At 49.3% G+C, this 70,265-nt stretch overlaps 2 protein-coding genes and 1 long non-coding RNA gene across 13 annotated transcripts in view; 1 reads left to right on the forward strand and 2 right to left on the reverse strand.

Moving 5' to 3' along the window:
- Positions 1-3,125: 3,125 nt before the first annotated feature.
- On the forward strand, positions 3,126-23,122 carry SH3TC2 (SH3 domain and tetratricopeptide repeats 2). Of its 3 annotated transcripts, XR_007628619.1 has the most exons (18): positions 3,126-3,240; positions 4,201-4,320; positions 5,449-5,553; positions 5,784-5,911; positions 6,360-6,465; positions 6,803-6,946; positions 7,073-7,274; positions 7,901-7,974; positions 8,723-8,918; positions 9,918-10,054; positions 10,898-10,939; positions 11,258-12,961; positions 13,068-13,248; positions 14,704-14,854; positions 15,377-15,499; positions 16,018-16,164; positions 16,732-16,928; positions 17,289-17,425. XR_007628619.1 is itself a non-coding variant. In XM_050312494.1 (17 exons), exons 1-17 carry the CDS (start codon positions 4,059-4,061, stop codon positions 17,478-17,480), a joined length of 4,095 nt encoding a protein of 1,364 aa, XP_050168451.1. In that variant the 3' UTR covers positions 17,481-23,122. The 3 variants fall into 3 exon arrangements, 2 of the variants coding, with proteins under 2 accessions (XP_050168451.1, XP_050168452.1); XM_050312494.1 differs by lacking the exon at positions 3,126-3,240 and having other exon boundaries at positions 4,059-4,320; positions 16,018-16,168; positions 17,289-23,122; XM_050312495.1 differs by lacking the exons at positions 3,126-3,240; positions 4,201-4,320 and having other exon boundaries at positions 5,469-5,553; positions 5,786-5,911; positions 16,018-16,168; positions 17,289-23,122.
- A 22,330-nt stretch (positions 23,123-45,452) lies between these two features.
- The window catches only part of LOC126638554 (uncharacterized), a 1,011,613-nt gene continuing 986,800 nt past the window's right edge, over positions 45,453-70,265 (reverse strand). For all 9 annotated transcript variants that reach the window (XR_007628628.1, XR_007628627.1, XR_007628626.1 and 6 more), the window contains exon 2: positions 45,453-45,774. This is a non-coding gene — a long non-coding RNA (uncharacterized LOC126638554). The remainder of the gene's footprint in view (positions 45,775-70,265) is intronic.
- ADRB2 (adrenoceptor beta 2) overlaps positions 45,453-70,265 on the reverse strand; it is a 32,344-nt gene continuing 7,531 nt past the window's right edge. Inside the window, 1 exon segment of the mRNA XM_050312510.1 lies at positions 45,453-49,162. Within this exon segment, the coding sequence (XP_050168467.1) occupies positions 49,128-49,162 (35 nt within the window). The 3' untranslated portion in view covers positions 45,453-49,127.

Below are 70,265 nucleotides of genomic sequence, written 5' to 3' on the forward strand. Positions count from 1 at the left end.
TGGAGTTTCGCGGCCAAGAGTCCTCCGCGAGGGAAGCGGTGCTGGGGAGCAGAGCAAGGGGCGTGTGTGCAGGAGCAGGTCAGTACAGCCGCCGTGCCGGGTCTCTCGCTGGGTCGCCTGCCCGTGCCCTTCGTCCCCAGCTGAGCAAACACAGCCGGGACGCGCAGGTTGCAGGTGTCCGGAGAGATTCCAGTGCGGGGACACGGCTGTGGGCAGAGAGTCTGTGTTTTTTGTCCCGGTGGAATTTGAGGCTCGGAGGCAACGGTGATGAGCACACTAGGGAAGGGCAGCTCTGGTTTGGGTCCTTTGTACCCAGGGACTGACAGCAGAAATCAGAGCAGACATGCTGGATTTAGGAACGTGGATTTGGTCCCAGGGATGGGTGGTGCTGTGTGACAGCCCTGCTGTGCCTGTGGCAGCTCTGTCCCCCAGCCAAAGGGTGCCCCGACAGCCACACTCCCTCCTGTTTCATGCCATGGGTAGGGAAGCGTGGCCGGCTGGCACTCTGCCTGCAGAGCCTGCCCAGGTTTACAAAGGGAGCAGAGACCCTGGAGAGCTGGCACAGGCAGAGACACCCAGCTGGAACAGGCTGAGACCCCAGGAAACTGCTTCCATACTTATCAGGAAGTATTTTCCATGGAGGCTGGGCTGACAGCTTCAGCAGCAGCAATGGGGGCTCTCCAGGGTAGATCCAGGGTTGGTATGCTGAGAGGTAGGAAGTAGAACAGAAGGTTTTCAGGTTACTGGCCAAAAGGCAAATTCCAGTTCAGGTCAAACAGGAGATGATACCTTTGCTTGTACAAGGATGGGTTTGGTTGCTAAGTTATTACGGTAAACTTTAAAGCAAAAAGAAATTTCAAAACCACAAAGGAAGACATTTTTGTTTAGAAAATTTAAAAAAAAATTCTAGTTATTTAAAATAATATTTTCTCCTGTGTAGGAGAATTAGCTGCTAATTGGTGAGCAAGTATTGCTAAAACCAAGAGCCTTCTGAGTGAAGCCAAAAGCTTTGTTTAAAAACACCCTGCCCTGCTCAGGCAGTGACCACTTTGACAACCTGGGCCCAGAACAGCAACACCTTTTGCGTAAAGATGTGACTGACTGCGTCACAGAACTCCAGCTGTGCGCTCTGCATCTGGATCTGAATTCCCCCTCCAGTTCTGCACCTTCAGAGCATGCCTAGGTCAGCTGGGGGAGTTTTCTAAATGTGGAGCTTTCCAGGGCCAGTGAGCAATGGGAACAGACAGCGTCTTTGCCACAGGGAGAGCAGAGCCGTCCCGTCCCAGCACTCACCTTCGCGCAGGTCCCTGCAGCTGCACAGCTTTGCAGGAGAGCCAGGAGAGCACTGCAGCTCCCTGACATCTGGGCCTCAGGAGGTGGATGAAGAGGATGGTCCCTTCTCCAGGCAACCCTGATATTTGGCATCTAGTTTCTTCTGCTAAGGATTAGGAATCCCCACTCTTTCACTCCTCTCCTGTGCAGGCAGGATGGTGGCCAGGGCTGCACAGGAGCAACCTTCAGTGCAACCTTCCCTGCAGAGCCTTTTGGTTTGACTTCACTTTTGTTTGAAATTTCCCAGCCAGCTCCATGAAGATGGACTCCATCCTGCCACAGCTGTCCCACAGCTGGGTACTCCTCTTGCTTTGCATACCCTAAAGGGGCATCACAGTGGTGCCAGGCAGCCCGTGTCACAGCATGGGAATCACAGAATGGTTTAGGTTGGAAGGGACCTTAAATCTCATCTTGTTCCACCCCTCTGCCATGGGCAGGGACATCTTCCACTAGACCAGGTTGCTCAGAGATGCATCCAATCTGGCCTAAATTACTCACTGGAGTAATTACTCACAACTCTGGATAAATTCAAGGCACTGTCATGCACTGGGATGCTGGCTTCTGTGGTAGGCCCCAGTGGGGTGTCCGTGCAGGTGAGGCAGGTGCTTGGAGTGGTGTCAGGAACAGGGTTTGCTTTGGAAGTCGGGAGAGATCAGTGTTGAAGCTCTCTGGAGGCACCAGCTGGAAGCTTTATCAGGCTTGGCAGACTGAGGGGCTCTCCATGCTGCAGCTCGAGAGCGGAATGAGAGGAATGTGCCATGTGGGCTGGGCAATGAGATCCCAAAGGAAGGGTGAGAGTGGAGCCCAGGGTAACTGTGGGCCAGGACAGGGCAGCAGTGCCAGTGGATGGGGTAAGAGCCCCCCAGAGTGCTGCATCCTGCTCTGTGGCCCCCAGCATAAGAAAGACATGGACCTGTCAGAGGGGATCCAGAGCAGAGCCATGAAAATGATTGGAGGGCTAGAACCCATCTTCTAGGAAGAAAGGCTAATAAGGCCTCGGGCAGACCTTATTGCAGCCTTTTAATAGCTAAAAGGGGTTAATAAGAAAGATGGAACAGTGTACCCAGGTGGCAAAGGAGACTAACATCATCCTGGCTTCTACCAGCAGTGCTGTGGCCAGCAGGACCAGGGCAGGGATTGTCCCTCTGTACTGGGCACTGGTGAAGCATCTTGAGTGCTGTGTTCAATTCTTGGCCCCTCATTGCAAGAAAGACATTGAGGGGCTGGAGTGTGTCCAGAGAAGGGAACAGAGCTAGGGAATGGTCTGGAGAGTCAGTCTCCATAAGGAGAGGCTGAGGGAGCCGGGGGGGACTCAGCCTGGAGAAAAAGAGGCTCAAGGGGGGATCTCCTGGCTCTCTACAACTCCCTGACAGGAGGGTGGAGCCAGGGGGGTCAGGCTCTGCTCCCAGGGAACAAGGGAATGAGGAAATGTCCTCAAGTTGTACCAGGAAAGGTTTAGACTGGATACTAGGAAAAATTTCTTCATGGAAAGGGTTGTCAAGCATTGAAACAGGTTGCCCAGGGGAGTGGTGGAATCACCATCCCTGGAAGGATTTAAAAGACATGTAGATGTGACACCTGGGGACATGATTTGGTGTTGGACTTGGCAGTGCTAGGCTTAGGGTCGGACTGGATGATCTTAAAGGCCTCTTCTACCCTAAATGATGCTCTGACTCTCTGACTCCAACCCAAACCATTCCCTGACTCCGTGCCCATCGCCCCCACCGTGCTGGCAGCCGGTGCCCGGTCAAAAGGCGCATTGTGCATTGTGGCCGGGCCGCGGTGCCGGCTGGGCAGGAGGAGCAGCAGCAGCAGCAGCCCACTGCCCCGGGGCTGGTGGTGCCACTGGACACATGGGCTGCTGCCTGGGGACCCCCTGGCACCAAGACCTGTCCCTGGGATGCACAGGTAAGCTGTCTGTGGGGATGCCACAGCCCTGCTGGGTCTGAGCTGGGCTGCGTGACCTGTTGCTGCAGAGCTCGTCCAGCTGGACGGGGCCTCTGGGGAGACACTGGTGCTGAGCACTGACCCCTTTGGCTGTTTGCCCGCCTTTCCTGAGGTGGCTACTGCTGCCACCTCCTCTTGCTGAGCACTGGATTAGGGTGTGTAGGGAATGAGGCAGGACATTTTGGCCAGGGAGGGGAGAGGATGACTCAGGGGGTTGGTTTATTCGCGCGCTGTTGGCTTTTTAGGAACCCCTTGCCACCCCTGTCCGGCTGCCACTGCTGCCCAGGAGTCCCTCAAGCATTGCAAGGCTTGGAGAGCCCAAGGGGTGCTGCCAGCCCCCAAGGCACAATTCCTGTACCAGCGTGTCCAAATGAGGTCATGGGGCTGTGCTAAAGGGCTGGAGGAGGGAGGTGGCTCAGGGCCAGCTTCTGTGGCCACGTGTCCCCCAGGAGAGCCAGTGCCAGAGGGTGCCATGAGCACTCAGCCCTGGCTGCCAGGAGTGCAGCCCCAAGCGCTGGGACCTGCACTCAGCTCTGGGCTGGGGCTGTTTCCTGCCCACTGTTACAAAATATTTCAGCACCAGGGAGGTAAATGACTCATTGGCACGACTGGGAAGGACTCCTCACCAGCAGTTTCAATTGGTCTCTTGAAAACAGTTCCCAGTTCCCTTTCTGAGCCTGACCCAAACAAAAATAAACACTGAATCCGTGAGAGCAAACCCATTCCTCTGCTCACCCAAGTAAGTCCTCGTCCCTGCGTGGCTCTGCAGACCCACAGTCATGTTCTGTCCTGCCACTGACGGAGGTGCCAAGAGCAGTGTCCAACCTGCCGCCTCCACTGGCACATCCTGTGGAGACCTCTCAGGCAGGGAGCATCTTGCCAGGGATCCCAACGCCTCTGCCCACCCTCCGTCTTCCCCAGGCGAAGAGTGTGACTCCTGCTGTCCCCGCTCGCCCGTGCTCCTGCCCCGCTGGGACCATCTGCACCAAACTGCAGCAGAGCACCAGGGAAAATGGTGTCAGGAGAGGACCATGGCATCAGGTACCCATGCCCAGGAAGGTGGGACCCAGCCCCTGCCTGGCAGGGTCTGCTGGGATGCAGGGAGGGGAGGAGGAGAGGGAGGAGTGGAGCAACTGGTAGGCGAGCCCAGCCTGGCAGGAGCCAGTTTGGATTTAGTTCTGCCTCCGTCTCCTTTCAGTTCCCCTTCTCTGCTTCCCCCACGTGTGGAAGGGGACGGAGCTGCTAGATGAGGTCCTTTGTTGAGTGTGTTCAAATCAACTGCTGAGAAATGTGGAGCCTTTTCTTTCAAAGAAAAGCTCATTCATGACATGTGCAGCCTTGGGCCATTCTTTTTTACTCGCTCACTATAAATAAGGATTATAATTCTGCATGCAAATAACAGTTTATTTGACTAACTAGCAAAGCTGGCTGAATTAAAAGAACTGTAGAGTATAGTTATGGTCACAGAAGTGACTTACAGAAGCTGCTGCATATTCCAGCTCCAGATATCTGGGTCCTTGTTTGTCTTACAAGTCCAATCTGATTACTGACAAAAATTGGGTTTTAATCTTGTTATCCCTCCACAGCCAATACATCTGTGGAAGAGCAAGATGGATTTTTGTGTGCCTCAGCTTTCATTAACATAATTACCAGCTAAAGTTTCAGTTTCTGAATCCTTTATGGCAATAGTTGACAATGTGTGAAGCACAGAGAATGCATCTTGGATATCAGTTACCAACTCGGCAGGGGAGAAAATCTCATTTTGACTGTCAAAATTGATGAGTAAAGAATTTTGCAAGGCCTTGACTGTCCTGTGCTGGGGAATTGCTCTTGCTCTGAGGTCTCCTCTAAAACATCCTTCTAACAGATCTGCTCAGTGATGGTCTGTCCAAGAGCAAGGAGGGAAAGTCCCCTCACTCCAAAGCCCCTCCAGCACAGGAAAGAAGCCCATCATCAAGAGTGTCATGTAGTTAACACACATCAGTCCCATGGATCTTGCCTCCAACCTTGAGCATGACTGTAGGGTGGTACCAGATTCACCTAATCCAAGCCATATCTGCAGTGCAACCCATGGGTTGAGCCCTCAGGTGCTCTCAGGTTAGGCAGGATATCCTAGACCTCTGCCACAACATTTGTCAGCAGCTGTTCTGTGTGTCCCCTCCTCGCTAGGTAAGGCCGGGGCACTGGAGCCAAGCAGCCCCACTCCTGAGGCAGGAGATGGCTCCCCGGACACCTCCTTGGTGCTGCTGGCTGCTGGGGAAGGCTTTCCACCAGGTAAGATGCCTGTTGAATCTCCCAAATTTCCAGTGGTTGGATGTAGCAGGGCGGAGCCCCTGCCATCCCTCCTGTGTCTTATCTTGGCGGCTGAAGGGGGAGGATGAGCTGGGTTTGTGTTCTTTGAGCATCACAGTCAGGCTGGAGGCACTGCTGGGCCTGGCACAGGCAGCTCTGGGTGCCACAGAGCTCCTTCCACCCCTTAACCCCCTTAACTTTTTTGTTTCAAGAGGTATCACTCTTCTTCTCCGTTGAGAGTCGCTCCTCCGGCTGCCTCAATTCCCAGCTCCAGGAAGCAGCCAGAAAGAAGCTGTGGGCCCTGGAGAGTGATGACAGAGGTGTCTGTGCCCTGTTCAAGGTAGAAGCCTCAACCTGGCAGAGCAGAGCATGTGCTGTGAAGCTCCTGGCAGGATGGGATGTGTGATGGGATACCAAACCTAGCTGAGAAAGAGAAGTTCCTGCAAGGCCACTGCAGGGTGTGTTCCTGCACACGGGGACTCTGGAGGGGGCTGGAAGGATGGGGGAAATGAGCTGATAACAGGTGAGAGGCAAATCTGAGCCTCCTGGTAGGAGCCCCATAGTGGGAGCTCTAAGCTGCCTGAGGGATCATGCAGATAGCCCTGGAGTGAGCTGGGAAGGACTCTGCTGGCTGGAACAACCTTAACCCCTGGCAAACAACTCACATGGCTTCAGTCTCAATTATGCTGATATATGAGTGCTAGTCTCACTCCAGGGCCTAGTACCATTAGACCCCCTGTCAGAGCCTCAGGACTGCCCCTGAATCCTGCTTTGTCTCCCATGTATAGGAGCTGTCAGCCAGGTTGGTCTGTATGCAAGCACAGGAGGATCGGTTCCTCCTCACCTTCAAAACCCTGGAAGAAGTCTGGAAGTTTTCCACATATCTGACTTTAGGTAATGTTTTCAAGGTGTTGGGAGGTCTAAACAGACTGTGTGAGAAGCATTTTTGGAGAAGGTGCTGTAATGTAACAGGGTGGACAGATGAAGAATATGAATTAGAAAACCTTGCAGTCTTTTGACTGTTTATGAAACTACTGTCTGGATCAGTGAAGGAGACCCAGGAGGATGCCTTTTGGATAATCCTTTTACTGCATTCTGGGGATGGAGACAAAATTAGAGGCTTTTGCCTCACAGCATGGTTGCAGATGGCAGACTGGGAAATATCCAAAGAGCCCTTCATGCTGCCCAGTGAAGGACAATGGTAACACTGATTTCCCTCTTGATTCCCTAGGATATGTGGGCAGCTGCCTGGAGCAGCTTCTGTTTGACCAGGAGTACTGGCTAAACTGTGCCCTGATGGAGGACACGGAGATCAGAGTCACTGTGGATGAGGATCATTTGGCCACCATATATATGGATCTGCTCCTCCAGGAAGGTGCAAAGGGACTTCACATGTGGGGAGTTCCTCAAAATCGTCCCAGCAGGGCTGAGGTGCAGCCCTCTGCTGGGCCATGCCTTGCACTGGTGCCATTGACCCGGGCATGACTCTTTCTATCTGCAGGTAACTTTTTCTCCAGAGCAATGCCAGGTGTCTGGAAAGCAGAGCAGGAGGAAGAGGAAGGCCTGCAGCTCTGCAAGAATGAGTTGATCCATGTGAAGAACATTGGAGAGGACTCAAAATGGGAAGGGATGTCCTTACTGACAGGTCAACGAGGCATGGTGCCCATGACAGCTCTAGAGCCAATACCTCACCCATTTTACCAGTAAGTAAACTGGTGAATTAATAGGGCTGAAGCCAAGATGCTTTCCTGATCCTGATGCATGGGCTGGCACCAAGCCTGGTATGGAAAACTGCTCTTGCCTCTGGCAATGGGAAAGAGCCTCACAATTCCATGAGGATGTACATTATGCATAAAGACAACTACTGGAACCAGGTCCTGTTAATGAGACAGAGCAAGGACATACTTGTACTTCAGGTATCATTCCTGTATGATACTGATTTAGGTCATACATGAGATTATCTGTCATTTACAGATGTGTAAGTGGAGAAAAAATTTTGGTAATGCCAGACAAAGTGGGGCTTTACATTGGTCACTTGGCTGAACCTCAAAGACATCTGCAGCTCCTCTTATGCATGGTGAAATCCTCCTTACAGCCTGGCAGATTTATCCTGCTCTTAACATGGTGTGTAAGGCTGCAGCTGTGAGGTGCAAAGTGCCCTCTGTGCCCAGTAAACCCATTACAAGGAATTACTGTGCTGGCTGTGCTGGTCGTGCTGGCACTCCCAGGGAACAGAACATCTGTCCTGCTTGTGTGACACCATCCCTAGTGCTGGCCTGAGAACAGGTCTGCTCAGAGAGGACCAGTGTGATTTCCTTTTGCCTTGCAGGTGGTTCCTGAAGAATTATGCTATGAGTTTTGGCATCTCCCAGGAGATCAGCGGGACAACCTCTCAGCCAATTGGTGAGTGATACCCATGTAAGGCAGCATCCCAGGGAAGGGCACAGCTCCTGCAAGCCTGGTTTTGGCCACAAATGCAAAGGGTTCATCTCTTGTTCTGGCAATGGCACACCAGTTCTGTGCGCTCTGAGGGAATATGGTATCTCTGGACCCTCTGGAATGGACAACAGAGCCTGCACACTGTGTGTACTTTGAAGGATGATATGAGGAATGCAGGGTACAGAGGGCTGCTGGTGGCATCCTTCTGCCACTGGGTTTTCCTATTCCACTACAGTTTTATGTCTCGTTTAATTCTTTCAGGATTGAAGTTTTAAATAATGAGGGTCCCACAAAGTGTGCACATGAAACCCGTGCCCACCATTCACCAGTTAGCCCCATGCCAGTGCTGTTCAGAGCATGCTGGACATGGGAGGTCCCTGCAGGTGTGAATTTGGCAAGTAGTGTGGTGGACATTTATGCTGTTCAAGATTTCACTCCTGGCAGAGTTGAGACAGTGCAGCTTCTGTGAAGCTGCTCTCGGAGGCTTCAGCTGTGTGGAGTTTATCCCTCCCTCCTGTATATTTTATTATAATCCATTTCTCAAGAAGTAATAGCAGAGGTCTGAATCAAAGAACACAGTAAATCTTAGGGGAGAGAGAGGCAGCCTTCTCAAGCTGAAATCATGGCCTGTCCTTGCCCAAGTCTTTTCCAGCATGAAAGTTTTAGCAGTGGCCTCACACTAAAATACCCTTTGTTTGCTTTGGTTTCCCAGTCAAAGGCAGGTGCACCGCCACCAAGGACCACAGAGGAGCAGCATGGGATGAACTGAGCTTCTCCAAAGGAGACAGCATAGAAGTCATAGGCTTCTTCATTCCTGGACTCCCGTGGTTTGTGGGCAAATCCCTCAGCAGTGGGAGCACTGGCTTTGTCCCAGCCCGCTCCATAAGTCCCGAGGCTTGTGAACCTCTGTAAGTTTACTTATTACATTATGTTCAGGAGAAAATGGAGGGAAGGTTCCAAGTCCCAGCTCAAGGCTGTATGAGAGTCTAGGGCAGGTAATTTGCTTTGCAAGACCTTCACAGAGAATCCATTTGAGGTCTGACCAGAAGCCTTGGCTCTGCTGCCAACAGGCTGCAGCAGTTTCTGCCCACACAAAGCAATCGTATTTCACTTGCCTCAGGTGATTCTTGGAGAGGAACAGATCTGGCCCCAGGCTAACCTGGCTCCATGCTAAGGCAGCCCAGGACATCTGTGTACCAGACAAACTGGCTTCACTCCACCTAGAAATGTCTTCAGATTGTAGCTTTGTCTGAGGTACTGTGTGTCTGCCAAGGGTGGGATGAGCAATTCCTGACGAGGAAACCAAGTCATGCTTGGCTTCTTTCTGCCTCTTTACTTTCTGTAGCACCTCTGTCAAGGCAGAATGACCACTGGCATAGTTTCTCCATGAGCAGAACTCAATGCTCTCTCAAGGACGAAGGAAGAGGGAGGATGGGTGACACAACCCCATTCTGACAACTCAGGCAGTTGTCTCTGTGTGTGGCTTAGAGATATAGCTCCAGTTCAGTGCCCATCCAAAAAGGCTTCTCCTCCAAGAGTGTGTGTGGGAGGACAAGGTCTTAACCTGTTGCTAGGTCTGCTGGGCTTTCCTTACTCAGTCACTTACCCAAGGTAAGTTGTAAGCACTTTTCTCTGACACTCCAGAGAACAGAGAGGAGATCAGATGATGTCCTGGCCTCAGAAAGGGATTCTGGATTAAAGAAAAGGACCAATAGCTCCTTTCCTCTGGTACCCATTGGTTCCTTCATGGAGAACCTGGAAGGGGAAGGTGTCCAAAATCCTGTGTTCATCTGCAGCAGAACTTTTATGTTGGGAGGAAAAGGAGGGATGAAAAATCCCATCCTACAGGACAGCTGTAGCACCAGGGAGACACTGACTGTCTTCTCCTGACATCTGCCTCACCCCAGGGAAAAGGGCTTGGTGTTTCTAAGTGAAGAAGAAAAGTCCCCACTCCTGCGCCTCCCGTGCAATGGTGACGAGCAGCACTTCACCACCCTCCTCGGGGACCTGGCACGCACTGACATCACCTCTGTGTACCGCCTGGGTGAGTGTCCCCTCCCCTTACATGCCCAGACCTGGGTCCCCATGGAGAATGATGCTGGACAGTGCCTGGAGAACTTCTCGCTTGGGCTTTGCAGTGGAGAGAACTGCTGTGGCAGAGCCAACCTCCAAAGCCTGGCCATGGAGGCTGTAGATACCCTCAGGAGGTGACCCCTGCCACACTGCAGTTTGTAGGGGTCTTTTCTGCTCCCAGGGCAGCCTCTCAGCTGTGGGGAACCCTGGTAGGTTCTGGTCTCCACTGATCCTGCCTTTAAGTCCCTGCCTACATGAGCTCCCGGGTGCTCAGTTTCTCTGTCCTTGCAGTGTGGCTTTTGGACTTCAGCTGGTTTCTGTGTCTCTATTTCTTGCTTTCTCACTACCTAGAAGCACAATGTGGCCATGCAGGGCTGAGCCTCGGATTCCTGGGATTCAGGGGAACTCTCAGAGGAGCCAGATGAGGGGCAATGAGCCTGAGGTACAGACATACCTGAAAACCTCTGAATAGACACCACAAGGCTCTTGAGAGAGAGAGGTGATAAAACCCTACCTGTGAAAAGTAAGACCTGCTTGTTCCCAGGTAACTATCACATTACCTCACCTCACCACCAACTAAAAGCTGTTCTCCGTGGTCTTACACAGCACCAAACCCCAGCAGATCCCAGGGATTTGAACTGCAGCTGCCTGTGGTGTCTGCAGCTGCCTGTGGTGTCTGCAGCTAGAAGTCACACAAGGGTCTGGAGTTTAGCAGAGCAGCAGGAGATCTCTATAAGGTTTTGAGGACTGTGTCTGAACATTAACACTGATCAAGGCTTTGGACTTTTTGTTTTCTGTTTGTCTTTTTATATAGATGGTTTTGAACCTGCAGCCATGTTCCCAAAAGTGCCATCAGGTGAGTACGAGGAGGGGACAGAATGGGGTGCTTTTGTGTTCATTTCTGAGGGTGAATTTTGACATGAGGTAACATCATAGAATTGTAAAATGGTTTGGGTTGGAAGGGACCTTAAAGATCATCTCAATCTGCCCTCCCACCATGAGCAGAGACACCTTCCACTAGACCAGGTTGCTCCAGGCCCTGTCCAACCTGGCCTTGGACACTTCCAGGGATGGGGCAGCCATGGCTTCTCTGGGCAACCTGTGCCAGGGCCTCCCCACCCTCACAGTAAGGAATTTCTTCCTAATCTTGCTATAGTTTTCCTGTCCCTTCCAGAGGCTGTTCTCCATGCCAGTAAAGATATCCAACTGCTCCAGTCTTGGGAGGAAATAAATGAATTGGCTACAACTAGCACCTCTGAGCTGTCCAGCCCAGGGAGTGAATCAGCCCCTTCTATGTTAGAAGATGTTCTCCTGGAGAAGATGGATGACTTTGATTATCCCAAGTTCTTTATTGACCTGAATGCTGGACACATGGATGATGCTGATGTCTTTGACCCCATATTGACCTTCCTTAACCAAGATAGTTATGTATCCAGTTTTCAAAGCCTCTATGATCTCAGCTTTTCTTTTCTCCACTCCACCTTTTATGGTTTCTCTGATGAGGATGAACTGGTCCTCTACCTTGAGACATCCAGGAACTGGGCCAAGAGGACTCGTTCAGTTTGGGCTCATGTCAGGCTCTGTTTCCTCTTGGGTAAGCTCTGCATCAAAAAGGTCAAGTTCTCCCAGGCTCGAGTCTACTTTGAAGAAGCCATGAGTGTCCTGGACAGGGGATTTCAGGACCTGCCCCTGTTGGCAGCATTGCACGTGACCCTTGCCTCCATCTACTTGAAACAGAACATGAAGCACAAGTTCTCCTCCCTGCTGGGGAAAACAGTGGCCTTGCTTGTCTGCTTGCCTGGCCGCTCTTTCAGCTCTGAAAATGAGCTGGAAGTCATGATGTATGTCCTGAGGGAAGCCATTGCTGTGGGCAATGCTCCCTTGGAGGCACGGGTCTGCTTCCTCATTGTCAAGCTCTTCCTACAACTGGGCAGAACTGATGAAGTGCTGCCCTTCATGGAGCATCTTCAGTGTCTCACCACCACTTTGCTCGGCCCAGGCACTAGTTCTGGGCCACTGGATGCCACTGCCATCTTGAGCTACCTGTATGACAAGAAGTACCTGCCAAATATTGCCCTGGCCTCCGCCAGGTTGTTTGCTCCCAGTGGCACCAAGGGAGCACCAACACCCATTTGGAGAGCTGGCCTCATCCTCCAAAATACTTCCAAACTACTGGGAAGCCAACTGGAGAGAAGCAGCATCCCAGCACTGGCTTGTTTCTATCTCAAGCAAGCCCTGCACTTCTGCTGTGAGAGCAGAGCTGTGCCCACCCAGAGGACGCTGTGTGCCATCTTGTCCAGGATGTACCTCCAGCACGGGGTGTTGGACGGGGCGGTTTGTTATGCAGCCAAGGCTGTAGCCCTCAGCAGACTGATGGGCGAGGAGGAGGCTTTTGAGTCTTCCCTCTCTTTGGGGTGGATGTACCTCCTGCAGGGCCAGCCAGGGCCAGCTGCAGACATCCTGTGGCAGCTCCTGCGGTCCCTGAGTGGGACGGACAGTGTGACTCAGGGCGGAGCAGTGCACAACCTCCTGGCCATTGCCCTCAAGGGAGAAGGGCAGGTGCAGGCGGCTGCAGAGAACTTCCTCCGGGCCCTGCACAAGGCCAAGGACACCGGGAACAAGAGGAATCAGGCCATTGCCCTGGCTAACCTGGGCCAGCTGAGCTTGTGGTGCGGGGCCAGCCAGCTGGCCGAGCTCTACCTGCTCCAGTCAGCCCAGCTCTACGCTGCGCTCCAGGGCAACCAAGACCTGGAGATGGAGCTGGTGCAGGTGCTGCTGTGGCTGGCACAGGCCATGGTGGACAGGCAGAAGATGGAAGATGGCAAACTCTGTTATGAACTGGCATTGGTTTTTGCCCTCAAGTGGCATAATGTGAGGAGTGAGTATGGTGGGGACCAGGGCAGCATTCACCTCTGAGCAGCACCCTGCCAGCTCCCTAACACAGCCTCTTGACCTGTCTTTTTCCCTTTCCCTGTACCATGCAGGTCAGCTTCACATCACTGAGTGTCTCTGCCATTTCTACAGCAAAGTGTCCCCCGATCTCCAGGCCTGCATCACCTACCACGAGCACTGGGTGTCCTTGGCACAACAGCTGCAGGACAGAGAGCTGGAAGGCAGTGCCCGGCAGGCCCTCAGTCAGCTCTACCAGGCTTTGGGCACATCTGAGTAAGTCCTCTCTGTGCCTGTTACATGCTGTGAGAGCGGGATCCCTGCTCAGCAAGAGCAGTGGCTTTCTTGGGGCATCCCTCGAGTGAGGTGGGAAGGTGTGCGGTGGCTCCAGCTGCCCTGCAGACTCTGGTTCTGAGATTTATGAGCTGTCACTGCACTGTGAAGAGGGAACAGTTCAGTGTCAACCAGAGTGTTGTGACAGCCAGGCAAAAGCTGTCCCAGGCAGAAATGGGGTCTGGCCAGACACAGTTTTCCAGAGCGACATCCAGCCTTCATCAGAGGGGACCCAGTGACAGGGAATTCATTACTTCCTTTGGAGGCTTATTCCAGTGATTAATCACCATTCACCAGTAAAAATAGGTTCCTTATCTGTTATTTGAATAACTCTGGTGTCAGCCTCTAGCTGCTGAGTCTGCCCTTCCTATATCTGCTGGGATGTTTTCCCCAGGGAGGTACTTAAGGTCCCCTAGGAGGTACTTGAGACTTTATATCAGCTCACCTTTCAATCTCCTGCTTGACACCTGCAGGTGACTGATGAGATTAGGCAGGAGAGAAGAGAAAGAGACGAACAGACCACAGACTTCAGTCCTTGAAGACAAATGTGTCAAACAGTGGAGAGCTAGTTCCCATGTCCCAGAAGGACAAATGGGCAAGGGCTATCCCTAACTGGGATGTTCATGTCCCCTGTCAGGTCAGGGTGAGTTCAGAGGGAAGGTATTTAGGAAGCAGATGCCTGTCATGTGGATGGTGCTATTTAAGATCACAAAGCACCCCATTCCCTGGACTCAAAGGACAGCTGGAGCCCGGTTGCCAGCAGGAGACACCAAGCAAACAAAATGCCCTGGGCACTGCCTGACTCTCCCTTTCCCACAGCTGACTTTGAATCCAACCCACTGGCTCATCCTGCTGCTTATCCCTATGTCCTCCAGCGACCAGGGGCTTGAAAAGGAGCTGTAAGGTCATCCTTAGGTAGATACAGATCTGTCTCTTTGACTGTGCAAGGCACAAACAATAGGAAGGCTTATGGGTTTGGGTGCCACATGCTGTCTGGGAGATGAAGTTACAAGAATTCCCTGCCTATGCTGCCACATAAAGCTGGGGGTGACTTTGGGATTAGTGTAGGGGGGCAAATAGTGTTTGCAGGTGACCTGGACAAACCCCTGTTTACCAGGGGAACCACACAGGGATGGGGAACAGCCCCTGTTGGAGCACTGGGGTCCTGGACTGCCCTAAAGTTGCCAGATGATACACATAATGCATTAAAGCATGGAGAGCTCCATGATCTTACCAGGACACAGTGCTCAGAGCTGTGCTCCCCATTTGTCTCTAAACTTTGACAACTATAAGAGGAGAGGACAGGTTTGCCATGAGGAGCTGTGGGAGCTTTGCAGGCGATGGCTGGGAGTGTCCTGTGATTCCTCTGTAATGGTGCTTTGCCTGTTACCATCACAGGGCTTTGAGACAGTCCCTGGATTGCACCAAACAAAGTCTAAGGATCTTCATTGACCTTGAGGAGACTGTGAAAGCAGCAGAGGCCTGGCTGCAGGCAGGAAGGCTCTACTATCTTATGCAGGAGGATGAGTTGGTGGAAATGTACTTTCAGGTATGGATGAGATGGGTGGAGCAGTCCCATTCCCACCCTGGCTAGTCATTCCCATCACTGCTTCTGGGTCAGAGACTTCTGGGGCTGGAAGACCTGGAAGGGGAAGTTCTTATGAGCAGTGTAAACCTGCAGCTGGAAGGAGGAGCTTTTGCCTACACTCAGGTGCTATCTGGCCCTGAATTTCCCATCTTTCTTTCTATGCACTGGGTTTAGAGTATTTTTGAGTGAAAATAAGTGAATTCATTGAGTAAGAAAGTAATGTAGGAGTGCCAAAGGAAGCTGGAGGTGCCAAGTGACCAGTTCCCATTGAAATATACATAGATAAGGGGTAAGTGCCAGTGAAGTCATTGGAGACGTCTTAGAGTAGAAGACTACTGGCTTCTCTCCATCTCTAGCATTATTTTATCAGCTGAGCTGCAAAGTGGAAGAGCAGTTAATAAAATATGGCTTTTATTTAATCACATTAATGTCTATGTGCAAATGTCTCTTTCTGACTCTCACTCTAGTTCCTTTTCCTTCTAGGCAGCCATTCAGACTGCTCTGAAGTGGGAGAACTTCTCCTTGGCCATGGATCTTTATGAGAAAGCAGGCGATACCTTTTTTAATGGCAACCGGAACAGAGATCGAGCGGTGGAGTTTTACAGGGTACTGATCCCCCACAGCATTTCTGTCCTTGTGTCCCCACAAGGATTGATGGCTGTGGGGGGCTTTGCCCCAGGGCTGACTGAAGTTCTGTGTGGCCAGGCAGGAGGGATGGAGGGTGGAGAGGGATGGGGTGGTCCTGAGTGTGCCATAGTGGGAGGCCTGGACACAGACATGTTTTGCAGTGGTTGCAGCTCTCCCCAGAGATTGTCTGGGGGATGGGAACAGGGTCCTCACATCCTCCTAGTGGTGTTAGGTGTGAGCTGGTCACTCCTCTGGACTTTCAAGCACCTAAGGAAGGGCAGAGATTTGAGGCTCAGGTTTTGAGAACCACGCTCTGGGATATGAAACTCATTTTCAAGGGAAAGAAGGGACTAGAACCTAAACCTGCAGTACTCAACTACCCCATCCTCTCCCTGCCATGCCAAGTACTTGGTCCTTGTCCTGCTGCTCCTTCATCCGTCTGCAGGCATTGATGATACCTTCAGGAACACCCTGGACTCACTGTTCTCTCTCCTTAGGGAGGTGCTGTGCCCTTGGCCAGGAAACTAAAGGCCACTAAGACAGAGCTACGGCTGTTCAACAAGCTGGCAGAGCTGCAGATCAGGCTGCAGGGCTATGAGAAGGCACTGGAGTTTGCTACCCTGGCAGCCAGGCTGAGCCTTAGGGTTGGTGAGTGGGGCACATCCACGGGGTACTGGGAGTCACTGGCTCCTGTGCATCAGAACAGTGTGCATGTAAAAGGGGGATCTTCTTCTTCCATAATACTGCTGGGCCCACTCATGCCCTAAGTGGTAACATCTTTTTAAGGCCACTTCCCCTCTTAAACTGTGTGACAATGTAGGATTGTTGCTACACCAGAGCATGGGAAGTCTGATGAAAGCACAGGACTGAGCAGTTCCTCTCTGCCTTGGCTCTTCTAATAAATTCACCCCTTCCCATTACTGAAGTAGTTGGAATGGGCAAAATGCCAGAATGAATGTCTAATATGGAACCACTCTTGTAAAAGCCCCTTCCAGCACCCAAGAAATCATGATATACTCCCAGGTCAATCTGTCCAGCTGTGGTATCAGCAACCCTACCCCTGGCTCAGTTTTCTCCACCTCAGTGTCTCCTTATGAAGGTATCCATGCTCCCAGACTGCTGAGAAAATGCATCCAAAGTGTTTCAGCAGGCTAGGTGGGGGATGGATTGAGAGTGCTGCAGGCTGACTGTATCAGCAACTCTTTTTCCAGGAGATCAATTGCAGGAGCTGGTTGCATTCCACCGCCTGGCTACAGTCTACTATTATCTGCACATGTATGAGATGGCAGAGGATTGCTACCTGAAGACACTTGCCATGCGTCCCCCCCTGCTGCAGTGCTCAGGAGAGGCCCTGTACTACTGCAAGGTGTATTGCCACCTTGGCAACCTGACCCTGCACAAGCTGAAGGTAAGAAATGATGTTTTCCATGGTGCTGTCTTGAGCACTCTGGCCTTGATGGAGAGCTGAAGGTGAAGTGTCACGTCCCCTGGCAGAGCAGATGTGTAAATGTCTTCAACCTGTGACTCACCCTCCTATCTGCAGATTTAGAATAAATGCTCCCAGTGCTGGCACAACTGGGTTTTTAAGGGGGAAAGGCAATTTGGAAGGAAGTGCTGGCACTTAGCTGTGATTATACAGAGCCCATTTCAATGAAATCAGGTGTCACTGGGTTCTGCCTGGAACCACTGGGCTCTGCTCCAGTTCCCTTCAGCCCTGTGACCTTCAATTAAACCACTTCCTAACACCTACCCCGTCCTTTATGGTTAGGATGAGCAGGATGCAGCAGCCTACTTCCTCCTGGCCCTCGCCGCAGCGACCGAGCTGGGAGACGCGGACCTGCAGGCCCTCATCCGTGCCAAGCTGGGAGCCATCCCCAGTGCCCCACGGGGCCCTGAGGCCACAGCAGGCAGTGCCACGTACCGGCCCAGGTGGCTGAGTGAAGGAGGCCACGTCGTCTGACCCATCTGCCACCCCAAAAGCTCCAGTGAGAGTCGTCAAGGAGCAGCACGCACAGGTCCTGTGCTCTCCAGAACCGCTGGCCCGGGAGGGGCCCTGCACCACATCCTAAGGAGCTGGCAGCGTTTGGTCTCCTTGTCCCCAACAGGCACTTGGGACTCTGCCCTTATTCTTCAGGAGCAGGGCTGTGCACCATAGTTGAGGTGGCACATCAAGGCTGGGCGTCTGGGCAGGATGAGGCCCCAGCAGTGGTGCTGGAGCATGTGGTGCACTGGGACTGAGCTACTGATGGTGTTTCAGAAGTGGCCTGTCAAGGATGTGGACAGGAGAGTGCTGCCATGTGCCTGCCTGTGCCCTTAACTGCCCCACACACCTCAGGTCCCGTGGGGCAGCTCAACTCGACCCAGATGTGTTTTAACTTGAATAGCACCTCCTGTATTTATTCCTGTCTGGTTTCTGTCCTATGTTCTCCACAGAGGTCTGTGACCCATGCCTCTGCCAAACCCCTGTTTTGTAAAAACCACCACCAAAGTTTTTTCAGTGAGAGGCAGAATTAGGGAAATGAGGAGTGGCCGGTCAAGCCTTGCCTGGGGACCACACCCATACGCAGACAAACAGCTGCTCTGGGGGAGGCAGAGTCCTCCCATACCCCAGCCCTGCCACTGAGCCTCAGCTCTGGCATTGGGGCAGCCTGGTGGCCTCTTCTACCTCACAGCCCATCTGCACTTTCAACCTCTAAAGCAAGACCATGGGAAAACAGCACTGGGTCAGGCTACCCAGGCAAGTGGTGGAATAACCATCCCTGGAGGTGTTTAGAAGATGTGTAGATGTGTCACTTAGGGACATGGTTTAGTGGTGGGCTGGGTTAGTGGTTGGACTCGATGACCTTTAAGGTCTTTTCCAACCTAAATGACACTGATTCTCAGAGCTGTCAGTCCTGACTTGGCCCAGGCTTTGCAGCCCTGTACCCTCCCCAGTCCTCTTTTTTCTGGCTGCAGAGTCCCTCGGGATGCAGGAGCACCGAGGAGCAGATGGTGAGGCTGGGCACACTGGTCTGCACTGTGGCACACCCAGCCCCTGGGCAGGGGTGCTGATGGGGCACGAGGGGCTTTTGGTGAGGAGAGGCAGCTGCACTGCCCTGGCCTGGGCTGTTGGCAGCCTGAGGAGAGCCGACTGCCCAGCAGGCAGCAAGTTGCCTTCAAGTACCCCGAACTACGTAGCTGAAAGAGAAACAAAACACTGTGGAGTGACCAGAGGCAGTAGAAAGCTCTCAAGGAAGCCTTTCCTGAGCACCCCAGCAGAGCACACAGCTCTCCTCCACAGCCCATCTCGCCACCAGAGAGCAATAAATGCCCATTTTTGCAGTGAGAGCTGCTTCCTGGCGAGCACCGACCTCAGCTCTCAGTCTGGGCTGGTGCAGAGGGAAGTAGGAGCAGTTTTTCCAAGTGATCTCTTTGCTTTGACAACCAGTGGCCAGACACCCATCTGGGTCTTCACAGACAGACCCTGTTCCAAGTTCTTCCCCTTCCCTGACCACGCTCCCCTGCACGGGATTGCTAAATGCAGAACATTTATTTCCTCCCTGCTCTTTGCAAATGCTGAGCTCATCTTCCTCTTCTAATCCCTTCGAGGCATCCATCACCGGGGCAATGAATAGTTTACTGCTTGTTTACCGAGCATTCCTGCAGTGCTCCTGGGGAGCCTCAGCCCCGAGTTCATTGGAGGTAAATCTTCATCCTGTTTGAAATACTGCAAGCTCAGGGGAGAACCGGTTCCCAAAACCTTTCTGCCCACTCCATGGGGCTGCCGGTTCTCAGTACATGTGGCTGGTGCTCACTGTGCCAGGGAAGGATCTTTTCAGTAGTTTTTCAGGGCAGTTCCCCTTTTTCTTTTGATCTAAATGATCTTTAAGATCCGTTCCAACCCCTTAACATTCTATGGTTCTGTGATTCATTTCGTACGTGAGGAAAAGCCCAGTCTCACCTCTTTGTACCAGAAGGCAGATTGACAAGTGGACACCAGGCTATCGAAGACAGGGAAGAGGAGAGAGGGAAGCTCTGATGGCTCTGCCTGGTGCAGAATTGGACACCAAGATCTCCACCTGTTTCTCTGGCCATTCACAGCACCTCACTTACGGATGCTGCCTGGCCCCATAGAAGCGTCCCTGCACTCAGACTCTCTGATCCCCATCAGTGCCCTTTGGGCCCCTGAGATGAGGCCAAAGACACCCCAGAGGGGCTTTTTAAAGCAGTGCTTGCAGCAGCTGGTGCTGTGCCACTGACCAGGCTATGCATTTTGGGGCTGGGATCCAAGGGACTCTACCTCTAGCTGTGGCCCACAGACCTACCACAGTGACCAGTGGTTGTTGCAGTTCTTGTCAAAGTTCAGCCTAGTGAAGGATGAATCACGTAAAGAGCATCCCTGCTGAAATATCCTTTCCAGAGGCAAAGCCGAGGCTGTTCTGCCTGGCACTAGTGAGAAAAAATGAGCTTTGTTTAAACATAGAGGGTCAGTGTCTCAGCTGGTCTAAATCAGCAAGCTCCATGAGTCAAACAGAGATGTTCTGATTTGCAGGGACTGTGGAACTGGCCCGTGGTTTGAAACCAAATGTGTCCTCCTTAAATGACAGCAAAGAAATTTGTGGTGCCTGTGGGACAAAAAAATTCTTGCTCCTTGGGAACATCCCATAAAACATCATCTCCCCTCTCCCTCATCTGCCTGCCCATTCCCACATGCTGTGACAAAGCTGGGCTGTTTTCATAGTGGGATGAGAGCTCAGGGTGGCCAGGGCTAATTAAACTCTATAATAATACTATGAAATAAAGTGAATCTTGGAGTAGTTGGTGATCCTGGGCTCCTGGGCCTGTGTCCAAAGGAGGGTGAGAATATTCCATCCCTCCAGACACCAGTAGAGTTTTGTGGGCAGAGAAACTTTGGGGACTTTGTGTCAGAGGAGGTCACCATGTGATGGCTCAGGTCCTGGGGCAGCCAGGCTGGGGGTTGTCATCCTCCACCCCATCCAGAATGGGGGGATCATGTCCATCATTCCTGGGGCATGTCTGGGAGCTGTCAGTAATTTAGACACAGCAGGGAGTATCCATGTGTTCTATGTAGGGAGAGAGCACAGGGATGCCCTTGAGGTGCTGTGGGGTGCAGAGCCTGGCCATAGCTGTGACAAAGAGAAGGCTGGAAGAGAAGGAATGTGGAAGAGCAGGAGTTATCCTGGAGAAGGCATCGAGCACCAGCCCTCCTTTGCTGCAGAGGAGAAGGAAGAAATAGGGGAAAGGGAAAGGATGGATCAAGTCTCCTCTGACACCAGGTGTCATTATCTTGCTGTGGCTTGTGACTTTTTTCCAGGCTGCTTGTGACTGTCTGTTCCATGCCCAGTACAGGAGTTTTCCTTTCTCTGGTCCTCAGCCAGGAGTGCTGGAAATAGGACTGGGGGGGACCACGTGCAGCAGCACATGCTTTCACACAGCTGCTAAAAGCAGCATCTTCCTTTCTCCTACTTCCAGAGGGTGAATGAAGGTGCTGTAGGAACCTCCTGGCTTTGGCTTTGGAGCTTCTGCGTCCCAGTGTCTGAGCTGGTGCCGACCTGTCTTGCTCCAATCTTTAATCAGTGTGGCCTTCTGGGCACCAGCTCTCTCAGTCCTGACGTAAGCCCACCTAAGAGCCAATACTGCCCCTCTTATGTCACGTTTGTTTAATGCCTCAGGGGGCCATTTAAGGCCTGGAAAAAAGAGAGACTGGATTTCTCTTAACATATGTTCATTCTTGGACAGTGGAAGTACCATGACAAGAATAATTCTTGGATCCTCTTAGCTCTGGTGTGAGCCTCCCGTGGTGTTAAGAGAAAGGAATTGCTGATAACTGTAAATACAGATGTGGGCAGAAGGGTAGAGATAGCTGGATTTATTTGGGTTTACATGGAAACTACTCTTTCCTGCAGAAATAGAGCACCCTACAATAATAATTATTATCAGCAGACATTTTTCATCATTCAGAGGTGGCTGCTCCTCTCCGGGCATCATCTTCTTGTGTTGCTTGGAACAGTAACGAAGAGTTGGTAAACACCAGCTGTTCTGCTAAGCAGAGGTGGGTGAAGTATGTAAACTGGGTAATTTAGATTAAAAATAATTTATTTTCACAGCAACCTGGGTTATTGTTCAGTGATAATTGGGATCATAAATATGTATGCCAGGAGGCGTATTGGGGGTTGATGTGGGGAGGCTGAGCCAAAGCCAAGAGTCACTAACTGTGACTGCATGTGCTTAAATGAACTTTCCCTTCCCTGCACTGCAGTGAGGCAGGAGCACAGTGTGTGTTTGGGTGTGCTGAGATGGGGATACCTGGGATGGACCTGGAATGTCTGCACTGCTGGTGCCCCTGCCCTGAGAGCCGGCCATGTCCCTGCAGGAGGGGTGAAGAGGAAGGAGAGGGAAGCTGGGAAGGGTCAGTGACTCTGGACGGGGAATAGTGAGGCCAGATGTAAGAATAATTCCCAGGGGGATTTAATGCTTCTTGTGCTGAGATGGCATCAATCCTGGAGCTGTCACCTCTGCTGTCACTGCCCACAGGACACCTGAGTGTCCCTGGGACTTACCAGCTCTGAATCCAGAGCCACTTGCTGCTCTTATTCATCAGGACTGATGGGAGACTGGTCTGTGCTTGGTATTTCCAGGGAAAACATCTCTTTGGGACTGGAGGGGGCAGAGAGAGTGAACTGGTAAACATGGTGCAGAAAATATAATCCCTTCCAAGCGTACAGCTGGTAGAAACTATGTGTGTCAGTGACAGGGACACTGTGGAAGAGCAACTGGCTCCCCTGGGTAGCAGTTGATGGGTGAGGAGCTCCATGTTCCTGTCTTGTCCCAGCTCTGTAGACAACACAGTGGTGCCAGGGTGCACTAAGGGTCCAGATAAGCTGCTTAGAGCTCCCCAGCTCCCACACGCTGGGCCAGCAGCAGCAGCTCCTTGCAGAAGGAGACAGAGGCAGGAAACCTGGCAGCAAGAGGCTCCTCTTTCTGCAGCACTGGAGACAAGTGTAGGAAACAGCACAAGTGCCAGCAATTCCTGTCACACTACAGGAGAGGGGAGAAAAATTAAAAAGACACTGCATTTGGCTGCCATAAAGGCTGTTGGAATACAGTCCAGGAATCATGTTGAATACAAAGAAATGAGCTCCTGAGCACCAGATGGTTTTTGAGAAATGAAGAATAAATCCTTGCATAACCAAATTCCCTTTGCACACTGGTTATGGGGTGGTTGTTTCATTTTGCTATTTTGGTTTGGCTTTTTCTTTCTTTTGCACCTGCTCTGACAGTGGCATTTGGGCCACACAAGAACATAAACATGTGTTGGTATGTAGGGAGCAACAACTGCAGCATTTATGTCCTGGTTCTAAGATTTAATTCTCCCTGGAACACCTTCAGTTCCTTGCAGCTGGTTGTTTAATTGCATCATGACTTTTTTTTACCTCTGTCCAAGATTTAAGCCATGCTTGATCCCCAAGTATTAGTACAATATTAATCAGATTAAAAAAAGCCCCTTGCTGCAGTGCTTTGGAAAGGATTTTCGTTAGTTCCTATATGAATTCAGAGCATTAGGCTTGTGTTCTGAAGTCTCCCCCAGACTTCCCTAACCCATCAACTTGTCTCTCATGATCTGATAGAAGAATACACTGAGTGGTCTGGTGATGGCTACACTTGGAGCAGAGCATCTGAGCTGCAAGGCACCTGTAGGGACATATCCCTGGGAAGCCAAACTTGGCAGGAATGCCATCACCTCCTGAGTCATCTCTCTGTCTTCTGCATCTATATCATGTTTATTTTGGGAGCTGTTTGATACCCCAGAGGCTCTGGTATTTGGGGATGACAGAAACTGCTTTGTGCCTGTTCTGGCTTCTGTCAGTCCTTTCCTCCTGCGTTTGCTGAACTCCTCCCTAAAGTACCTTTCTCTGGGATTGACAGATTTTCATCTTAAATATTCTTGATGATGCCTTGATAAACTAACAGGCACGGTCATGGTTTGTTCTTTCTAAACCTGCCATGGCACATAACTGCTTTTGTGATGGCATGTCCCTCTGCACTCTTTGTGTTCCTCTCAGGTTGGAAATCTCTTGATCTTGCTTATCTGTTGTATTTTCATGTGGAAGGATACAGCAACTAAAGGGACACTTAGGAATGAGTGTCTATTAGATACTCTGCAAATCCTAGCAGACATCTGCTGATTTGTCTTTTGGAAGGAAGGCTGTTGCCTGTGGAAGTCAGCAGATGTCCCTTTGGTAGTGTCACAGTGGCTGGAAATTTCAGCAAGTTCTGTCCATGATGAAACCTGCCCCTGCCTCCTCTTGCACCTTTTTGAGTGACTGAGGTGTTGCCAACACCCCTTGCCCAAACCTGTGTGAGTGCACATATGCAGGGTGTGCATGTGAGGGAGAGAAACTCAGGAATAATTAACAGCTCATTAATATTTCCTCCTCTTCAGGCTAAAGGTCATTACCTTGAGCAGCCTCACAGACAGCTCCACTCTCACAGGCGTTCTGAACACATCTCTGCCAAGCCACAGGAATGGTTCCTGTGGGATTTAGGGAAATGAGCCCTTTCCTTTTCCTTGCCTTCAAACAAGGGTGAGAGGCCTTGGCTGATACAAAAAATAAACACAAACCATGATCAGGACAAAAGCAAGTCTCTGGGCCAACTGCTATTGTGAATGGTGCCTTTCCTCCCCTCCTCAAGCCCCAGGCTTTCCTGGAGGTCCTCTCCATCCCTTGGCAGACAGGCTCTTCTCCCAGCCTCTGGCTCCCTGCCTTGTTTTGGGTGTCACTTTTCAGAAATCTCACAGCTGGGCTGACATGCAGAGCAGTGCTGTCCAGTATCTGTGTGAGGAGACATCGGAGGCAGCAGAGAAGGGGGACTGGGGTCACTCCTGAATCCTGGGAGCTGTGGGGATGTGGAGCTTTGCTCTGGCATCCACCTGCCACTGCAGCCCTTCCTGGGCATCCCAGGAGCAACCCATCTATCTCCCACCTGTCAACCCAGGGAGCTGCCTGGGAGAGGTGCACTGAGCTGCTCAGCTCACTGGAAGCCCATTCCCACTCTTGTTCCTGCTCTATCCCATCTTGCTCCCAAGCAGCAGAAGAGGAGGAAGAGATTGTACTTGGAGACTGATGCTGGCCTGGAATGAAGCACAAGCACAACAAAACATCCTTAGTGGGGAGATACTGTTCAGCTCTCCTTTAGTATGGAGGATCCCTTGGTCACTATCCAGTGGTGCTCCAGTGGGGAAAAGATGCAGCATGAGTCACGTCCAGAAGACTGCTGGGAGCTGCCCTTAATGTCACCCTATGTCTGAGTGTTGGTGGCTGCCTAAGAGGGTCAGCAAGGTGAATGACAGGGGCCAGAGCTGTAGGTGACCAGCTCATCACCCTGGGCCTCTCATGGTCGCCTGATCTCAGTCCACAGTGGCCTATGGATGCAGACATGAGCGAGCACTCATTTGGGAATGTGGCATGCAGCCAGCCTTGTCTCTTGCTCTTCTAAAAAGCATTAGTTAAGCTGGATTTTCTCAGCTGAGGGACACCTGGAGTCAAAACATGTTCTGGTAATTATGCATTGCTTCTTGTACAATTACACTGCCATAAGTTACAATCATTTTCAGGTTCTGACACTGAGATTGTGTAAACATCTAAATTACGCTCCTGGACCTCAAAAAGCTCATCCAGTGAGGCTCAGGGAGCATCTCTGCTCCCTCCAAGCCCAGACAGTTGTGTTTTCACTCCTGGAGAGTGGCTGGCAACTCCTGAGGGCAGGAGGCTGGTGGAGGGGCTCTGAACCTTGGAGGAATTACCCAGCCCATAACTCACCTTGTGAGCAAGCAAGGGTCAGCCTTGATGGACTGTAATGTGTGCTGGGATGTATTCTGTAATTTATGCACATGTATGTGCTAATATCATAGAATCACAGAATGGTTTGTATTGGAAAGGACCTTAAAGGTCATCTCATTCCACCCCCTGCCATGGGCAGGGACACCTTCCACTACACCAGGTTGCTCCAATCTCCATCCAACCTTATCTTAAACACTTCCAGAGATGGGGCAGCCACAGCTTCTCTGGGCAACCTGTGCCAGGGCCTCACCACCCTCACAGTAAGGAATTTCTTCCTAATGTCTAATCTAATTACTTCCCTTCTACCAGTTTAGTACCAAAAGCTTTGCTCTGGAGAGGCTATTCTGCATTTTCTCCCCCTTCTCAGGATCCAGGCAGGCTTTCATGGGATGGCTGGGGCTGTACCCAGCAGGTCGGCCCAGAGGATGGGTTTGTGAGGGACAGCATGTAAAACACAGAGCCTGCTTGAGAAAAACACAAGCCAGGGCTGGCAGGTGGAAAGGGGTTACCATGGCAAGCAGCACTGGCTGCTCTGAAGCCCTGGACCTCTTCCAGCCCAAGCTGCAGCCCACAGAAATCACTGCCACCAGCCAGAGCTTCTTCACATACAGGCACACATCAGCTGAATTTGTTAATTCGGTTTTAGTAAGATAATAATTGCATGTTTATAAAAAACAACAGATTTTTTTTTTAAATGACTGATATTCAGTGACTGCCCAGGAGACATGGATTGATTTTCTTCTCGTCAACTAATCTCTAATTATTATTATTATTATTGTTGTTATTAAGCATCATTGTACTTAGCTTCATAAACAAAAGGCAATGAAACCCAAAGAGATAAACATGCGATACCTATAACTTAATTTACGTACAATAGCTTTATTAGCTCAAAGCCTGGAACATTCCAGGAGAGTTTTAGCCAAGATCCTCAAGATGTGAGTGCTCACAACTGTACAGTGGCTTTGGAAAAGTATCACACTGCTTTGAGGAGACACAGACTCCCAGAGGAACCAGGACCTTCTCCCACCCTTCCTGCCTGTGTCTTGCAGCACTGGAGAGTCAGGAGCACCCTGGGATTAAAGAACCTTTGAGTCTCTTGAAGTGTGTTTTATTCTCACTTTAAAAGTGCTCATATTTCAGTGTTTATTAGTACATTCTCTCTGAAAGCCTGTTACATGCCTGCTGCTCCACAGGGCGCCCGAGGGGAATGCCGCACTGGAGCACTCGGTGGCCCTGTCATTTCTTGTGCATGTCACTGCTTCATTGTGTCTCGTTAGTTAATTAGAGGACAGAAGAGCAAGTGGCAGAAATTGGAGCAGCCCAACAAAATGTGTGAAAATGTTAAACGAGCTTAGAAAGCAAAGCCCAAGGTGCTGCCCTTTGTGGAAGCCACACTTTGGGCATCTTGTTCCTGTCACTGAGGATGAACAGGGTGCACAGGCGGATGCTTGTGCCATGCCAGGACAGCTCTATTCATGGAAAAACGCGGCTCCTCACTGCTACACCATGCCCAGAGGACACCTCCTGCATAAGGGTGACCTGTTCTGCTTTTTTACCAACTTCTTTCTTTCTCCTGAAACTACTAGCAGAAAAATCAAATAAGGGTTGCAGCTGTTTGGCTGCACTTTTGTACTGTCATACCTCGAAACGATGAGCAGGATCATGTAAAAATAATTTTACTTGAATAAAATAACATTTTCCAGCAAATGGAAGATTAATGCAATCTCAGTTACTACTAAGAGTATATTTTGCAGTATTAGAATTTTACCAATGTCCTTAAGTTCAGCTGGTGCCTTTTTAGTGTGGTTTGGGTATCTTTACATTCTAGAAATCCTGTACCCACATTCTTGACACACTAAACATGGGAATGCAAAAATCTTTGTGTACTGGTGTATACACTTACTACCCAGGGAGACTTATACTTGGTGTAAGCTAGAAAAGGTGTCAGAAAAATAATTCTGGTGGTGGTATTATTAATTTGTGGCTAACAAATTAGTAAATTTGAACATCTAAGTGAATGAAACAAATGTCTGCCAGACCACAAAACCATGTTTGCAGAGTGTGGCAGGATAAATCAAACTGTAATAGCATACAAAGGGTAGTGAAATAGGGCTTTGGATGCACGAGCTGGACTTGATGATCCCGTGGGTCCCTTCCAGCCCTTCCAGCCCAGGAGATTCTGTGATTCTGTGTCAGCAGCGTGCACAGCCCCAGCCCAGCCCTCAGCAGACACCCTCCTCACTGCAGAGCAGGGCGAAGAGAAAATCCCCAGTGTCCCTGCTGGCACACTCTGCCTGCCTGGGGCTATCCCCCAGCATTCCAGGGTGATTTCCTGCATTGCATCATTTTTACACCATTGGATCTGGGTTATGCTTCCCTGGGGAAGGCAAGGTGCTTGTTAGTCATGCAGTGGGGGATGACTGCTCTGCTCCTGTTTTGCCGAGGGCCCTCTCTGCCAGTCTGATCTCTTCCACTAATTTATTTTGCCCAGCAAATGGCATTTCCCAAGCTCTGCAGTGATGCACATGCTCAACCCCAGCCAGGGATGCATCAGCTCTCGATCGCACTGGCTCTGGAGGAAGACTTGAGGAGATCCTCTGCCCTCTGTCCAAGGGCCGAGAGCAGGCAGCACCGAATTTGCCTCTACACAAAGCAGTTTGAAAAGTACTTGCTTTGGAAGTTCCACCAGTGCTCTCCTTCTGCAGCTCATGCCATCCATGGGCAGTGCATACGTGGTGCTGGACCAGGCTTGCAGGGAGCAAGGGAAGGCAGGAGTAAGCCCTCCATGACAAAATGCACAGAGCTTCCTGGAATTTGCTTTTCCATGTGGCCTGCAACGTTGATTTTTAAACCCACTCTACTGGTTATTTACTTCTGAAATTGAGCAGTGTGCCTTTGAGCTCTAAATTTTAGGGAGTGCATTGTACCTGACTAATTTTATGGTCTGCATAGCCTTTTATCTTGGCTTGCTATTAATTTAACAGCAAATCTCTGTGTTTGTCAGTTTTGATTCCTAGGGTACCATATAACTTGGTTTGTTAATTGATTTGTGCTTTCTGATACTTCAATAAAGCCATTTGGTATAAACACAGCTCTTCATTTCCTTGTGAGTACGTGGTGAACAAGCAGAAGCTGAGCACAAAAATAGACATTTATTTAACCAAGGAGTATAACAAGGGCAGGACAACAGGAACTGGTTGGCAGCCTGCTGATAGTCTCTAAACTAGGTGAAGGTTGCAGTGCAAATGAATGGTTTTGTCCTCAGACAGGACCTACTGAAAGCAATATCCTGCTTGTTTGCTGTCTGCTGTGCACAGATGAGAAGCTCTGGGCCCTGCTGAGCCCATCACCCTGAGATCCCAGGGCATGCACTGCCTGAGATGTCCTGTTTTTTCCCAGCCCTGGCACCTCTCTGAGTGTGCAACAGGTTTGCAGTGGGTGAGAGTGTGTGCTTGATCAGGAATCTAGGGAAACGAAGCCAAAACTGGGGGTGTGCTTGGTCCCTCGTCTCTGGGAGGTCCCTGCTTCTTCTCCCCACCACATGAATCCCTATTCTCTGTGCTCATTCTCTCCATTCCCTTCCCATGGCTGATTTCTTACCAGCCTCATGGCTGTCTAAGGACACCCCAGATGCTGCTTCCAGTGTGGCAGGAGAGGACATCTGTGGTTAATTTTAATTTCTTTCGTGCCAGCAACTTTTCCTCTGTGTCACCCTGCACGATGCCAAGGCCACAGCACAGAGGGCTCGTCATTCTCGCCCTGCTCACGTTTCCCACAGGGACATGGGCAGCAGGTTGAGGTTCAGCCAGGTGGATGTACAGCCACTGTGGCATGTGCACGTACAAATGGCTCCTGCAAGCCTGCAGGAAATACTGATTAAATTAATTTGACAAATGACGTCCCAGCTCTAGATGGTGGGTGATTTGCAACAGGGCTTTTGATGGCAGTACCGGCTCAGGGACCCATTCCAGGCTGGGCACCACATGAAACGTTGTTGAACGTTGTTCACCACGTGAACCTTGTTCTCATGGAGAAGAGAACACATCGTTCTCAGCCAGCAGAGGGGCTCTAGAGGTTGGGATACCCAGCATCCTGGTAGGAGAAGGGGCTGGAGTGAAACACTATGTGATGGACAGATCTCCAGCTGAATCCCTGGACCAGAACTGCTGGAAACAGGGAGCCCCAGGCAGCACAATCAGCCGCTGCAAAGCTGAGGGCAATCCAGCTGCCCACCCGGGTGTGACACCACAGCACCACCTTCCTGGCAGACGACGTTCTGAAGGATTTTAGCACTGAAGAGGTCACTCACGTGTGTTTGTCTTCTTTACCGCCCGTGCAAAGGAACTTGCAAGGAGAGCCAGGAGAAAGCAGGGTACTGCTTTTCCAGCAGGAAAAGCCGGGCAGCATCCTAACCAGAGCACCAAGGGCTAGGAGAAAACATGCTGAAAGATGTGAGGAGAGACATGAGGGAAGGCCCTGATGTGGGATGACACTGCATCTATACAGTAAAGTAGGCAGAGGAAAGGAAAAGTTGCAGAATATCCAAATGCAGGCAATGGAAACCACCTCTAAAAGATGCTTTTTAATGTCTCAAATTGATAGAATCATAAAATCATAGAATGACCTGGCTTGGAAGGGACCTTAACCATCATCTAGTTCCAAACCCCTTCAAATGAGACACTGAAAACGTAAGGTATTCTGAAGCTGAAGAGAAGCTGAACAGAGAAGGAAGCTCAAGTGGCTGCTTTAACAAAATGGTTCATTTTTCTTTGAAATTAATTAGCTGAATCCTGACAAAAGCTGTTATTAAAAGAGCACTCTTGTCTTTTTAATCATCAGAGTTGTTTGCAAAGTGCTCCCAGAAGCTGGAAATCATACTCTCTCCTCCGGCTCTTTTGTTCATTTCCATCAGGGGGAAATTCATGAGAATTCATTAAAAAATTATTGGCACCCCAGAGCCAAAGGCAACAAACCTCTCAAAATGTCCAAATAAAAAAAGCTGTAATGAATAACCACTGTCAAATGGCCCAGCAAAATGAAAAAAACAGGACAGCAAACAAAACTAGACAAAAACTTCAGCATTTGCCTGCGGAGTGGGGGCTGCAATTAGGAGTTCTGTGATTCACACTCCAACACTCGCCCACCACTGCTCTCTACAGAATGATTCAAGGCCGATTGCATCACACTGATTCCCTGGGACTTTCCTTTCAGCAGTGGAAAGAAAGGGCTGAAGGCAGTTGGGTTACTCTAAACCTACAAACACAAGTTGTGAGATGGAACTTGTCATCGTGCTCATTGCACAGTCCCACAAGGACTAGTCACAGGTCAAGGTCTGCTGGAGTTATCTCCCTGCCACTGTGGGGTGGGCAGCAGGTCCAGAGAAGATCACTGCCTGATCCTGGAGCTGAGTCTGCAGAAGGATGGGGAGAACATCATTTGGTCCTGAATAGGGAGGGCCACCAAGATGATTAGAGGGATAGTTTCCTTTTCTACAGATAAATGCTGATAGAACTGGGATTGTTCAGCCAGGAGAAGAGAAGGCTGAGGGGTGACCTGACTGTGGCCTTCCAGTACCTGAGTGGAGCCTGCAAGAAAGATGGAGAGAGATTTTGTAAAAGAGTTTGGAGTGGTAGGACAAGGGGGAATGGTTTGAGACTGACAGAGAGTAGGGTTAGATTGGATAGCAGGAAAAAATTCTTTACAGTGAGGTTGGTGAGGCCCTGGCACAGGTTACCCAGAGAAGCTGTGGCTGCCCCATCCCTGATAGTGTGCAAGGCCAGGTTGGATGGGGCTTGGAGCAACCTGGTCTAGTGGAAGTTGACCCTGCCAATGGTAGGGGGTTGGAACTACATGATCTTTAAGGTGCTCTTCCAACCCAACCCATTCTATGATTCTCTGGAGCCAGAGCAGCAGCAGGAGGAGCCATGGAAAACCTGTGTGTTGGGCTCTGTGATGCAGCAGAGCATCCTGGCTCTACATCTGGCAGTGAACAGCCTCCCACATAATTTTGGTGCACTTTTCCAACCTGCTTTCAGCTGGCACAGTGTGGGGACCCTTCCCCAGTGTCCCATGTCCTCTGTCAGCACCCCCCTGTGGGGACCATGCCAGGAGTGGGTGTTGCAGCATCCAGCTGCACCTGCAGTGGCTGCATCACTATCCATCTCTTTGTAAACATAAACTGCCCCTGCTGCTCAGAGTCACTTCAGTTTATTCATATTGATTCAGCACTGTTAATGATTAAATACAATGTTCTCCAAAGCCTGTGTTTAACAGAAAACGTTGATTGGATTTGCTGTTTGAGATTGGGTTGTTTTCAGTTACGTTGTTGGTCTTTTTTCTTTTTTCCTTGTGGAACATCATGTCATTTTACAAATGGACAATTAACCTCTCACCTTTTAATAAAAACTTCCATCTCTGAAGGATTCACATCCTCCTGTGTAATCAGACAAGTGATACACTGCACATCCCACTGTCATCTCTGAGGTCCCTAAACCATCACAGGCAGAGCTGCTCCTACAAGTCCAGCAGCCTGGGCTGACCCTGCCCAGGAGCCACAGGCTGGAGGAGAGGGGACTAAACAGGTCCCAGAGAAGGCAAAGTCCCCATCTCTGGATGGCATCCCTGGGGCTCCCTTGGATAGGGAGTATAACTGTAGCAAAACCTGGCACTTGGATAGGAAGTATAACTATTGCAAAACCTGGCACTTGTCCTGGAGAGAACTTCAAGCCTTTACAGAAAAAAAAATCAGGAGGTGATTTAGTTGATGTTCCAGATTTCCTCTTGGCCGTACTGGGAGGAAATCCCCCAAACTCCTGTGCAATGCACTGTGTAGCTTTGTCTGCCAGTAACTCTTCAGGAATCTGTCCATCCAAACGCTGTCCATCCATCACAGAGTCCCAGCCTCCCAAGGAAATGTCCAGACTTCAGTCTGAAGGAGGAAAATGTTTGCAGGTAGGACCAGCAGGATATAAAAAATCCCTACATGTATCTGGGGCAGTAGCTGTAGGTGAACTGGAGCAGAGTTTTACTGAGAGCTAACATTGTATTTATTTCTCATCTTGCCTTTAAGTGAGGTGGCACACGAGGGCTCAACCACACAAGAAAGTAAAACAAGGTCAGAACACCACAGTGAAACTGCTGAGTTGCTATGAATCAGTGACAATTTAAAAAGAAGATGTGAAATCAAAGATTCAGGAAAAAACCCTGACCTGACAAAGCACAGAAGCCCCGTGAGAAGGAGCAGAGGGAAGACTGAGTGCAACTCAGCAAGACAGGCCCATCACAGGCAGCAGCACAGACTGGCATTTCCTGGGGCAGGGACTGGCACTGTGATGGGTCAGGATGGGGACACAGCTTGACCAGCCCCGAGCTATGTGCAGGAGCAACCAAATGATTGCTGTGTGAGTGTGGGCATGGATGTGTCTCTGCTCTCAAGCCTCTCTGCTTGAGAGAAGATGGACAAATAAAAGTGACCCAGAGGTCCAGGGTTACATCTGGATAGACTGAATGAGATGAAATCCATTTTGGGATCTCTAATGGCCCTTGCTCCGTGGTGTCACAGTGGTGCCAGGATATTAAGGGCACCTGTCAGGGCTATTTCAGGAAACAGAGGTTTCCTGCCTGGTGCCCCCCTCTTGTATGCACTGAGCCCATGTCAGATGAGTCTGCTGGAGCAAGGCTCACAGAAAGTTGTGAATTTAGTGGAAAAACTGGATGAGAAAGTGGCTGTCTGAGCTCCCTTGTCACACACAGATTCAGCCTGGACTCTTTGCATTTGGTTTTGGCATCTTCTGTGAAACATCCACCTGCAGGTTTTGGCTCTGACAGCATATCTTGAACCTTACCCATGCCCAAGGGCAGGAAAGAAATTGGGGTTTCTCCCAGAGATTTGCTTTGTGAGGCAGAGCTGGTATCTCCTCCCATGGTGAGAGCCAGCCAGGGTGAGAAGGAAATGAGTTCAGTGTCTGCACATGGACACTTCTCTTCACACACTGAAACAGTTCATGTGCTGGTCACATACAAGCGGGCAAAGCTGGGGTTTGACCTGCCAAAATGCAATGATTTGAGTTGCAGGTGTGGGTCTTGACATCAAACTCACAGAGAGGTTGAAACCCATAAACCTTCATGGCCTGGGGGTCCCAGCCTGGCTCTGCCCCCTTGCACCAGGGTAAAGGTTGGTTTTCAAATGCAGATGACTGGGTTTGCTCTTCCACAAGAGCTATTTTTGAAACTACCTCACATTTTATCTCCTTAATTGCTGCCATGGGTTACAATTCCCCTGTTTTTGAGTGACATGACCTAAACTAACCACAGGTGCCTTTCCATGGGCAGTTGGGCTTTGGCTCCATGCAGAGCCAGAGGTGGTTGGGAGCAGCACAGACATAGTGTGCTTTGCTTGATCCAGGATAACGTGGGGAAAAGACACGTAACAGAGGGACAGAGTGTGTTTTAAAACAGAGACTACAATGCAAACACATGATGTGGTCTGTATGCAAAAGCAAGAGGAATCTTCCAGCTGAAGGAAGACCCTGCTGTGATTTGCGTGTGAAATGAGCTGCTGTGAAGGGACGTGGGTGTGCAGTTGCTCATCAAATGAGTAAATCTGGCAGCCAAGGACACATTTTCAAGATTATGTTGCAATTAATATGATTTATTGTCAGAGCCTCTTTTTTGTTCTTATCCCACTATCTCTCCCCAGGGCTTCATCAGACTCAAACTTTCTCTTTACAAATCATAGAATCATAGGATGGTTTGGATCAGAATGGACCTTAAAGATCATCTCATTCCAACTCTCTGCCGTGTGCAGGGACACCTCCCACTAGACCAGGTTGCTCAGAACCCCACCCAACCTGGCCCTCAACACTTCCCAGGCAGCCACAGCTTCTCTGGGCAACCTGTGCCAGAGCCTCACCACCCTCACAGGGAAGAATTTTTTCCCGATAGCTAATCTAAACTTACTCTCTTTCAGTTTGAAATCCTGCTTTCTGGCACAAGGGAAGTCACCACCACACTGCCAGCTACCCCAGCAACAAGTTACAGAGGCAAGGACTTCTCCTGGCCCTCAGAACACCATATGTATTTCACTTATTAGCCTTAAAATCCAAAGGTGAGAAGGAAATAAGCTGGGGCAAAGTAAGAAATGGGCAAAGGAAGAAGTTTGTTCTTCAGTTAGGAGATGTGTGCCCAGCTCAGTTAACCCCAAATGCTGTTGCAGCCATTCCAAGAGCTAGGTTTGGATATATTACCCATCTTTTGCTTTCATGCTCCATCACTCTCATTGCAAATTCAGGGTTTTTCTCCTGTGCTCAGACTAGATACAGGGAAGATGTTCCAGTGCGCTTTGTGTCCTGAGGAGTGGGATATTTTGAAACCTCTGGTGATTTTGGATAGGAAGTTCAGCCCACAGTCAAGTCACACACTGATAATTCACTGACAAAGCTCCCAGAGATGGCTTAATGGATGAGAGCTCCCACAGAGCCCAGCCTGCCAGCAAGTGCATCTCCAGCCACCCTTCATGGTGTCACTCAGCCTGGCTTTCGGGCTCTCTAAAGGCACCTGGAGATGAGCAGGCAACAAAGAAATCACTTCTGGCTTCTGACAAGATGCCTCTTGTTGTGAGGCTCCAGCCCTCTGCCCCACCACTCAGAATCACATTCCCAGGGGAAAAGAAAATAAATCTCTTTTTTTTCTTCACTGCTACCAATATAAGAGTTGGCTGCTCGGAAATCCCCCCCAGTTTCTTCCACCCTTCTTTCTTTTCCCTCTCCATGCACACCTCTGAAGAACTAAGAACAACCATCACAGCCAGTGTGAGCCCCCCTAACACCAGCAGTAGGTACATCCCCAAAATATCCCCTACTCCAGGCATTCAGTGGCTCTCTTCTGACTCTTCTCCTGGCTTTCATATGCTAACCTAATCTTGGAGTATCTTTGTGGGTGATGTTGCTTCAGGAATTAATCTCTCCTGAAATTTCTGCTTTAAGATGTCTGTCCCCATCCCAGCTGCTGTGGAGGAACGCTCGGGGACTCCTTGACATGGGGGGAATGACCACTTACATTGATTTAATTTAATTCTGGGAAGGGTTGAAAGACCTAAAAAAGACCTAATGTAGCAAATGAACCTCTTGCTTATAAATTCTCTTGCATCAGCACAAGCATTTTTTTTGCTGAAGGCTGCACTAATCACTGAAGGACAGAAATACATCTTCTGCTGGGATTTATCCCTGCACTTGAGCAGGGAATACAGATGCAACTCAACCCCTCTGCACCCCGGGCTAGAAGGAAATTTCCCAACTCTTGTTGATTTTCCTTGCTTTTGCTTTGAAGCCATTGAGGATGGAGGGAAATGAAAGAAAACAGGGACATCTAGGTGGGTGAAGCTCCTGGAACTCCTTGCTACCTGCCCCAGGTGCAGGAGGGAGCAGGTGGCAGCAGGTGAAGGTTACAGGCCATGGTGAAGGGCACTTCTGTCATCAGACAAACACCTGCCCTCAGCAGGAGTCAGGAGCCTCCTCCAGCAGGCACTGCCCTGGAGAGATTAACCCCAAAAAGGGGATGGAAAAACAGCCCTGACATGAACCTGCATTCCCTGTGAGTGAGTCTGGAGGGAAATTCAGCTGCAGGTGCAGGACACGGTGAGTCAGGCTCTTTTTTCTCTCGTCTAATAATACCACACCAAGAAGGGTCCCTGGGAGCTGGGTTATATGAGGTCACAGGGGAGGTTTCTAGGAAAAAGCAGAGCTTTAGTAGCTCTGGAGGACCTGGCTGTGTTGGAGTCCTGCAGGGGCTGGAGTGATACTGGATTTACAACTGTTTAAATGAGAGGTGAGGTTAAGTTTGGATGTGGCTTATCGAGAAACACCACCCCAAAACCCAGGCACACACATATATATGGGTACAGCCTCCCTGGAAGGGGCACTTTTCCAGCCCACAGAGCTCCTGTAGAAATTCCCACATCAGAGTTTTTCTGTTCCAGAAGAAGACAAGCTAAGCAATAAATACTGGGAAAACCCATGAAGGATAAATTGCTGCTGCAAGAAGAAATCCCTCCTGCCTGGCAGAAGCTCTACTTATCTCCCAAAGACTTTAGTCTCAGTCTCTCCCAGGGGAACATTAACAGAGCTTGTTAGGAGCTTCCAGGACAAACAGACCTTTGTCACATGCCAGGAGGACAGGTAAATCTTTGAGGTCCCAGGTCCCCTCCTAGAGACCCGAGAGGATGCTTCATGCTGGAAATGCCATGCCAGACACTGTCTCTCAGTGCCACTGAGAGACCTGTCTGCATAGGAGCTGTTGTGAAGACAAGACCTTCTCTCTTTAGGTGCCATGGGCTTGCCGCCACCTCCTTGTTTCAGGAAGAGGGCTGGAGATGGCAGCCATGATCCCAGGGCTCCATCTGAGCTCTGCATCCCCAGGAGCACCACAGGTTTGGGCTGATGCTGGTGCCTGGCCTTGTCCTCACCTTGTTACTCCCCTTGTGGACAGTCCCCAGCTCAGAGTTCAGCTAATCTCAACACCCACTTCATGGAGTCACCTTGGGTGAAGAGCTGGAACAGCTGTCACTTGTCCCATCAGGCTGATCCTGCTCCCTTGCCCTCTGAGCACTTCTGTCCATGGGAGACCGTCTTTCTGTGGCAGGGTCATATTCTTGGCAGGTGAAGTTACTCAGCTATTGACTACATTCATTAGTCAGATATTGACATATCATGCTGGAGAAAATGAGAAGGACTCCTCCAGTGACTGCTTTATTGGTCAGGCTCTTAAAAGAAACCTGCTCCCCATTTTCTTCTCCCCAAAAAGCTGAATATTCAAAAGGTCAGAAGGATGTCTCAGGATGAATCAGCCAAGAGACACATATCTAAGATCAAAGGATTGTCAATCCAATTAACAGCCTGGGTTCCTGCAGCAGCAGGCATTTTACGTGTAAAATACACACTCCTCAATGTTTCATCTCCAAGTCCAGGTCTCCCTGAAAGTCTTTCAAGTCTTTCTTCTTGCCTCCCCCTCTGTCATAGACATCCCTCAGCTGGTAGGAGACGTTTTGTAACCAAGAGTGCAAATTCTCTCTTTTCTCTCCTTTCCCAGAGATACTGTCTGTCTCTTTTTTAGTTTAATTAAAACTACCTTGTTTTCCCATTGCAGCTCCTGCCCAGCTCAGAGTGAGGAAGCTCCGTATGTCGGTTTGTGAGAGACACCCAGACTCTGGTTTCAGGGCATAGACAGGGCATGAACTGAGCAAGCAGGGGGTGAAGCTCCCTTCCTCTGGATGGGAATTGGGATCCACGCTGCTGGCCACGCTCTGCAGCTGAGAGAGCAGAGTTTTGCCTGACTGCATGAAACACACCGTGGGTTGATTTAAGCAAAGCAGGGGATTTGCGCTGGGGTACCTGGGAAGAGATGGGGGAATGTTGTTGGATGTGTGCAGGGGGCTGTACAAACATCTGTGAGATCTCTTCCTCACCTGACTGGGGGAAAGGAGGCTCAGGGGAGACTTTATTGCTCTCTACTGCTCAACCTCCCTGACAGGAGGTTGGAGCCAGGTGGGGGCCAGCCTCTTCTCCCAGACAACAAAGGACAAGACAAGAGGAAATGGCCTCAAGCTGTGCCAGGGGAGGTTTACACTGGACATCAGGATGAAGTTCTTCATGGAAAGGATTGTCAAGCACTGGAATGGGATGGGCTGCTCAGGGAGATGGTGGAGTCACCATCCCTGGAGGTGTTCAAGGAATTAGTAGGTGTGGCACTCAGTCTAGTTGACAAGATGGTGATTGGTCACAAGTTGGACTCAATGACCTTGGAGGTCTTTTCCAACCTAAATAATTCTGTTATCTCAATCAGGCATCTGCTGCCCCAGGAGTGAGTGGTTCCAGCATGCCCATGGTCCCCTCTGTGCCAGGCTCCCTGTGGGACTGCAGCAGCCAATCCCAACCATGGCAGGAAGAAGCCTGGAAGAATTTCTTGTTCAGAATGGGGTGAAGTCAGGGGACATCACATGGAACAACTTCTCAGTGGAAATAAAGATGAGCTGTTAAACTGCAGCAGTGCCACCTCCACAGGGACACCCAGAGCACCCACAATAACGCCCTATCAGCATATTAGGATTCATGTGGGCACAGGAGAGTCTGCACTGAAGGAAGGAATAGTAATGAGGCCATTATTTTGTTGGAGTTTCTGGAAGTGCCAACATTCCCCAGGCAGTATTAGCATAGCCAGCAGCACTGCTGCAGGAAAGCCAGGAGGACTCAGTGGGATGCTGAGATCTCCAAGCATCCAGCCTCTGTGGGTAAAGGCTCCTACAGTCTGAATCCCTGTGCAATGGGAGGTAGGAAACCACCCCGGTTTCCTGCTGTGGTACTACATGGAGAATCTTGGAATAAGGCTGGCTTGTGGGAGAGGACTTGACACTCCCTTTGCACTGAGGCCAAGATTGTGATGTCCCAGAGGAAGATGAGGAACACACAAAGCAAGCAAGCCCTGGCCAAATAGAGCAGGATTCAAACCCAGAGAGGCATGTTGTGAACTGATCCCAGTTCATTCTGGGGAGCCATTAGGCTGCACATAAACAGGCTGGTTCTCTGGCCATGGGAAGGTTGGAAAGCTGAAGAAAGGCTGTTCTGCTGGAGGAAAGCTGAACCTGGAAGCTCAGCCTCCCAATGGACAGGACAAACCAATCCCAAATGGGTCCTCATCTGCTTTTAGGGCAAATATATGGAGTTTGGGACCAGGTGTGCTTAAGCTGTTGTTTGATGGGCAGGAGAGGACATGAAATGTCCTGGAAGATGTGCCCATGGATAGGTGGAGATTCTATTCCTTCTCATTAGCCATGTAGAAGGCTGCAGGGATCACCACTGAGCTGGAAGGCTCCTGCTGCAGCCTGTGGCAAAGAAACAGAGGTGTGGGTTGGCTTTGAGGAAATATATCCCCCACTAGAAGGAGAAGTTCAAGCAGACAAAATAATCTTAGAAAGGGAGGGACTGCTCAGGGAGTTGTTTCATCAGACAGGTACAGAGTGCTGAGCTAAGGGGAATTCACAGCAAAGAAAAAACCCCAGACTTTAAAAACGTGTTTCTTTCCTTTGATGGTATCCAGCAAGCTGTTGAAAGTAACCTTGGTGATGCAGCTGCCAGGCTGACACGGCGTCGCCCCCTCGGCTGCGCAGTTCCCGGCTGTGCCGTGGCGGTGCTGCTCCAGTACGTTCTGTAATTGCTAATCAGCACTTCACAGCGCACAGCTACCCCAGGAATCGATGCCTAAATAAGCACAGGGAAGTCTTAGCTAATGAACTGGGAGTTCATTTCTATTCTGGGGACAGGCTTGTTCCCTTGTTCCTGAGAAGTATCCTGCATTTCTGCATGTGCTGACGTTGAAGCGTGGTAGTTGTGACTCCTCAGCTCTGCATCTGCTGGAATCTTCCCTGTGACACATTTGCAGTGTCATCTGGCAGATAAACCTTGCTTTTTAAGCAGTCCTTTTTACACAATCAAAGAATCATTTAGTTCGGAAAAGACCTCCAAGATCATCAAGCCCAACCTGTGACCAATCCCCACCTTGTCAACCAGACCAGAGCACTGAGTGCCACATCCAGTCATTCTTCAGACACCTCCAGGGATGGGGACTCCACCACCTGACTGGGCAGGAGAGATCGTGGAGTCACCACATCTTTTTCTGACTGTTTTGACTGGGAGGGAAACACCTCAGCTGCTGCAGGGCCAAGAGGTGGAGATTGCTCTGTCCACATGGAAAGAAGCACTGATGAGGCTTCGTGACTTGGCAAGAGCATCCTGTGGGCTAAAGGTCCCCTCTCCCTGCAGGGGAGGCTGCAGGCAAAGTAAGGGCTCCAGGTGGCAGAAGAAGTTGGGTGTTTGTTTGCAGAAGGATGAAAACAACACCTTTGAAAGCTTTCCAGGGACTTGCCCTGCTGGTGTATCTTTATGTAGGGTGTCAGCTTTGGAACTCCTCTGGCATCCATGGGTGCCATCACATGATCTGACTCCTATCAGCAAGAAAATCCTCCCCTGTGAAGTTTCTCTGTTGTTTATTCTGATCTATGCAATGACTGTCCCTTTTCAGTCAACCTCCCTGATCCTAGAAAAAACATCTTTTCCTCCTGCTTCCCTCCTCTAAGCCCCTTTCTAGGGCTGTGTCTCTCACTTGTACCCCACCCGGTGTAGACATGGGACACTTTGCTCGGCATCATGTGGGTAGAGAAGCTTTGGCTTCTGGCCAGCACCTTCCACCTGCAAACCAAGATTGCTGCAAACTTCCCCTTATTGTCCCCTCTGCTGACAGTGGTGAGTTCTGAGCATCTTGCTCTGGACCTGCTCCATTCACACCCAGGGAGTCCAGGTTAGCCCTTCCTTTCCCCAGCTGGGGCAGAGCTTGTTGCTGAGCAAATCAGAGCCCTCTCTGCTGCATTTGGGGCATGCTAATCCTTCCTGCCCTCAAGCACACTCCAAAAATAGCACCAAGCCCCCACCGAGTGCAGCCTCAACAGCAACAGGTGCCATCCTGGAGCCGCCACAGCCGACTGGGCTGCTCAGAGCCCACTGAGTCGCTGGCAAATGCCACATGAATTTCTCATGCCATTATCCTGTGACTCACTGCCAGGAGCACCAGCATCTGAGGCTGGAGTGCAGGTGGCAGAATGGGGGATCAAGGCAGGGGCTCCCCTCTTCCACCTGTCGTGACAAAATTCGTGCTGTGCCCACCTTTCCATGGGGTGTGGGATGTCTGTGAGGCACAAGGGCTCGACTGCCAAGCAGGATTCTCAGGCTGTTTACCAAAACCATCTGGAGTTTGTACAAGGATCAGCAGGAAGCACTCAGCTACAGCCACGGGATGGAGGGCTGGAAGTGCCATTCAAGTCTGCTTAGCTACAGTTTGGGGATCAAGGAGTCAGACTCCATCAATCAAAACCATATTTTCATCCAAAAACCTATTCTTTCTGATTGCACTTTCATTTTGGGGGTCTCTGAAACATGACTAACTTCATTTTGGATTGACACATTCATTTTACTTTGGTTCTGACGATAAAAGAAAACTGAAAAATTTAATTTCCTCCTTGTTTGCTTTGTCCCCAAATGCACTTGTTCAGATGATGCTAAGGATGTTCGCATATTTTCCCATCCCCCTCCTTGGTTGTTTAAAAAACATAAGAATCACAAACCTTCTCCAGCTGAAAGAGTGTAGAAGGAAGTGGAACAGTCCCTGGGTCAGTGCACTCCACTTGGCATTAGAAAGGGGAACAATGTGATGATTAAGATGTGACTTACTTGTTTTCTAGAAAGAAACATCTGAAATTATTTTTCAAATATGAAAACTGTTGCCTTTAAACAAGCACAGAACCTTTCCCAAAATCTGCCTTTGCATGTTTGGTGCTTAGTTGTGCAATTGTTTTCTGGTGCTACAGTTTCTGCACGTGTTTCTTTCAAGAAGCAGCATCTGATGCTCCCACTGGGCTTGTGCAGCCATCGGGCATGTGCAGGGATGGAAACAGGAATGTGCTGCTCCCCAGGGCAGGGCACTGCTGTACTCCCTGCCCTGGGAAGACTGGCAGCAGGGGTAAAACACATCTCTGCCAGAGAGTCAGGTCCCTGTGTCTGTACCAAGGCAGGGCCATGGAAAAGGCTGCAGAGAGCAGAGTGAGTGACCAGGATTTGCCTGGCTGAATGTAGATGTCTCCATCTGAGCTACTCCACAGCAATTTTGTAACCTTGTAGGAAAATAGCCCGTCTAGAGAGGTATTTTATCCTACCATAGGATAGTCATAAAATCATGGAATGGGTTGGGTTGGAAGGGACTGTAAAGATCATCTTGTTCTAACCCCTTCCCAGGGGCAGGGACACCTTCCACTACACCAGGTTGCTCCAATCTCCATCCAACCTTATCTTAAACACTTCCAGGGATGGGGCAACCACAGCTTCTCTGGGCAACCTGTGCCAGGGCCTCACCACCCTCACAGTAAAGAATTTTTTCCTAATACTTGACTTACATTTCCCTTCTTTCATTTTGAACCCATTTCTCCTTGTCTATCACCCCAATTCCTGATAAGAGTTACCATTTCCTTTGATCATCATTTCCTGGTGTTTTGCCGACCTCAGCTTAACCAGGGAGTTCACTTGGATCCCGTTTGGTGCCCCAGGGACATCTCCCCTGCCTGTCTTTATTCTCCTGTTTAACCCCTCTCGCCTATTTAGATCCTGAGCTTTGCAGGACTAGACCCTTTCCCACACGGCTGGTGTGACACCCAGAGCCGTGGAGCTCCCTGCTCTGGTTGCCTGGTTGCTACTGCCATTGCAAACACAGCTAATAGTCATCTGCATCCCTGGACACTCATGCAGCCTTTCCACTGGCCTGGATGGGCTTTCAGCGAAGATTAACTCTTAAAAACATGGGCTCCCCATGCAGGCTGTGGTCAAGACTTGCAGTAAAATAGTTAATGGTTAACCACAGCATTAGTTATTTATCTTCTTTTCCAGTTTCCAGTCACAGTAAGCTTTAGAGAAGCAACATGGATAAACCAGCCTGGTGATTGTAATGCCCAGATATATTTTTATGTCATTTTTTGTGCTTTAATGACCGTAATTTCCATTTTTGTAACACCCCTTCTTCATGTTTTTCCTTTCATTCTGTCACATGACAGCCTGGTCTGGGCAGATCCACATTTCATTATGAATTTCACTGACATGTACAAAAAGAAAAGCAGGCAAATAACCCAGCCCTCACCACTTCCTCAACTGGTGAGGCAAAACCATCCCTTCAGCATCAGGATTCTGCAATCCAAAGGTGATCCCTTCCACCAATTTCCATTGAGACTGAAACAGAGCACCTGGGAATTAAACATTCTAACATATTAATCAAAATTATGGTAAATTACCATCTTGGAATTTTTTAATCCAACATTTATTGAGATTTGTGCCTATAGGATTGAAAGTAAATGTGTGTGTGAGACCCAGAAATCAGCTTGTGCCCCAGGAAGGTGCCAGCTTAGGCTGGGGGAAGAGGCTTAGGAATAATATAAGTAGCAGCAGCATTCTTTGGGGTGGTGTCAGGCCAGGGAAAGGGACACATCCACCAAAAGGCATACAAGGAAAGCAAGGAAAGTACCTGCTGCTTATGCCCAGCAGTGTGGTTCTTAAAAGGATACTGAGAGAGGGAGGATCATTGAATGAGGGGATGTAGCCATGGCTGGGGGGACTGTTGCTCTTGGATCAGGTCTTGAGGGCACAGTCCCCTCTATCATCCTCCATCCTCCAGGAAAATCTACACCCAGAAGCAACAGGGCAGGAAGGTGTCCTACATGCTGGGGGCTGGCAGCCCTGCTTGCGTGACAGCTGAAAAAATGATCCTAAAACTGCTGGCTGCACATGAGAAGCCCCTGACTTCTCTGCAGCCTCTGCTATGTGCAAGGTAGCCTGGAATCTGGCCAGATGTGGGGGTTTTATTAACCTGTTTACATTTGCAAGTTATGACATGTCTCATCTACTGCGAGAGGTGATGGCGCCAGAGTCTCGAATGAACAAACGGGTCAGAAAACAAGGGCAAAGAGTGAATCTGCTGCTTGGTGAGGGTGGATGGGGGTGGTTTGATTCCTGGAAGGATTAAACTGACTTGTAAAATAGCTTCATTCAGGCAACAGCAATTGTGAGCACTGACATCTTGGGTTAACAATGCTCTTTACCAGCCATTTGAGAAAGCAATTTTACATGCTGCTCTCAAGAGGTTTAAGTTGCCATAATTCATGTTCATACCTCTAACCATGAAAGGACGAAGAAAAGGTTTATTGCAGTTATGTGCTGCAATAATCTTCTCACAGCTCTTTTCTCTGGATTGGTTTAAAGCTTTAGGAACTTTGGAAAGATACTTGGACACATCCTGGGATGTCTGGAGACACTAGGGTGGTGTGTGCTCTTGACAAATAAGGCTTACAGTTTATCCAGTCCCAAAACCCAGGGCTGACCCCAGAGCTCTGTAAATCCAGATACAAAGCCTGGGAGATGGAGAAAATTGATCCTGTTAGTTAGACAAGCCTCTCTAATATGGATTAGTGGGTACTCATGGCTGGCACAGAAGTGTCTTAGTCATATGTGACTTTGGAAATGTTCTGAGAGAGCTGCTGAGTTTGTGTTGTTCCCAGTCACACTAAAAAGCAGAGGTATGGCACCACAGGGATCTGTGCAGTTATGCATCATTTCCAGGCTGTTCTGTGATAAGAAGACATCAAATTCCCAAATTACCCTGGCAGTGCTGCATACAGATCCCACTGGAGCACTGTGGACCCACAGTGTGCTGCTGCCTGGAGCCCTGTGCCCCGTGGCAGCCAGAGAATGGGCTGCTGACACTTAGCACAACCTCTGTCTGAAGCATCTTTATGTATTAGGGCACTCCAGGATCTCCACTGGTTTAAATTGGGATGATTAATTGTCTCATCATAAATTCGGTTGGAAATGTGTCATTCTTGATTCTTTCGTTGTTTGGGGACCAAAATTTCCCCTGACAATTGCTTCTGAAAAGCTGTAACTCTGTCACTGCCACCCTGCCCTGGGTCACCAAGGAGAACAGCTGGGGACTGAGAGGAGGAATTAAGGAGCTTTCTGCTCCATCACTGATCTGAAGTGTGGGTAAGGAACCAGCCCATGGGATGACACTGCCACGAAGAAGACTTCAGATTCCTCTGTTGTCATTCTGTGAAACCCTTGAGAGACTCAGCACCCTCTTTCATCTGTCCATTTTTCTTCTTGGTTTCTTTGACCAGATCTCCTTCTGCTCAGCCCCACAGCACCTGCAGCCCCACACCCACTGCCTTGCTGTTGCTCAGCTCCTCCCTAGCCTGGTCCCACAACCCATTCCCACAGTGCCTGGAGATACGACAACCCATCACCCAACAGCATCAGGTAGGCTTGAAGGAAAAGCCCTGGCTGGTGCATTTTGTGTTTTGAATTACCCTGGCTATCCTGACTGCATCCAGCCTCTCCTCCTCATCAGCCCCAGCAGCTCCTGGGCATCTTTCTGTTCCCACTATCCAGTTGCACTCCCTTCCTCTGGCACTAATTGATGAATAGTGTAGAAAAAAAGAAGAGTGGGAAGAGCAGGACATTTCATTCTTTATTTGTCGGAACAATTTGTTCAGTGAGAATAACACAGCTCTTACAATGACGATGGTGCTCCAGCTGAGTTCTGCACACACAGGATCCCCACAGAAACTCTCCACGTGCACTGAGCCTGCCAAACTCCCCCCACTCACAGGGTGTGGGGATCCCTCCTTGCAGAGAGCTGTTGTTGAGATGGGGGCTTGGCTGTGCACTGTCCCTAACAGGGATCACTTCACATGGGATCACAGAGTCACAGGATGGTTTGGGTTGGAAGGGACCTTAAAGATGATTTCATTCCACCCTCTGCCATGGGAAGGGACACCTTCCATTAGACCAGGTTGCTTAGATCTCCATCCAACCTGGCCTTGAACACTTCCAGGGATGGGGCAGCCACACCTTCTCTGGGCAACCTGTGCCAGGACCTCACCACCCTCACAGGGAAGAGTTTCTTCCATATATGTTGGGAAACAAGTGCTCACTGCCAACACTGATTGGCTTTTGGACACATCTCTGTGTCTGCCCATTCCCTGCACCCCACAAGCTTCACAATGAGGGAGAGAGAAGCTCCACAGCTGCTGGGGAGACTGGGCATTGCCAGAACTCCTGGCTGCTCCAGTGGTGGGTACGGAACCCTGACAAACTCAGCATGGCTGAATTAATGAACAGGCTCATTCTGTGCCAAGCCACGGGAAGGACAGGGAGCAGCAGCGATCAGGGAGCCAGAGATGTTCTTGGAAGAAAAAGGAGAGTGCAGGTCAAGTGGTAGAACATAATGAACAGCAGGCATTTGAAGAGCATCACTAGGAATAATGGAATGAACTTTTCAAGAGAAAATGCAGGTGGAAAACTAATAGCAGCTCCTGACTTGGAGCACAGAGCAGTCTCCCAAAGGACAGCACAATAACCCTGGTGTCAGGGCATTTAAAAATAGACCCAGCACACCACCAGTAAATGTAATATATGGAACAAGCCTGAAGTGTCAGAGGCAGATGGATTTGTAATACACCTCTCCTGTCTCCAACTTGTACAACTCTGCAAGGCAGTGATCAGCAATGAGCAGGTCACTGCTTTAGGGCCATGCTGGCAAATGATCAGAGCAAGTGCATCCATTCCACTTGCTGCAGCCTGCTCTTGCACATCAGGGGATTTGTGAGAAAAAGAGCTACAGTGATCCCATGCATGCCTCTAACCTGAAAACAAATCCCACGGATAGTGTTTCCAGTACATAATAAGGGACTAGAACCAGCCAAGAATCTTCTGAGGAACAGGTTTTGTTGGGAAATATTTCCAGTCAGCAGCCACACAGGTTTGGACAAAGCCTTGCTGGGGTGTCTCAGAGGGAAGGGTATGGGAGAAGCCAGGCTCTCCTGGAGCAGCTGGGAGATGCACCAAGGATGTCAGGGTAGCCTTGGTCCCTCCTGAGCGTGGGAGCTGTGAGACCATAGCAGGGCACTGGAGAGCCCCCCTCTCCCAGAAAATATTTCCCCTCTGCACTGGGACACACAGGCTCTCCATAAAATGGGATACCTGACCATGAGTGGATGCTGCTGGTGTGCCAGCTTTTAGGCAAAAAGGGAAGGAACAGCCAAGGCTGAGCATGGGCCACTACACCACAGCTACAGCCCTGCCTAGAGAGGCTGGTCTTAAACTGGCTGTGTCAAATGAGTCTGTGACAGGTGTCTAGAGCAGAAAAAGCTGCCAGGTAAATACCTGGTTCAATAACCTCAGTGAACACACTGGTGGGAACTTGCCTGTCTGGGGATATGTCCTCCTGTGAGTGTAGACACTGCAAGTTTGCTTCAGGGAATGCTGGGAGGGCACGACCTGGGTGAACAACTTGCACAGAGACATGTCCTGCACAAGCACAGCTGCATGGAGGAAATTTGGCTACAGGGACATTCCCAAGCTTATGCAGGCTGCAGCTGTCCTGCTGTCCTTCCCAACAAAGCTTTGCCCAGCTTGTCCTTAGTTCTTGACAGAGCAAAATTGCACCCTCATCCCAGGGAGACTGGGGTTTCACTGCAGCTTTTTCCTCCTGCCTTGAATGCTCCCTCTGTAGGCATGTTCAGATCACAGAACCATAGAATGGACACCTTCTGCTATACCAGGTTGTTCAGAGCTCCATCCCACCTGACCTTGAACACCTTCAGGGATGAGGCACCTCGTTCAAGGCTTATCATAGAATCACAGAATGGTTTGGGTTGGAGGGGACCTTAAAGATCATCTAATCCAACCTCTCCACCATGGGCAAGGACAGCTTCCACTAGAAGGTTGCTCCTGGAAGGTGTCCCTCTCTCCTGCCCCTCTGCCCACTCCCCTGGCACAGACACACCACACGCCCCCTCTCTCCGTCCTGTCTTGGCTGCAGGTGTTTCTGGGGAGGCGGCTCATTTAGCAGCTTCACATCAAGCAGCAAGAAAATAAATAAATAAATACAATTGCACATGAGGGAAGGGGTTTGCAGCTGGAAGCCCAAGAGAGAAGGTCTGAGATGGGGCTCCCGGCACAGTTTGGTACCAGCATGTTTTGCCCAGGCCTCTGGGAGCAGCTCAGTGACCAGACATCTGCAGCTGCCCAGCTGGGCATGACAGTCCACAGGTGGGGCACCACCTGCAAGTCAAAGGTGCACATCATCCTATGGTTTTGAGTCAGTTTTTCCTACTGTTTTCTGCCTGAGATCCGTCACTCCCTCCACGTCTGTCTCTTTCACTGCTTAATGAGTTCTTCCCAATTCAAGAAGCAGGAGCTGAGTGTGCAGCCTGCCCATATGCTCCTTCCCACAGCTGCAGGAGAGGGACAGATGCTCTACGATGTTTTGAGGCTCAGGTGTTACAACTTGGCTCCCAAGGGTTGCTGGTCATGCTAGAATGTGACTGCTTGCAAGGAAAACTGCCAGGTTCAAGCCTTTTTGCTGTCTGAAGTCCAGGCATGACAGTTGCAGATTTGTTGGCACAAGGAACAAACAAAGACCACATTGCATCTGCACTGGGCAGGATTTGCCCTGTGCCAATCCTTCTGCTCGTTTGTGAGAGTCTGGGCACCACGTGATGTATATGGGCCTACAGAGGAGGTAGACAGAGAAGACACGAGAAGGAGAAACAAGCACAGAATAAGTCAAAGCAATCTTGCACACTCCTTCTCTCTCAGTCTTGGACAGATTCCTTTATCATCTGGTTCCCCAGCCAGCACGTGAACAGGCATCCTGCTGGTCTCCTGACCTGACCATAAGGCAGTGACCCTGCTGTGCCTCTTCCAAATCAGACACTGGAGATGACCACGTGGTCCTGGTACTCCCCTTTTGAAAGCATTTTCCTTGCTTGCTGTGCCTGGGAAACCTCTGCACCTTTCATCATGATTTAGACATTCCCCTCCTTCAGTTCACAGGGCTCCTGTAGCCTTTTTCCAGAGCTGGTTCCACAAGCAGTGACTCCTGCAAAGTGCCAGTCCCCAGCGGTGTCCTCCAAGGCTAGCAGAGCCTTTCCTGGTCCCCTGTTTATCTTTCACCAGCTTCTCCTTCAGGTGATGCACGATGGGCTATGGATTAGGATGAAGATATTTGCCAAGGCAATCACTTCCCACAGCATCCCCAGGCTCAGGGAAGCAAGGCTATGCTCCCACTCAATCTCTTCAGAGCCCTCGTGAGCTCAGGATGGTGAGGAAGAGAGGTTGGTCCATTCAGCTCTTGACCATTCCTGGACACCCAGGGATCTCTGTGGGACAGAGAAGAAAGAAAAAAACCATTAGTTTAGCACAGAAGAGGTTGGGGTTAAACACTTTCAAGGATAAGGCAGCCACAGCTTCTCTGGTCAACCTGTGCCAGGGCCTCACCCCCCTCACAATAAAGATAAATAGATGCATCTCTACAAACAGGTCAGCTGCCCAGGAGATAGGAACACATTTCATTCTGCTTTTAATATCAGTGAATCTACAAAAGGGAAAAGAATGGGCTTTTTCTTGGTTGTGGAGATACTCAAATGACAGACATGTCAGATGGGAAAATGGGAAATTAATCTTGAAGAAAAGAAAGGAACAAGTACAGAATATGCCTGTGTTTTTATTTTTTGAAAGTGATATTTTTTAATAAGTACATGTAAAAGATTATCATCTGGGCATGTGAGAAGAAAGCAGGTTTAAAGCCAGAATGGATCTGCACAAAGGAAAAAAACGTATCTGTTCTTTGGGAACACAATGCCTCTCTCAGAAGAATTCTGGGTATCCAAAATGAAGTTATATTTCTTGTGCAAATAGAAGATGAAGTTCCAACATGACAGAGGTAATTCGCAACAGTGTTACTTGCCAGCATCTCTTTAAAAGGACTACTCACACTCCATCTGCCCCTCAAAGTATATCCTTCCCTCCTTCCTTCTTTCCCTCCCTCTTTCCTTCCTTCCTTCCTTCCTTCCGTCTGTCTGTCCTTTTACAAACATTCACAGCCCCAGTCTGTACCTCACCTTACTGCCAAGGATCCTACTCTGCACAAAAGAAGGAAGAAAAGTCTTTCACCTTTTGTGTTTTCTCCTCCTAAAAACAGCCCCCATGGACTGCAATTACCTCTGCAGGTGCAGCCTGTGCAGGGACGTGTGGGCTGGGGCTGACAACTATTAAATAGTGGGTTGAGGAGAAACTGATTTGTTGAATCAGCTGGATTTAGATGATCTGAACATGTCAATTTGCTTCTGTTTAGTTTTTTTACATGAGACACTGTGGGCTACCAGAACCTAAAGGGATCACAGCTGTATAACAGAAACATGGAATGTTTTAAGATCATCTTGTCCCAACCCCTGCCATGGGCAGGGACACTTCCCACTATCCCAGGTTGCTCCAATCCCTGTCCAACCTGGCCTTGAACACTTCCAGGGATGGGGCAGCCACAGCTTCTCAGGGCAACCTGTGCCAGGGCCTCACCACCTTCACAGGAAAGAATTTCTTTCTAATATCCCATCTAACCCCACTCTCTTACAGTTTGAAGCCATTCCACCTTGTCCTGTCACTACAATTCTTTATGAGAACTGTTATCCAGTAGTCTTTCAGCTCATGATCTATTTAGAAAATTGCTGAGATTTCCTGTGTGAAATAATATCAGCTCCACAATTCCAGCAATTTCTAGAGGCAACAACCCCACAGTCATGCAGCACAGGACCAAGGACCAGCAGTTTAACCAGGGTGGAAAGCTCTCCCCAGATATGAAGGAGAGATGATGAAATCAGTGTCTTTCTGCAGTGTAGTATGCTAAGCATGCTGGAGTTTTTCCAGAAAAAAATCTGGAAACTCTGAGTATGGCTTCTCTGCCCTTTTCCATCAGCTTGAAGCCAGAGAGTTCTTCTTCGACAATCCTACAGATGGAGCTTGTAAGCTTGCAGGCAAACTGGATGTCGTGAGCTCCCAGGGCAAAGCCACTTGTAGAGTTCAAATGAGAAGGAAGAAGGAATACTCTAAAATAATTGAATGTCTGCATTCAGGAAATAAAACCATGAAGCACAGCAAGATTATGTTTCCTACTCTGCATCCCTCAGCCACTGTGGTTTAATTGCTGCCTGTCATAATTGGAAAGAGTTTTGCTCTTTAGAGTGGTGCTGCTAGGAAACTCCATCCTTCACAGGCCAGTCCCCCAGAGCCTGGCTTAGTTTTTCCAAGGAATACAAAGGAATTCAATGTTTTTTGATATCTCATGACAAGGTTATTATAATAGTGACTGCCTGGTGTTCCAAATCCAAGGCACACACAGTTTGATAGGAGACAGAAGTCCAGTGTCCTCTTCCTGTTGCAGCATTGGATGGGCTTCACATTCAAGCTCTGGTTTCCATGACAGTAATCACAGTTTTGTTTCACTTCTGGCAAAATCCACTGCTCCCCACTAGAGAGGGCATCGGTCAAGTCGGTCACCACTAGTGAGAACAAAATGGGTGGGAAAGCTGGGGCTGTGCTCTGTCAGCTCTCACTCCATCTCCACAGGGCCACCTTCTGAGTGTGGGACAAGGAGGTCCACTGTCAGTGGGGTCACAGAATCAGGCTGGGCTCCTGAACCCTGTGTCCTGCTGTGTGGCAGCCCAAGGTTACCTGGTGGTTCAGATGGACCTCGTTTCGATCTGCTGCTTTAAAGCAGCTACGCCACACATGACTGCACTTCACTGTGGGCAAACAAAGCCACTGAGAGCAAACGTGTGCTATTAAAAAAGTCACTTATGAACAATTAAGAGATTGGCCAGATGCCAACAGAAGAGGGGTGTAAATCAGCTTGTCTCCAGTGGCATTCATGGAGCAGGGCTGGTGGACTCTGAGGTGACCACTGGGCTGTGTAACTTCTGCAGAGCAGCCACCAGAAATCCAGGCACTCTTTGCCTAAAGTCTCTTTAAGCAGCAAGGTTGTTTGGGAAGCCCTACAGCTTCAAGAAGAAATACCTACTTCTCGTCAGGCAGTGGGACTAATCACTTTACACAGGAGCATTGCTTTATCCCTTCTTTTCATTAATGACCTACTACATGGAGCTCTTTGAGGCTCAAACTGTGGTGAAGTTACGACTCATTTCCATCAACTTAATGTCAGCAAAATCCATGGAACTGATCTCTGTCATCATCACTGTATCCCAGAGCAAATCCTGGCCTGCAGTTCAGTAACAATGCTAGAACATGCTGAGCCCTAGTTCTTTTGCTCTTGTCCTGGTGTAAATCAGCAACATTCTGAAGTCCAGGAGTCTAACTCTCCTTTACACTGCCATCAGCTGACGTCAGAGGAGCAATTTGAGATTTATGCTCCTGTCGCTGAGAAAGGATTTAGACCTAATTTATGCCACAGTAAAACTGATGTGCAGGGGGAACAGGGTTTGCAGCACACAGCCCTGTCCAGGCACTGATGGAAGACAGGGCCAGCTACCCAAATAGCGGCATAATCTGAAGAATCCTTATTTATGGTCTCCGAATGTGTGCGCGCACGTAGGGAAGAGGTTTGGAAGATGGCAATTAAAATAAACAGCAGATCACTTCTCCTAAACATCTGCCTTGTAAAAGCAGAAAATCAGATGTTGCCCTGGAATGCAGGCTGTTTGCTGGTCCAAGTGACACGGAGGGAGCACGGCTCGCTTGACCTCTTCCAGCATTTCCTCTGCCTTGAGATCTGAATTCCTCAGGGTTCATAAGTGAAAGCATAATATTCAAAACAGAAGTTGGCTGAAGAAACCTTGCAGCCTCTGTTCTTGACCTGTGCCTGTTCACCTGTGGGAATCTCAGATTTGCTCACCAAGGAAGCACGATGAGATGGACGGACCACCCGCATCCCACAGGGTCAGGCCACATGCTTCCATCTTGTTAACTACTCACCCAGCTGGATATCACGAATTTACATTCCCTTCTTTTGTTTCAATATAGCCTTAGAAGAGGTGGAAGCCTGATGATGAAATTGTTTTTGGTCATTACTCACCAGACATCCCAGGCTGAAGGACAGCCACTCTGAAGGGTGAAGATCCGATGGGAAAGTAAAAATGACCTTTTCAGTCAATGGGAATGGACTAGTGCCCACATAGTCACAGTGGGAGTTTGAAATGCCTCCCATGGGGCATTTCCCAAGGGGTCAAGGAAAGGATGAAGAGGGAGTAAATTCCTGCCCTGGCCCTAGGCTGTAGATTAGCAGTAGATTGTCTTAGTGCTTTGCTAAGTGGTTTTGCAAATCAGGAACTTTAGTAGGGGGGAGTGAACTCAAACTGAAAGACAGTAGGTTTAGATTAGATATGAGGAAGGAACTCTTTACTGTGAGGGTGGTGAGGCCCTGGCACAGGTTGCCCAGAGAAGCTGTGGCTGCCCCATCCCTGGAAGTGTTCAAGGCCAGGTTGGACAGTGCTTGGAGCAACCTGGTCTAGTGGAAGGTGTCCCTGCCTATGGAAGGGGTTTGGAATGAGGTGAGCTTTAAGGTCTATTCCAACTCAAATCATTCTGTTATTATATGATTCCATAAATCTTATATTTGTTTCACTCCATTTGAAACATGTACACTGTGGAAATCTCCATGAGATCTGGATTTCCAGAGCAATGGAGCCCAGTCCTCAGACCAATGCAGGTATCTGCAAGGCAGCTGAGCAGCTCTTCCCTAAGCAGCCATCACATTCAGGGTGGAGTGAGGCCAGAGGCAGACGGAATTTCACGCTATAACCCTCCAGTATTCTAGGAAACAGAACAGTCTGTCAGCCTTGCAATGCACAGTCTCTGCATCTAAACAGGTCTCACAACCTAGTCAAGACTGGCACAGATTGTCTACAAACTCTCCCCTCTTCCCTTTCCTGTCTCTTTAATCTCTCCTTGGAAACTCTTGCTATTTTATCATGTTTCAGCAACCTGTCATCTACCATTTGCCAACAATTCCTCCTATAACCTTTAAACAGCATATGTTAAAAGTGCAGGGTGTGAAAATAATACCAGGGCACAGCAACAGGAAATGAAGCATCAGTTGCTTCTTCACAGACCAAGGTAAAAGAAGAACCTGTTAATGCATGATAAGAAGCCAAGGCATAACATAAGGGCACAAGGAACCCCAGAGTGTACCAATCCCAGACTTAGGCTTCTTTATGATCACATTTACTTAGGAAAGGAAAAAAGTTCCATCTCATCCCTTTCAGTTTGCTGGAACCCAAACCTGTTTTCTAGAGCATCTCTGTACTTGTCTCTGTGATGTGATGTTCAAGCATGCTCCTTGTTTTATTTCAGGGCTCTGACACAGCATCTTTCCTCCAAAAAGTTCATCCATGACTCCTAGGTTGCAGCCTCAGGAATGCCTGGAAGTGCATCTGGACACTTTATAATCTATCCATCAGCTCAGGGGTGGCATTTCTTCTGCCACTCTCCCCTGCACCAGTTTGTACTTACTTTGTACTCCTTCCCCATGAGCTCTCCTATGGGATGCAGATCCAGCAGCCAGTGCCACAAAGCCAAACTTGGACACAACTTTCCAGTTAGTGTCAGTTCTTAGCACCTGTCCAGTTTGCTCCCCACCAGCCAAACACTAAATTAACTCAACATCTCCACTTGTTGGATGTGGTATCTGAAGACCCAAGTTCTCTGTGTCCTTTACCACCACTCAAAGAACACACATCTCCCAACACTAGGGTATCCCTCAAGTCTGCCAGGCTCTTGATGAAGATCACTGGCTCCTACACTGGTGCAGATGGCAGTTCCACTGCTATATCCCAAACCTGGATCTTCACTTACTTTGCTAAAAAATAATGTCCTCATCAAATTCTAGGTTTGAAGGACTTCTTTTTTTTTTTTTTCCTGGCAGAGGCTCACCAAAGTAACTCTGGAAAGCAGCCAGAATGTGAACAGCTGCAAAGCAACAGGCTATGTTATCCTATTTCTCTGTCGTTTGCTTGCCCCAGCTTTTCTAAGGAGATTGTTTGTTTATTTTGTTGAATTTTGGGGAAGTGGGAAGGACATTGTTTGCTTTGGGGTTTTTTCAATCATTGCACAGATTGAACCCAACAGAGCAACAGCTCTCTTTGAAACTAAAATCCTGCAATCTCCAGCAGGAGCTCTTGACTGTTGGAGTATTGGGAGACTTGGGCAATGCTTTTCTGAGGTTTTATGTTTGGGGTTTTTTGGCAAATAGTGATTTTCCTCGCTGTGTTTTCCTCTCAGCAGCGAAATGCATTAGGTCATGTGCTGCTATTACACACTCAGCTCTTTGGATTTGATAGAATTCACTCAAATGTAGCAACTAGGAATATCAGGGCAAGTGGGAGGACTGCAGGAAGGGACGATACTTTCTGAAGCCTTAATGGAAGACAGTTACTTTGAAGCAAATTTAAGGGCCACTATGACAGAGATTATGCCCACGTACCTTCCCCGCCCTGCTTTTAGATACAGATCCTCATATGAAAATAGCAGTGGTCCTCTGGATGAGGAAGGGCCAGGGATTTGACAGAATTAGAATATCATCAGGTGCCTGTGAATGCCTGGAGGGCATTCACACTAAAAGGTTCCCACATTTTAAGAAAGAAATATTTGTGGACATCTGGCTTCAAACAATGAAAATCCTTCCCCAGTTTTAGCATCATCACATGTGGAATTCAGGTCTGAATCTGATTTCCTACAACTGCTCCAAGGATTTCTCGGAAAACTTGTAAATTGATTTTCGGTTGTCTGCCTAATTTTTTAATACAAGATAATTTGGGCTCAGGGGAAAATGCTAAAGGATTTTTTTTTTTTTAGAAAGTCCAATAATGTCACGGGACAGCTGTCTGGTAGCACACTGAGAGCTCAGCCAGGGTTTTGTTTCCTACCATGAAAAGCAGGGACATCCTGTGGCATGAGGAGATGCCTACATGAGAGGATCCCTCAGCTCAGCTGATGGACTCCATGAGTTGGCAGCAGCCACCTCAATGCTCCAGTGAGCAATTGTTCTTAAAGGTCTGATTTGAAAGAGCAAACACAGTAAATTAGAAATAAAGCTGTCAAGGCTTAACAGAAGCCACCACAAAGCCATCACAGAGTCCCTCAAAGCTCTATGTCCCATCACAAGGTCCCTCAAGGCTATGTCCATGCTCTACTGGTGCAGGGATCCCACAGGTAACAAACAAAAGCAAATCTACTCCGTTTCCCTGCAAATACCTCCTTTTTACTGAATAAAGTGGGAAGAATGAGCTTTTCTCATGCCTAGCATATCATTGCTAGTCAAGAGGGACTGAGGCAGAGTCAGAGATCCAACACAAAACCAGTGAGTCAGCTGGAGATAAGGGAATGGGGAAGAAATCTGGAGAATCCAGATCTCTGCTTCCAGTTCACCGGCATGCATCCAAACCAGCTGTCCTATGGCTGATCAGAGCATAGAATCTCTCTTTTTAGAGGAATATGGTGCATTTTCTACATTCATACACCCATAAATGGCAGTCACAGCTCCCCACACTGTTCTGACCTAAATTCTGCCTACTGAACTGAGCACTCCCAGCATGGCTGTCAGCCTTGAACAAGGGGCAGGGACACAGGTGAAATTCAGGCCAGGAGAAACCGAGCACTGACATCCCTCCCTTTGGAAATACAGAGACTTAACATCCCTGTTTGTGCTCTGCTGTGAGCTTTTGCGATGCTGTTGTGGTTCCCTCGAGACTCTCCCTGGGAGGAAGAGGCAGCAGGAGTGCAGAGAACGCCTTCACTCAGTCTCTCACATGCAGCTCTGTGGCTGCCTCTCCTCACAGGCAACGTTCCCATGCAAGGCTCCAATGCGGATGCTCTCTGATCCCGAGGGCACCAGTGCAAGTGCACTGGATGTGGGAAATGGCTTGTGACTGAGTCCCTTATCCTCAGGCAGCCTAAGAACCCCACACAGAGCCCAGGGAGGCTGAACAAGCTGCTTCCACCACAGTCACTAATTGCTGTGCCCTGCTGAGCCACCACAGCCTGCTCCACACACCCAGACATGGAGGCTGCTGGGTTTTCCTTTCCTGCTGGAAAAGAACGGAGCCTCTCCAGGGAAGGACACGGTGGTTTGTGTCCATCCACCTCAGACACTCCTGCTGCCCAGCCCTCTCTGCACCACCCTCCTCCTTCCTCTGTTAAAGCCAGAGTGTGACGTGCATCAGCGCTGGCCCCACGTGGTGCCAGAAAGGATCTGAAGCGAGGCCAGACAGAGGAAATGGCTCCTGTGACCCTCCCTGAGAAGGAAGGAGGTTCTCCTGCCTGCAGCCCCACCACTGTGGTGCGTGGCTGGCAGCTGGTGTTGGAGCGTGGTCCCACTGGTGGCTTGGAGGAAGGAGGAAGGAAAGGCATTTGCCTGTTTACATCAGCACAGAAGTATTTCCCCCATTTTCAAAATGGTGAGTTTCATCTGCTGATCTCGAAGCAGTTGGACAAGAAGCATCGTCTCTCCCACCCAGCAGATAAGGGGTTAGGATCCGATCCAGGGCAATTAACGAGCCAGCACCACTAGTGACATAAGTCTGGTTTCCAAATCTCCAATCCTCAGCCAGCTCTGCACAGCTCTGACATCTCCTGATGAACATGTGGGCTAACACTGGGGCTAAGTTTATGACTAACAAGTCTAATGAGGTAATGTGAATACTAATTTAGACTCAGAGACATCTCAGATGCCATTTTACCAACAACAACAAAAAAATCTTTATTCTAATAAATTCCTTTCTTACCCTTAAAAGAACTTACTCTCCAAAACTGTGCATTATCCACCTGCTTGACTTCTTGGGATGTGACAAAGAAGACAAGGGACAGGGCAGCAGCTGCCCATGAGGGGTGATTATGGGAGAAATTCAGTTCTTGCGATTTCCAATCACTCTGCTGCAGTTTCATATTTGATGGGACAATCCAGGCCATGGGACAGCTCGAAAGCAGCTGTTCCCAAATGTAACTTTGGTGATGTTTTTTAAGCATCACAACTTAGGAAGGAAGGAGGAAACCACCAGTTTCTGTTCCACTACTGTCCTGCTGCTGCAGAGATCTGCACCCGGAGAGGTGAAATAACTCAGGGGCTGCCCTGGAGAGACCGGTTTGTTCAGGGCCTCAGGTGCCTTTCAGCCAGACTGCAGCAGGTGCTTGGGGTAAAAGGGAAGTTGCTTTGGTGAACAGGAATCGAAGAAGAAAGAGAAACCGGTGAAATGTTAATGCTCCAGCAGGGTAGGAAGTGCTCTCTCTTCTCAGGAGGGGTTAAGGCTCATAAAGGTCAGGGTTTCTTTTTTAGAGCCTTAAATTCTGACAATGTTTGACCTGTTAAGGTATTGCTGCTGCCACTGGGAAGTAAGAGATATGCTGGTGCCCCTTGGGATAGTTGAGGGAAGCTCGGAAACTTGTCAGTGCCACAAATGCTAATGGCTCAGAAGGGAGCAGGCAGAGAACAAGGGAAGCAAAGGAAAAGGAGAGAAGAAAGAAAAGCCACAGGTTTCTGAAGTTCTCTTAAGACAGACTTCGGGAGCCCATACGGTTTGCTAACGCTTGGGGAAAGGCAGTTGCTTAAGTGATTCAGCACAAAGGAACCATCTGGAGACTGTGAGTCCTCCCCCTCCAGTGGCAGCAGCGACTCTGACTAGTAACAGAAATTACAAAAGCAATACAAACAGCATGGCCATTCCTGTGACAGCCCTTTCTCCATAGCCAGGCTGCACAGTGACTGTCCTGCAGGACACACATGGCTCTGGGGAGGTTGATGTGGCATGAACCCTTTCTTAGCTGGCATCATGGCAGGGGTGTTGGGACTAGATGATCTTTAAGGTCCATTCCAACATTCTATGACTCTGTGAACACCCCTGCACACAGCCCTGACCTGTATATAGCACAACATAAAGCAGCTGCCCCCCATTATGGGGGGTCTCAGCCTGTCTTTTTCACAGCAGCAGTTTCTCACCTCTGCTTCCTAAGACTAAAGAGAGCCAGGAGAATCCTGAGCTGCAATGCCAGTGGCCTTCTCTCAAACAGACAGACTGCAATAAGGCATCAGAAAAGGTTGTGAATGTGGCAGAGCCATGCAGGACTGCAGGGCTCAGCACTGAGGTCATACCTGAGGTGGTGTGTCCCCACATGATCCTGTCTCCCATCTAAGGACAGGAGGAAAATCTTTTGAAGACTGAGCAATGTATTATGCCTCTCAGATATTCTCTGCCCACATGCATGGCTTCAGTGTGGAGTGTCTATCAGCACTCCTTCCCATCCCCTTCTCACAGTACTTCATTTATTAAAAATGAACCTATTTTTCACCTCACACAGAAATAACCTAATAGAAAACACATTCATTTCACACTGTGTATACTGGAGTCACACAAACAACTTGAAGGAGAGTCTAAGTGGCAATTACCTGCACTCATGGTTATATCCATGTATGTTTGGAGGACACTGCTCTTGAGGAGTCCCATGGATCCATCATCCCATTAAATCAGTGACAACTATATTAGCAATGCATAATTGCAAAAGGCAGGGAGAGAGACAGAGCCCTAGCTGTCCTTGTGCAACACATCTCCACTAACAGTTTCAGAAGCAGCTCAGGAGCTTCAGTTTCATTTCCAAAATTGCCTTGAGTAATTCTTCAATCAGAAGTAGCTGCTACTTGATGAGAGTAAGTCCAATTCTTTTTCCCTCATCGTGCTCACCCACATCAAAGGGTGAGGCACAGTGGTTTGTGCCAAAGCTGACAAATACTCCCAGGGTTTACAGGGCCAAACCGGTGTGGAAAACACTCAGCCTTGCCACGGCCGAATTCACACTACGCTTTGTTTCCCTTCATCAAAGTGAAGTGAAGCCGCCGGAGCAGGGGCTGGCAGCAGCAATGCTGATGGTATCACTGGCAGACACAACACAGCCCTGCAACGGGCACAGCGTGAAGGCAGGGCCAGGAATCCATGGGTGGAGCAGGCATCACACCTGGGTAAACACAACCCGTTTTCCCAGAGCCCAGCTTTGAGCTGGTGACTGCACCACGGGCAGCTCAGCCCGCAGGGGCTTTTCTGCTTTGCTCGCTGGCAAGCACCTTCTTCAGCGAGTGAGCAAATGGTTGGCATCTGCCATGGAGGTATAAAAAGATTTCCCTGCGGGGTGGAGCTCAACTTGTTGATGATCTCATGGTTTCAGTCACGGTGACCTGCTGCACTTGATGGATGCATCCCTTTCTTCGATGCCCCTGCCCTTGCCCTCCATCAGCAGCAGCTACTTCTGTCTTCAGCTGAGTTTTCAGCCAAGGAGGCTGGAATCACCTTACCCAGACTTTCCAGAGCAAATCTCAGTTGCACACAACACAACAGCAAACCCTGTCCTCCTGACCCACTCTGGGCTCGAAGTGAGACAACCCCTGCAGAAGGAAAAGCCCTGGAACTTGCAGAAATGGCAGATGAAGAATGTTAAAGGGACACAAGATTCTCATTTCAGTCACTTATTTACTGTAATTTCCCTCCTGTTTAGAAAGATCCAAATCTTATCTAACAGTATCCTGACCCCACTGGGAAGCCCAGCAGTAACCTTAAACCCATTTAAAAATAAGTGTTCCTAGGACTACTGCAGGGATGAGAACCCTGGTATTTATGAGGGGTTCAAGTAGCTCATCTGCAGCCCTCTGATGGTTTGATATGGAAGGCTTTCAGGTGTATTATATTTTAAATCAGTTGCATTGTTAAGACAGCACTGAAATCTGAAGAACTTCAGCTTCTTACAGAGAGTGACCAGCAGCTATGGGACATTGTCTGATTCCTCCACATTTGGCCCTGTCATACAAGGGCTCACTACGATGGCAGGAGGACAGAGTAGGGCTCAGGATCACAGAAGTTTCCAGCTGCCAGCTAAAATGGCCAATAAAGAACCTGTGATGTGCAATGAAAGAGTGGTTTCTGTGACAGAGAAATCCATCCAGAGGGGTGTGGAAATTATAACTGAACTTTTCGTAAATTACTGGAAGTCAAACGTTAACAATTTCCATGTAAGGAAGATGAAAGGCGGAGCGGATGGAACGCTTACATATATTCAGCTCCATTATTCTTGCCTCAAAAACCAGTCCAGCAACCCTTTAATCACTCAGCAGTTCATCTCTAAGTTGTCTCTATTATTAACAACAAAGTGCTTATTATTTCCATGGCCATCCTTTGACGAAGCCAGGGATGGGGGTGAGGATGCTTGTGGTGAGAAATGCGGCACAGCACAGACACAGGATGAGCAGTGCAGGCAGGGCCCTGGCGTGCCAGCTCAGGAGGAGTGATCAGAACAGAGCAACTGTGAGCCAAGGGGCAAAACAGGGATGTAGGAGATGGTGAGACTCTTCTATTCAGGGAAAGGGTGGGCACCTCGTAATTCTGCACATGGCAAAAACAGCCTGAAAACCTTTTGGGCAACTTCTGACCAGGATATACCCATCCCTATGTTTGCACTGCAGCAGAGAAACTTTTCAGAAATGCACATGACCTAACAGGTCTAGTTTCTCTTAGTAATTTTAACAAACAGTAATTGGAACTCCTGGCTGAAACCACAGGGGATTTCCTCATGCAAAGCCACAGCGTGGACCTGGCTCTGCTGTTGCTATAATTAGCAAATCTACATAAAAGTACCATTATCATCCTGAGACTTCTCTGGCCCAATTTGCACTGATATTCATGATGGAATTGCCTTCTTAGCCTGGCTTCTCATATCCCTCCACCAAGAAATAAGGTATCTGTGAATGATTCAAACAAGATGGGAGGGGGAAGGAAGAAAGTTCTTCAAACTCAACCTTTTTTATCAGCAGCTGAAGGAAAGGAAATTAATGGGTACTTCAGGTTAATGAAAAAGGGAAGCTTGCAGGGATGCAGTCACTTTTAGATCAGTCAGGATTACTCAAGGTTAACAAATATAACACAAAATGGCTTTTTACTACTACTAGGTAAGGTTGTCCCCTTGGTGCAAAGGGTTGCATCTTATCCTTCAGGGGTCTAGCCCTGGTGTCTCATCTTCTGTATGGTGAGGCTGAATGATAGTTGTCTTACAGACACCCTCACAGCTCTGGCAAAGTAAGAAAAGGGTTTCATTGTTAGGTGAATCTGCATCAGGCGGAGTTCAGATTCCTGACATGGAAGCCAAGAAAGGACAATATCTGGTAGTTGTGAAGCATCTTCTCTCCAAATTCCTGGGCACAGTGTGCAGGGACACTGCCCTTCCAGGCACCATGTGCCTGGCAGGCTACATGTCACAGGCGGCACTGAGATGTGAGATGAGTCACCTCAGTGGAGCGCAGACTCAGCGCGCTCCGTTTCTAATCTGGGCCCTGCATCGTAGATGTTTGTCTCTGCAGAACAGGGTGATATCTTCACGCTGTGCTTCTTTCTTCCTGCGACTCAACAAGCACCTCATAATAAGGCCTTTGTGCTTCCGAGAGGATTGAGGTCTCCAGGAGTTACGTACAAAGCCTGAACAAACATTTTGGCTGTACCAAGTCCCATGTGTTTCCGTAACAGCACAATCTCTACCCAGTGACTACAGACCCAGGCTGCGGCTTTTCAGGGATGGCTACGAACACTGGACACTAGGGGTATCTCCACGTTACTGCAAAGGCACCTTTCACAGCAAGACAATTCCTGTCCTGATTTGGACCATGGATAGTTTTACATCTCTGATACAGCCAGGATCCTGCCCATCCTGTGGGCTTCCCACCTCCCTGCTTTTATTGGGGTACAGTGCAGCTGCCGGTCACTCTGCACATCCTCTGGGGCTGCTCATGGCAAAACCACCTCGGCCTTATCAGTTCTGACACCAGACACATACCAGGCACTCATTTTAGGCACTGGAAATAGCATGGCCACAGCCCCATAGCACCGTTCACCACAGGGACAAGTGTGCACGATGGACATGCCAGGAGAGGTGAGCTATGCTGACCTGTCCCTTCCAAACAAACCACAGCTGCTGGCTGGCATGGCCCACAACGTAGAGACACCCCAAGATTACAAATAAAGAGCAAACTAAGAGAAGAAAAACTTCTGGGAGCAATGCTGATGCCACAGCCCAAACAGCATCCCTGGTGTCACCAAGTACCCAAACTCTTCCCATGGTTCTTCTCCTGGGAAAACCTCATCTCCCCTTCAACTTTTCTAGTTGATAAAGTGGTGATTAGTTGGACTCAATGATCTTAGAGGTCTTTTCCAACCTAAATGGTTCTTTGATTCAGTGATTCCCCACTCACACCTGCTTATCACCAAGGCTATCTCCTCTCCAGGGGGACTGCTGTCCTGATTTGTCTCCATACCTGTCAGACACTCACTGCAAAGGCATTCATGCCTGAAGAATGACAGGAACGCCTGCTCCACACCCTCCAAGTTGTGCCTTGGCAGGCAGCAGAGCTGCCTCCAAGAAGGAAGAGAGCTTGCTGCTCATTCCAGAGGCAATCATCAACATCCACAAAGGGAAGGAACCTGGGGAGGCTCAGAGGAAACTGTGAATTATTGCTTTATATAATCCTGTACTGTGCCAAAGACTTGGAGGGGATTTTCCAAAAGCATTGGCTTGTCTTTGTGGCTTCTGCAAGGAAGAAAAGGAAGAAGGTGCTCCAGAAGAAAACCAGGTTGCATGACTCAAATACCCCAGCTCCAGAAGGGGATAAGGGAAATAAAGGTGGTATATTAAGGTAGACAGCATATTTTTGGAAATGGATGCCTGGCTTTTTTCATCTGTTGTCCACCACTGTTTTTCTCTGGGCACCTCTATCTACATATGAAGGCTCCTAATAGAAAACACATTTAAAAACGCCTTTTTAAGCCACCTCCGAATTCTTTCAGCCCTCATGGGCATTGGTAGTTAAGAACCCCAGCTAATGCCAGCCAGAGAACAAGCAGGCACTATGCAAGCATGTCTGTCCCAGTTTCTATATCTTGGCATTGCTCTCCCCAGCTGTGGCTTTTACTCAAGAAACAATAAATTTGGCAAATACTCTGCTTGGCCATTTGATCTGTGACACTTTAGAGGATGCTCACAAGCATTTTGTCCTATTCATAGGAGCTCTGTCTTTAACAAATGTCATGTTTGTTTCCCTGACTCCACAGGAGTCTGCTGGGAACCTCTATTTGCCCTGTGTGCTGGTGTGGCACAACCCTTCCTAGCCCCCCAGCCTGCCCAGTGAAACCCTTCTTCTTCCCTCCATCACTCCCTAGCCAAGGTGCTTTGCTGGCAACTGGCCCAGCCCCGCTCCAGTTGCAGTTAAAATAACAGTGAGGTCCCAAATTTATCTGCAGCTATTTGGCTTATACAGTCATCTCCCTCTTTCTCCATCACACCCCCCACACCAGTTTTAGGCCACCTCATTACTGTCATTGCATTTACACTGACTGGAAGGGGAGACGGGAGAGAGAAATATTGGAATCAAGGCTGTAATGTCAGTACAGAGAAGGGACAACTCCATCCAAAACTAAGGCACAGGACAGCCTGATCCTGTGGGTGATGCTGGAGTGAAGAGCTCAGCACCAGGGACATCCCAGCTCCTGCTCTGCTCCCACTGCGGGAATCACCATATTTGATGACATTTAAAGGTAAAAGAAGAATGTTTTCATTTGGTTGGATTTGCTTTTTCCCTGCTTTCCCCAAAACTGGAACCCTACTGCAGGAGGTCACATGGCATAAGGCAGAGAAGATCATCATTAAAAATAAGACAACATTCACCTTCCATGCTCTGAGAGTGTAATTTAGGCTGGCCACTTGTCTTGGACAGCCTTCCTGACACTGGGAACAAACTGTGCCTGCATTGCCTCTCTAAGGGCCATCCCTGCTCACCCACGGGTCCCCAGCAATTCTGTGTTACTGAGAGATTGTCCTGCCCCCTCTCCCTGTGTCCTGCCACATTCCCCTGCCACATCTGCTACATCAAACTCATGCTGTCTGAGAGCAGACAAGGGAACTACTAATGTAGGAGGGAAGAGGCACCACTGGGGCTGCCTGCACTGAAATGCAGATCCTGCTCTCATGGCATTTTCCAGCCCATTTTTACCTTCTCCCTCCTTTTCCATGGGATCCAGCCTCTCGCTTTCCAGCTTGAGTTTCCTGCTGATGCTTGACTCATTGTCCCTCTTAGAACCTATTTTTCACCTCCAATTGTTTCATCTTTTTACATTCTTCCTGGGCATATAGCCTATCTTATTTGGTGGCCTCCATCTATCTCTTCAACCATTTCCTTAGAGTTCTTCTCTTTCCATCACTGGTGTTTGCTGTATTTATGACTTTAATGGCAGAGCTGATAGGAGCATTCTTAGACACAGGCCATCAGTAAGCTGCAGTTGTTCAAACCTATGCTAAAAGAGTTGGCCCTGTCTAGTTTTATCATTATCTTTTCCCTCCTGAGTTTTGAGTGTTAAAGAGGATTCTTAGGCAGAGAAAGAAAACATCCGTGAATTCACTCTGCTACAGGCCTTTGGCTTTGGAAATCACATCAGAGAGGAAAATCCCCAAAGCTGGTTCCTGTAACTGTAGCAAACTGAAATCCTACTCTGCAGCCAGGGAAGTGAGTCCAAGCGTGGTGCTCAGCAGCAGTTTGCCCCTGGCATGGAGGGCTGGGGCCAGCCCAGCCTGAGGCCAAACCTGAGCAAATGCAATGCCAGCACCCCATCCTGGGTCTCCCTAAGATGCAGGGGGGCTTTGCAGACTGATAGGGATCACTCATCATGCCCCAGACCAGCAATTCTGCAGTGCCCCATGCTTCACTTCAAACCAACAATCCTTTCCCTCCTCCCCAATTCATTTCTGTCTCTCCTGGCCAACATCCACAAGTCATGCCTAGAAACCACAACCTCACCCCCAGGCCCCTCCTGCTGCCACTGGCTCTGCCTTGGAGGTTCATGACACACAGCTCTGCACCCTGACCTTTCCTTTCTGGGAATAGCATGCACCGCTCGCCTCCCATCACTTCCAAGGAAGAGGCAGCCCAGCAGGAATACCCTGCCCCTCTCCCTGCCTCCTCCTGCCTCTGCCAGCCCAACGTGGCAGCAGCCAATGTGTCATCACCTCCGGCACCAGGGAGAGATGCTGGCAACTGTCCCTTACAGTCTGATAGCAAATGTCAGAGGGAGAGGCTGGGACTGCAGGAGAACAGCCTGTACATCGCTCTGCTGCCGGGGGACGGGGAGGTGTTCATTCAAGGCTGGATGACTCTCCTGGAGCAGTTTACATGCTATAAATAGGTACCCTGAGGATCCCTTTTTAAGAAGGGTCTTTCTCTGCAGCAGGGAGCCCCGGAGGGACAGGGAACCACCCAGTCAGCTTTAAATGAGCTGTACAAAACATGCTCTGCAGTTACTGAGGAATGGCTTTCTTGTTCTGAGTCACAAAATGTCTTTCTGTGGTTCTACTCTCCCTTTATCCTCCCACGGGTCTCCCCTCTACAGTTCCCCTTTGCCTCAGCTGCTGTGCCAAAGTAATTTGGTCTACAAAGCTGCTGGTGCATCCCTTCTGTGGGTTTGATCCCCGTATGGGCCATTCCCTTAAGAGCTGAACTCGATGATTCTTGTGGGTCCCCTCCAATTCAGAATATTCTGTCATTCTTCTTCACACCCAGCAGCTCTGCACTAGAGCTGTTCAGCCTGACTCGTGTAAACAAGGTCCAGTGCTCAGCCAGACCCATGTCAAGGCAGGGTATCACAGTGGGATTTGGGTTACAGGGAGGTCACTGGTTACAGCATCACCATCAGCCAAGGCTGGTGCAGATGTACCTCAGCATCATTCTCTTGCTGACCACAGTTATGATTACGCTTTCTCTCAGAAACCACGAGCAGCAACAGCATCTTATTCTCACGAGATACAGACCTGAGCTGTGGCCCTAACAAGGGACTGGAAAGAAATGGTGACAGCCTATGCCTGATCTCACTCATTCCCAAGTAGGACTGCCAGGTGAGGTCAATGGAGAGTGAGAAAATATCTGAACAGTGACAACAGATTCCCCACCCAACAAGTACCAACCCAGCTCCCCCAGCCTGCTCCCTTAAACAGAGATATTTTGGGGCTCCCACAACCTCTACCATGTGCAGACACACTTCCTTTCTCTACCAAGAGAGTATCGGAAAATCAGTGTATCTACCACTGAGCCATTTGCTTTTGGGGTCAGGCAGCAAGAAACTTATCCAGGGCTCTAGTTTCTCCCAGGAAAAACTGCCCTGCATTTCCAGCCATGAGTCCAATACAACAGAACAGGACTTTCAACCTTTGGAGCAGGGACCCTGTAACCCCAGGGGTATTTTGCACTGCTTTTGAAGTCACCTTCAAGGCTGCCTCACCAATTTGCTGTCCACATGCTGTAGCCCACGGGACCTCCATCCAACAGCCACTAAGGAGTGTTGTGTCCTGACAGGCACCATCATGGGAGGCACCATTTAATCTGATTCCAGCAGGTTTGGGAGGCAGGAAGAGCATTATGGCTTTGGGGATGAAATAGAAATGTTTTCAGTAGTGTGGTTCTTGCTTCAGCTGCAAAGTATCAAGATGAGGGCAGTTCTCACCCAGGGGTGAACAAGCATTTCCTTCAGCCAGAGAGAAAAAAAAAAGATTAAGGAGAGGTTTTTCACACTTGCATACACTTAAGAGGAAAAAATATTTACATGAGGGAAAAAGGACTTGGCAGGGGCTTCCCAGAGGCCATTTGCTGTTTATGCATTTCTCAGGACTGGGCTGAGGCCACGGAGCTCGGTGGTGGAGCCTGAACTTCCCTGAGCAGCCGAGGGGACTGTCTTTAGGGCTGGGGAGATCCTGTCAGTGTTCCTACTCTGCCTCCATATGCAGAGAAGTCGTGTCTGTCAGATCACAGGTAGGCTCTGACAGTGGCTGCTGTGGTTTCCTAATGCCTTTCCTTTGTCATCCCTGGGGAACCAGAGCCAAGAGAGGCTGTTGGGAGCCTCAGGGTAACATCACATGTGATGGGAAGCAGGAACTGGGCTCTAAGAGTCTCTTAAGACCAACAAACCTTTCCAGGATGGGATGTGAAATATTCTCCAATTGGAATGTCCTGTTTTAACAGGGGTGGGGGGAGCTGGATGGCAGCTGAGGCTCCCACCACAGAGGCTGAAGGTCTGACTGATTCTTTCTTCAGGACCCCTGCAGTCAGCAATAGCTTGTACTTATAGCTATGGCTCTCTATCTCTTGAAAGCACAAACCCACAAATTATTATAATTTGGGCATCTACTGCTCTTTGGAATTGCCTGGTGTAATCCCTCCCTGTCCAAGCTGCACAACAGCTCCCTGCTGTTGTTTCTGGAAAGGAGAACACTCAAAATGTTCCAGGCACACTGGGCTCTGCTGCCAAGACTTTCACCATGGTCTTAAGTGGCATAAAGAATGCAAAATACTTGTCATTGCAACATGCTGGGCTGGGATCCTATTTTACATTACCCATGCTCTTTCTTCACCCCCACCTGAAGCAACAGGAACATCAGAACAACAGGTAACAGAGAACAGACCAGGAGTCTGGGATACTTCCCAGTTATTTCCATGGCTGCTTGAGCTTTTCCAATCCTAGCTAGGAGATAAAGCAACCTGGGATAGACAGCAGTGTCCTACCACCACACCATGCTTCTGTCACCCCATTCCTGCAGGGCAATTCACTCCATTACCTGCTTCCAGCCCAAGCTGCAAACCAGCACAGCTGAAGAAGCTGCAGCACAGTGTTTGGTGCTGATTCAACACTCAGAAGCTCTGTGAGGTGTGAGATAAGACCTTGCTCAGACAGCTGAGAAGCAGCAGAGTCACCATTCCCTCCTGCTGTGTGCCAGCATGGGGCTCTGGGATGGAGCAGAGCAGAGACAGCACTGGGCTCTACAGATCAGTACCAGCTACATTTTGCAGTGTTTCATGTTTCCCATCCCAACATTCTCAGCACGGGACATCTGTGTTTCCTCCCAGTCCCAGGGAAAGCTGGCACTGGTGACCAGCAACAGAGGATTAAAGCCCCCAGCTGTTCTGGTCCATGTTTCTGCAGCAGCATGGGAAGTGCTTCCATGGGAGCGCAGGAGCCATCCAAGACTGCCACTGTTTCCAGTCCAAACAGGCAGGAAAGCAGGTGGACTTTTAAAACCCTGTTTGCAGATCCTGGCATAAGATGTGAAAACCAGATAAGCCTTTTTACAGCGAGGTGTTGAGCACCCACAGCTCCTTCACCATTTTCAGTGCTCAAAGCACTGAATAAATTAATGAAATTCTTGTCCACACTATGTTTGCCTCCCTGCCAGCACCCACCTCTTGAGGTGTTGATTTTCTTTAATGAGCCCTGAATGATTCACTGGAAGAGACTTGGAGAGTATGGGGGAAATAGAGCCAGCAAAACAGCTTTAAGCAAGGACACTTGACTACAAGCATTCCATAATTACTCTTTATTTAAACACAATATCAATAGGACCTGCAATAAATACTCAAAGTTTTGAACATACAGATCTTCATCTATGTATGTATCTAGCACAGCAAAACACCTTTATGTTTCCTTGTTTATATACAGGTTTATATATTGCTGTATATAGATAATGGAGATATATATACACACATATACATATATCTGTAATGCACTTGTGCAAAAATGACCTTACCAAGGACAGTAAACAATTAAATATTTCCCAATCCACTCTCCCTGGCACTGGCAATATTGCACAGAAATTCAATTGTGTGCTCCTGCCATTGGGAGGGTGAGAAAATGGGACAAACTGAAATTGCATGCACGGAGAAGCTGCAATTCCACTTTTTTCATGATGAAGAAAGTTTATAAAAGCTTGGTACCCACTAAAATACTCTGTATGATTCATCACCTTTACACACAGCAATTCCAGCGAACACCCACTACCAGATCCAGGGGAATCAGGGTTGTGTTCTGCTCTTAGAATGCTTTCCACTTACCACTTTACCTTCAAGTCATGTAAACCCCAGTTTCCAGCATGCACTGCTCTGTCTAGATCCAGGCTGTGTCACTGGGTAAGTGACTGTGCTCCCAGCTGGGCTGGCCATACTTTGTTCTGTGCCAGGCAAATACAAGCCTCAGTCCTTCGGCCGAGGCTGCGAGAGGGAGAAGAGGTGCCACGGGATCTGCCCGTGCCACCAGCTGCAGCTGGAGCCCTTGAGGAACAGCTGTAGTGCATCTCCCAAGAGCCAGTGCTGGGTGGAATTTTGCTGCTCTACTCCGGAATGTGACAAAAATCACCTACAGGTTCCCCTGGGTGCCCCGTGTCCCTGGTGACCCACAGAAATGTCTTGGCAAGAGGGTCTAGCTACCCCAGCTGCCAAAGGACAGCATTCTCACAGCCCAGGATGTGTGTTCAGTGCAAAATGTTCCCTCTGCCCCCAGGAAGAAAGATTAGTACTAATGTTTGCTTTCAAAATAGATCCAATAAAAGCATAACAAGGGGAAGAAACGCTGGGGCTGCTCAGAAAGGGCC

Source organism: Myiozetetes cayanensis, unplaced genomic scaffold, assembly GCF_022539395.1.
Source record: "Myiozetetes cayanensis isolate MyiCay16 unplaced genomic scaffold, myiCay2020 scf17, whole genome shotgun sequence".
Lineage (NCBI taxonomy): Eukaryota > Metazoa > Chordata > Aves > Passeriformes > Tyrannidae > Myiozetetes > Myiozetetes cayanensis.

Bases quoted from the DNA above. Each gene is read 5' to 3' on its own strand.
- SH3TC2 (XM_050312494.1), top strand. From the start codon at position 4,059: ATGTTCTGTCCTGCCACTGACGGAGGTGCCAAGAGCAGTGTCCAACCT. The intron at 10,940-11,257 runs GTGAGTACGAGG...TGTCCCTTCCAG, and splicing joins GTTCCCAAAAGTGCCATCAG to AGGCTGTTCTCCATGCCAGT. The intron at 15,500-16,017 runs GTACTGATCCCC...CTCTCTCCTTAG, and splicing joins GAGCGGTGGAGTTTTACAGG to GGAGGTGCTGTGCCCTTGGC.